The following is a 72,089-nucleotide window of genomic DNA, read 5'->3' on the forward strand; positions in this document are numbered from 1 at the left end:
AGAGTCAAGAAGAGGCTTTTTGCTCCAATGTTAATTAATTAAAGCAGGAAAGTATATGAGAAGTCATAGGTGGCCAGGGAATTAACTGAGCCCATGAAGCCCTGTGCAGTAATAATAAGTTACTTTAAATTGATTCATCAATTTCCTTCAACTGCTATATAAAAACCTTATCACCAAGTTTGTTACTGCTATTGTTGTTATTGTGTCCTCCCTGCTTAGTGAGCAAGCTGTAGACTTTTTTAAGTCTTGCTCTTCCCTGAGTTCCTATTGGAAAGTAGATCTTTTGTCCTGGTTTATAATACAGCAGTTAGTCATAGTGAATGTTACCTTTTGTTTGCCTTGTTTTAAAACTGCAAATCAAGTACTTTTTAGTAGCTATATTCACACAAAAACGTTTATTCTTTAAGTTATCATGTGTGTGCTTATTGATACAATGTTACCAGTAAAAGTATATATAGGCTATCAGGTGATTTCTTAAAGGTTGCTTTGATAGAATTCACTTTTATGCTGAGAATATTTGCATGTTAGTTTTCTTGTATACATTATTTTTCTTTTAGTAGGTTTTTTTAGTAGATTATATTAGTAGACTATAGGATAGCTCAGGTTTTGTGTGTGTGTGTGTTATATCATGAAACAGGAGAGTTTCATGACTGCAGGCGTGAAACGCTGCTATATTGAGTCCCCTTACCTTTTCCTCAGAATAATGTTGTAAAAATCATTTTTTCTTCTTTTTTTTTTAGAGATTTTATATGTGTTCTTGTAGAAATGATATTTTGACTGTAACATAATTGTATTATAGTAGTTATAAAGTCTGTTTTGTTTCTTCACAAACTGTAGGCTGCCTCTTCCATGATTAGGAAAGGTGCAAATGGCTTGGATAGTCAGTCCCCTGGTGTCAAAGTGTAAATATTTTATCATTAGATGACTTTAGTTAAGGAACATAGAATGTTTTCATTGAAAATATTCAGATTGATGGGACCGAATTCTCCTTGTTTAAATCCTGTATATTCTTCATTGTATTTATCCTGACCTAAGTAATAACATGAGTACCCTTTTAGGAATTACTTGCAAATAGAGTATCCTACCATACATAGCCTTTCTAGCCTCTTAGAGAGGAAGTATACTGTTTCACCTTTCGTAAGTGTAAATATTCCAGCTAGTGGCATATAAATTTATGTTACCATGGTCTTTCAACAAAGTGATGATTTTTTTTTTTGCTCAAACTTGTAAATAGTGTGCTAAATCTGTGTCATCTAAGTCTTTTTGGCAGAGCTGGGCTAGATAGAGATAGATCCAGCATGTTGTGCATGTTGAGCAAGCTACAATCCATGCCTAGCATAGATAACTTCTATTAAAATCTTTATTGGTAGCTGCTTTACTTTCTTTTTTCCTTGTTTTACTTTTTTTTAAAATTTACTTATTTTGGCCTTATATCTTAGAAGAGGTGCCAATGATTGCTAAATTTTCTTCTATTTAAAACTTTTTGGGTTTTAAAAAACTGACTATAGACATTAAATTGGTGAGATAGGAATTTGTCATCTGGAAATATGATCATCTTCTGAAGCAGAATGTATTTTAAGCTGTAGTCTGTCTCCCTAGTTATGAATACCATGTTCTCCCAGCTAATGTTCTTTTTGAGTTTCAGTATCTGCTAGGGCTCATTTTCATAATAAAACTATTTTATTTCTGAGACAGAACAACGCTATCCTTGAACTAGAGGAGTAGACAAGTCTGGTCCGTTTGTAAAGTTCTTGCCTTAGCTTTCCAAATGCTGGAATCAAATGTGTAATCAATAGGCCTGCTCAGTATTTTTACTTAGAAATGTGCCTCTTGCTCTAAAATTCATGATGTCTAAATTTCCCTTGCCAATATTAAAAAGAAATATACATTGTAATTTAACTTGAAATATAGAAATATGGGAGTGACGTAAATAAAAATAAATGCAGTCCTCAGTGGTGTGGCACAGTACTGCAGACTATTTCTAAGAGACACTGTTTTAAATGAAGATTTAAAAAAAAATTTGCTTGTTGGGATATTAAGTAGAACAAATCTTTAAAAGCAGGTATGGATAGAAAACAGAAGTCAAAGGTAGCCAGGTGTATCCCTGAGCCAATAAAACTATATAGAGTAATAAGGAATTATTAATTATTGATTCATCAAGTTTCCTACTACTCACATAAAATATTTTTGCTATCACATATTTATTTTAACATTAAAATGTATACATTTGCATTATTTTTATTTTTTCTTTCTGAATTTTTAAAATTATTATATTTTTCTTATTTACATATCAATCTGAGTTCCCCCACCTCCCCACCCTCCCCTGGAAACCCCTCCCATCCCAATCCCACCCACTCCAGAGAGAGGTTGAGGCTTTCCAGGAGGGATCATCAAAATTCGTCAAGTCATTTGGAATAGGGCCTAGGCCCTCCTTCCTTTTTCTAGGTTAAGGAAATTTCCCACCACGGGGAATATGTTTCCAAAGTTCGTTTATGCACCAGAGATACATCCTGGTTCCACTTTCAGAAGTGTCATAGCCTGCCCAGGCCTTCTAATTAATTGAGAACCACATTCATGAGGTCTGGGACGGTCCAATGCTGGTCTCCCAGCTATCAGTCTTGGGTCCATGAGCTCCCCTTGTTCAGGTCAGCTGTCTCTGTGAGATTTTGTAGTTTGGTCTTGACCCTGTTGCTTATCACTCCTCCTTCTCTGCAACTTGATTTCCGGAATTCTGCTCAGTGTTTAATTGTGGGTGTCTGCTTCTGTTCCCATCAGGTACTAGATGAAGTTTCTATGCTGGCATATGAGTTAGTTATCAATCTCATTATCAGGGACGGGCATTTAAGGTAGCCTTTACCCTGTTTCTCAGATTGTTAGTCAGGGTCATCCTTTTAGGTCTCTGGGCATTTCTCTAATGTCAGATTTCACATTAGACCTTTAATGACTCCACGTATTATGTTTTTTTTATTTTCTTTCTCTTGTCTATTCACCCCACGACTCAATCCTCCTGCTCCTACATGTTCTCCTCACCCGCCCTCTTCTCCCCGTCTCTTTCTCCTATGCCCCTCTCCACTCCCTGCCCCCTACCTGCTCCCAATGTGCTTGGGAGATCTTGTCCCTTACTTCTGGAGGGGGCAACTTATATGAAACTCTTAGGGTCCTCCTTGTATCCTAGCATCTCTGGGGGTGTTTATTGTAGGCTAGTGATACTTTGCTCTATGTCCAGCATCCATATATGAATGAGTACATACAATGTTCTCTTTTTTGTGACTGGGTTACCTCACTCAAGATGGTTTCTTCGAGTTCCATCCATTTGCCTGTGAATTTCAAGATTCCATTGCCCCCCCCCCACACTGAGTAGTACTCCATTGTGTAAATGTAACACATCCTCTTTATCCATTCTTCAGCTGAGGGGCATCCTGGGGCTTCCAGGTTCTTGCTATTACAAATATTGCTGTTATGAACATAATTGAACAGATGTCTTTGTTGCATGCATGTGGATCATTTGGGCATATGCCTAAGAGTGGAATTGCCGGGACCTATGGTAGACTGATTCCCATTTTCCTGAGGAACCGCCATACTGATCTGCAAAATAGCTGTACAAGTTTGCACTCCCACCAGCAGTAGAGGAGTGTTCCCTCTCTCCACATCCTCTCTGGCATAACCTGTCATTGGTGTTTCTGATTTTAGCCATTCTTAAAGGAGTAAGATGGTATCTCAGAGTTCCCTTGATGAGCATTTCCGTGATGGATAAGGATGTTGAGCACTTTCTTGAGTGTCTTTCAGCCATTTTCGATTCCTCTATTGAGAATACTCTATTCAGTTCTCTACTCCACTTTTCAAGTGAGGTACAGAACTGAATTGCCAAAAAAATTTTTATTACTAAGTTTATTACTGCTATTGAGATCAATGTGTCCTCCCTGCTGTTGCAATGCTCCCTGTGAAGCAGAGTCAGCCAGCTGTAGGCTTCCTTTCTGTCTTGCTCTTCCCAGAGTTCCTACTGGAGAGTAGTTCTTATTGGCCTGGGTTATAATACAACAGTACTTTTATTGTTGTTTACCTTTTGGTTTCCTAAAATAAAACTGCAAATCAAATATCTATTAGTAGCTATTGACATAAAAAACAAATTTTTTTTCTGTAAGTTTCCATATGAGTGCTTGTAGATGTGGCATTACCAGTAAAAGTATATATGTAAAATTATTTTAACTGCCTTTAGTTTTAAAGTGTCTAGTTTTGTTTACTTAAATGCTTTCACTTTCATTTAAATGTAGAGATTTCTTTTTATATTTGTTACTATCCATTTAGTCGATAATGATGAACTTTTAAGTTAGACTAGGCATATAATATGGTGAATGGTGAGGTTTAAGCTTTACGCAGTGTTGCTTGTAATACATAGTTCTGTTCCCTTGCTTATAAAAAAGTGTTGTGTTAGACATGACTGTATATTGAACATTTAATGTATGTAACATTACTCAGTAGCATGCAGGTTTATATTCTCATCATAGTGTGATCTTTTTGAGATTATAATGGTAGCAATATTGTTTGTGGTCTGAAAGTAAGTGCCTTAAGTATTCTATTTAATCCAAAATATTTGGGAAAGAAAATATGTTCAATGGTAAATTGTCAGTGATGGCTATGTGACCTTCTAATTGACTTGAAGAGGAAAGATGGATCCTGAGAGAATCCATTGCCCACAACAAAGCCCACTGTGTGTGTCAGGCTTCTGGGCACAGAATCTTAACCTTATTTTGCCAGTAGATCAGAGCCCTCTGGAATCAACATTCAGTCACCACCACCACCACCCTGCCTCTAGAAAAAAAGGTATATATTTAAATAATATTTTACTTAAATGTTTATTCTACCAAAAAAAACATACAACAGAAGTTCCACTGCTGTCACATTTATAGCAGCTTTGGAAAATGTTATTAGTGATGACTGGCATGTTTTATGACCAGTTTAACTATTAAAAGAGGAATAGTTTAATATGTGTAAGTGCCACAATTGTTTTTACATTTTTCTTGATCTCTTTTTACTATGGATTGGAGTAAGACAGTTTCCTGTAACTCACAACGTTGGCCACATAGAAGGTGGTCTTGATGGGCGCTGCTAGGATTTGTTCACAACTAATCACCCTCAAAAATTGCATTGATCTGAACATAGCATGGCAGAATCTCACCTTGGTACACAGAGATCATCTCCAAGCTGTACAGTAGGCTGCATGGCATATTTAGCTTTTACTCCTACAGACAAAAAAGTTTTCTGGAGACTGTGCTACAAGCTGCTTAATCTCATCATAGACCAGAGTAGAGGTTGTGTGCACAGCTCCCAGAACTGGTAGGAAATACACCCCCACCAAGTGGGAAAGACTAACTTGGAGGAGCCAGCAGCTACAACCTCACTTTAATCCTATCAATGCAATGGAACAGATTAAAGAATTATGTTGTCTGGGAAAAAATAGATGCAGTAAAAACATTATCAGAGGGGAAAAATCTTCTAAATGTTTTACAGTATCTTTAAATTGTATGTAGTCTGGGATAGAATTGAGCAAGTCCTTCAAAAAGAAGTAGAGTAACTGGGTGTGGTGAGACATATGTTTAACTCCAGTGCTCAAGAGGCAGAGGGAGGCATATGTCTTTAAACTCAAGCCCAGTCTGGTCTACTCAGTGAGTTCCAAGACAGCTAAAAGTATAAAATAAATGAAAAATAAATATAAACATAATGGAATATAAATGAAAGCCAGTCTATGGGACTTCTAACAGTGAAACCAGGATTTTTCCTGGTGCACAACTGGACTTCAGGAGCTCATCAGCCATAGAGGGATATCATCCCAGAAACAGGGAGAAGGACCTATGCCTCACCAACCTTGGGAAGTGTGTGGTGGTTGGGTTGCCAGAGTTGGTAGTGGGTATGGGCCAATTGGGAGGAGAGGGAATGGGGGGGAATTGTTATGTAAAGTTATTGTTTCTAAAAAAGCCACGTAAAAATGGAAAAATGCACACAAAGTTTATGTACTGTATTTAATAGTATTGTCTGTGAGTTTTTGATTGCTCAAGAAGTACAAACAGTTGCTAAAAAAAACGTTTGATCATTAATGCTGCTTGATTAATCCAACGAGTATATTTTGAAAATGACTGCACATAAAGTATTAAGGATATGTTGTTTTGGAAAAGATGTTCTGCTTTTGTTTCCACAGAAGATGTAAAGCTATGGACTCCCTCCATACTTATATGGTTTGATCAAACAAGACCTCCTGAAGCAATGACCCAGCTGATCCAACATTAAAAATAACTGAGATGATGTAACCCCACAGATTACTATAGCCAGAATGACGCTATGGTTCTGGGGTTTCTCAGATCCTCATGGGATTGACAACACCCTCAAACAGCAGGAAGCAGATTTGTGAGAACTACGCCAAAATTTCCAAATATTGTTCATAAAAGTTTGTTTTAATTTAAGTGGCTTTGGTTATAAATTGTTACTGATCACAGTCATTATCTTTCTAAAGAAAAAAAGGGAATATGATATTGAAATGAATAGTTTGCATTGGAATGGATTTTGGTTTATTGATACAAATTTAAGATGAGTTTTGTTATATGTATGCTTCCACTTTGGTTTGTTTAGTTATTGTGGTTATACAACTCATTTAAAAATGAAGTGTATAATTTAATATAGCCTATAACATATAATAGTCAAAACATATTAGTTAGGTTTCTAGATACACAGAGGTATATTTCAAACGGACATATATTCCTCAAAACCTTTCAAAGACCTACAGAATATGGCATTTAAAATGGTTTATTAGGATTTTTTATGACAATGAGACATAACTGCTCCTGGCAACACCCATTATATCATAGAGGAAGATGGGCATCGAAGAAACTCATTATGGAGTTTGTTTTCAACATGGAAGTGATTGCCATTTGAACAAGAAACTGTTCTTGCCTGTTGTGGGTGCCTGTTCCACAGGATGGGATTTGTGAAAGTTGTCAAGAATAAGGCTTAACAGAGATATCATCTGCCAGATTGTGTATGCCCATATTGAAGGGGACATGGTAGTCTGCACACCATATGCACACAAGCTTCCAAGTTATGGTGTGAATGTTGGCCTGACAAATTATACTGCAGCCTATTGTACCGGTGTGCTGCTGGCCACAGGCTTCTCAATAGGTTTAGTATATCTATGAAGGCCAAGTGGAGGTGACTGGAGATGAATACAATTAGGAGAGCATTAATGGTCAGCCTTCACTTGTTATTTGGATGCAGGTCTTGTCCAAACCACAACTGGCAATAAACTGTTTGGGGCCATCTGTGGATGGAGACTTGTCTATCCCTCACAGTACCAAATGATTCCCTGGTTATGTTTCTGAAAGCAAGAAGTTCAACACAGAAGTGCATCGGAAACACATCATGGGAAAGAGTGTCGCATACTACATGCTTTACCTAATGCAGGAAGATGAAGATGCTGACAGGAAACAGTTCTCCCAGTACAACAATGTTACTCCAGACATGATGGAGGAGATGTATAAGAAAGCTCATGCTGCTGTCCGAGAGAATCCCATCTATGCGAAGAAGCCCAAGAGAGAGGTGAAGAAGAAGAAATGGAACCATCCCAAAATGTCTTTGGCTCAGAAGAAAGATCAGGTTGCTCAAAAGAAGGCAAGCTTCCTCAGAGCTCAAGAATAGGCTGCTGAGAGCTAAAGCAATTTTCTATGAAGATTTTCTCATAAAGATAATAAACTTATTGACTAAGTATCCAAAAAAAAAAAAAAAAAAAAAAAAAAAAAAAAGAAAGGAAAGGAAATTAAACGAAACGAAATGAAACTCTTTTTGGATGAACTGCTTGACAGCATGCTGTCCAAATTGTATAAGCAGGTTGTGCAAAAATGTGACTGCTGAACTCGCCAAGAGACAGGATATTCCTTCAAGATCCTGCTTCATCAAAAATTCTCTGAGACATACTATGCCTATAAGCTGAGTAAAAATGCCTCAACGTTACAGAGGCTTCTTGGGTGACTGTCCAGGAAACGAGATGTCTCTGTCAATTCTAGAGTTTTTATATTATCCTTCTGGAGTCTTTGATGGTGTTGAAGACAGATAATTATGACTATTGTTTTCTTTAGTTATGATAAAATATAAGTGACAGATAAAACTTTAGACTCACAAAGGTAGTATAGATGACAAATTATTGTGTTTAAATTTTCCATAACATTATAAATATCATTAACTATACTTTTGCTTAATCATTTTCATAAGTAATTTTACAATATGAAAGTTAAAACTTTCCTTTTACTTTAGTCAGAAAATTGTAGTAGATGGGAGATGCACTTGTGTATGCTGTTAATATAAGTTTCTCTTCTTGTTTGATGAATAATGATGTTTTTGTCAATAGAAGGCAGGACATCCCCAATTGGAACACATAGGCTGGGCTACCAGTCTAGGAGAATTCTGGGAGAGGAACAGAAAGAGTGAGTCTTATACAAACACTGTGTAATTACCAGGAAGACAGGATGCCCAAGTATTCTCTAGAAAGCCAAGACCGCATGGATATTTGCAGATTAATATCAAGAGGTTGATAATTAACAGAGAGCCAGCCAATATGAAGCCTGAGCCATTAGCAAAAGAGTGTATAATTAATATAAGCCATTGTGTGTTTATTTGGTCGGATTGGGTTGGAGGGAAACTTTTGCATACACATAGCTGTTTGAGGCTATAACTGAGTTGCTTTGTATTGCATACAGTGATATTTGAGAGTCCCTTTTCTCACAGTCTCATGATCATCAATGTGTTCCTAAGGAACAGTGTTGACCCTGGAAGTAACTTTCTAAAAGTCCTGTGTAAACTTGTGTTGAGATTTGTTGCATTCTGAGTCCCCTTGGTGTTTGTTGGGAACAAAACAATGACAAAGACTTTTTACATAATCAGCCTTAGCTTTTCTTAAATTTGGGGGCCTGAAATACCAACAAAGATTGGTGAAAAGATGTTCTTTGGTCAAATTATTATGTATGCTCTGACATTTTTAATTTTCAGTCCTTAAAGTCTTGTGTATTAGAAATGGCTCTATACGTATATGCATAATTAAAATGTAACTCCACTGTAAATATCTACATGGTAGTTGTTTTCTGGAAAATATATAATCCTATTGTATCAAACAGGGGTGCTGGTTGTCTTGGTTCATTTGAGTTTCCCATAAAGCTAAATGTAGCCAACTCTTGTCACTGCTTGTGTGTGGATGTCCTTATGAATTAAGTGCAGATATATATGACTGTGTATATGAATACCAAAATATATTTACAATTTATTAAACACAGATGCTGACTGTTAAACTTTCATTATTTGTACAAATTAAGCACCCAGTTAATTGTTCTGCATGTTAGTTTTCACATCCATATTCTAGCCTCAAGTTTTTAAATGCTCAGGTTATCGACAGTAACCATAAAGATAATAATAAATTGTACCCTCTGATAAAAGCAGAAAATATACAGGAGAGCATCATGATGGTTGGAATATAGGATGAATTCAAGCAAGTCAAGAGGGATAGATATGATAAAGTTTTGTTGTTTATGGAATACATGAGATATGCCAAAATTAAAAGAAAATTGTCAAAGGCAGTGCTTTAAAAACATAGGGGAATTGAGTTTGAGAGGATCCAGATATATTCCATATGCATGTAAATTCATTGAGGAATAAATAAAGTACATAGTTCATTCATTCCCCTTTGAAAACACACTGTAAATATTGCTCAAATACACAGATTAACATCTTAAAGAACAGAGACCTATATCAGGACACTGTTCAGAGACACTTGGAAAAAATCATGTCTAAGTGGGATGTTTATGTAAGCCCCTCCCATTCCAGACTCACAGATCTATCTGGAGGACTAGGTATAAAGGTGGAAAGAGTGATGCAATGAGGCCTGATTCAATTCATAGGTCATAGTATGCAATATTTCACTCAGGAAGATGACGTGCTCTCAGATGTGTAATAGCCATGGAAACAGCCTGAGAAAAGCATTTCAATACCATTCTTTCTGGATACTTATTGGACACCCAAATATATGGACAATTCAAAGAGACTCAGAAAACAGCAACAATAAACTTTTCATACGTGTATGTTTGTGTCTAAATCTCAAAAAAAAAAAAAACATAATTTTTATTCAGTATTAAAACCCTGATTCACAAAAGGACTTTGGGAGCACATTCCCCATGGAGGGATAATCCCTTAATCTAGAGGAAGGAGGGAGGTCCTAGTCCCTACTCCAAATGACTTGACAGATTCTGTTGACCCCTCTTGGAAGGTACTACCCTCCCTGTGGAGTGGGAGGGATGGGATGGGATGGGATGGGATGGGAGAGTGGGGATTGAGAAGGAGGGAGGGACTGAGAGGGAAGGAGGGAAGGAGGGAGAGAGGGAGGAAGAGGAAACTGGGATCGATATTTATTATAAGAAAATAAATAAATTACTCTAATATATTCTTGGAAGTGAGAATAACACAATCATCTTGATTTAATTAATTAGTAAATGAAGTAACAAAGAATATGGCCCAGATTCTAATTCCATATTACCATAAATTAGTATTACTTAATATGTACACTTCACTAAGAAATACCTCATTTGTGTCAATAGCAATTTTTCTTTTTTAAAAAGCAAAATGGTGATAAAATATATGATTGTTTCAATTCTAAACCTTCCCATATATATCTATATATATATATGTATATCTATATTGTATATGTATATGTATGTATATACACATGTATATATGTGTGTGTATATATATGTATATGTATATATTGTTTCCTGTTCATATCCATCTCTCAGTCACTCCCTCAATTTTCCTTGACTCATCTAATCTATTTCTCAACACATTTATTTTTTAAATAGGACAATTCATAATAATAACTCTATAAACCTATGTTTTGGCCATATTCTTGGTCACGAGTAACCATCCCTAACAGCCAAACACTGGATATTTCTCAGTCAGTACCTGTCACAAATTTTAGTTTTTCATACTTTGGTTGCATGATAAAGTTTCATATAGGATCTGGCCTTTCTGAGTAGCTTTCATAATGCTGGGAAGTATTTCACAAGTTTCTGAAGGAGAACAGTCATTAATCTAAACAGCACTGCACCATGGATTCTTCAACAAGAATTATTAATAGGCTATGTATTACTAGATCTTTGGATATAAAGTCACGTGGACAGTTGCTGGACTGTTGTCTTCCCTCTTATTTTCCCTCTCAATGACATCATGGTTTCTGTATGCAGCTATGGTGATAAAGCTATTTTAAGATACCGCCACACTATCCCTTCAGATAAAGCACTTAATATCTATGATCTATACATTGCAAATTGCATATTGCTGATAGCACAGGCATGACTTCCTGAGTATAGTTCATTTTCACTGCTTTTTGTAAACACTATCTGTAAAGTAGTGCTATAAATTGTTGTCTTATTTGTGGAATAAAGTATTTTACATTGTGATTTCCCACTTCATAGGTAGAGTTGTTTGCTCATCTATTATGTCATGTTATAAAGGTAGGAAAAAATGTTAAAGAAGGGGGGTCAACAATGAGAGACTAAAAGTATTAAGGGACTATACCCATAACTAATTCTTTTCAGTAGATTTTTATGATGCATCAGAATCTGTTTGAATATCCATTAACTTCCTTTATAGACAATGCACAGTGAATAGCCTACTTCACAGCATGTGATCTTGATTTAACATGATGACACACATAACAATGCTATAATGCCAATCATCTGAAAATACTTAAAATGTCAATGCCAAATACATTTTCTCATAAATCCTTTACTACTTGGTAGGATATCACATATCAATCCATCATTTGGGCTTATGTGGTGACTGCATCCTCTTTACAGATGATACCACATGGATACGCCAAGACTTCATAATGTTTGCTTTTTACCCAGAAACTGCAAAGCTCACTAATTTCATTCCTCACTTTGAGGTGCTTTTTCATTACTCTGCTCATCTAAGACTCTGTGTGACATTCTACCTAGTCTTTCTCTCTCCTAACTTAAAAACTCTCTCTCTCTCTCTTGTTTTCTCTATCACTGTGTGTCATTTGTATTTCCTGCTTCTTAAAATAATCCACCCTGACTATATCATTATATATGATAATGTGAATTTAGAAATAAAAAATATTGTATAAGTACTGCGTGATAACTAATTGTGCCACTGGAGCAAGAAATTAAAAAAATATTGAAATAATATGAATGATAAAGGATTCTAATAAACAGGAAAATGCTTCAGTAATTCTGGAGTTTGAGAATGTGTAACAATAGAAGATTTGAGGTAGGACAGAAATGTGGATATATATGCAACATAGAAGCATATAATATTATCTTTAGCATAAAAGCAAAAAGTTGGTTTGGACCTTAGTTCTACTGTTCCATATTTGGGAATACAAAATATAGCTTTCTCATTTAATCCATGTATGTACAATTGAGAAAGTAGATCTCAACTTCAAATCATTAAACAAAATGTGACTCCGCAGGTGTACATGGAATATAGGTTACAATACAATGTCTTTTTAAACTATATTTTGGGGATGATGATGAGAACAAAACCATTTACAAGGAATCAAAACTGGTAGGGGAGATGAAAACTATGACAGGCATGAAGAATGACAGGAATTTTCTTAAACTTTTTCTAGGCTTTACCCCATCCAAGTTAGGAGGTCTATTGCTGCCATTCTTTATTAAATTATGTTTTGTCTGTTGTTTTAGTTTGATAAAATTGTTGGAGCTTTTTACATTCCTGAGACATAACTGATCTTCATAAACCTTGTCCTCTGGCTCTTAGAAATGAAACACTCTTCTTCGAAAACAATTCTCCAGCCTTATGTATGGAAGTTGTATTGTAGATATATCCTTTGGAACTAAGATCCTCATATCTGCACTTTGCTTAGATGTGGCTCTCTGTAATCATCTATATCTGTTGTAAAAAGAAATTTATTTGCCTCAATGCAACACAAAGAATGCAAGACTAATAAGAAAAAGTGAGGGTGGGAGGAATTTTCATGATCATGACACACATTGTCATATCAAATGTCCATCCCTGAAAACATACCTATAGTAACAGTATGCAGGATTGCTGGTGGTACATATGTACTTATGAATAAATAAATATACATATAAATATACAAAACCATATATGTGTGTACAACAACAATTAATTTAAAATAGACCTTGAATTTGAAAGAACAATTGGTACATGGGAGGTCATAGAAACAGGATAAAAGGAAAGGTGGAATTGATGTAGTTATGACCTCGAAGGATAAAAGAAACATTTAGAAAAACAGTCTCAAAAGTTGAGTGGATTAAATGAGAAAAGTCATTCTGAAATTGGCATGGTGTATAACATTGAGAGATTATCTGGTGTTGTCTCTTTCTGCATATCTATTGTGTGTCTGAAGCACAACTTACAGCTTTACCTTCATATGCTTGGAGGACTATTTTAACCAAGTATTGAAAAGAAACAAATAAGAAAGCAGTAAACTGTAGAGAATGTATTTGATTACTACAATGCTATGTGAACTCTCTTGAAATAGAAATGTGTGCTTATATTTTTGTCTATATATATATAGAGAGGGGAGGGGTACTTGGTGCTTATCATTCAGTAAATCTCACCTTCTGCATGCATGAAGAACTAATTTGAATACCTTCAAAGATGAATTCCATACCAGAAACCAGTCACGGGATTAGTACAGGTTGTCCTCCCCAAAATTTATATGATAAGATAGAATCATAAGGGCTCTCTAATGAGAAACCCAACAGTATAAGTTCATAAATAAGTGCTGAACAAGAGGGAGCTCATAGATCCCCAGACTGATAGCTGGAAAACCAGCATTAGACCAACTCAGACACCCTAAATGTGAGACCTGTGCAGTCTAAGGGACCTCTGACAGTGGAACCAGGGTGTATCTCTGATGCATGAAAGTACTTTGGGAGCACATTCCCCATGGAGGGATACTCCCTTAACCTAGAGACAGGAGGGAGGGCCTAGTCCCTACTCCAAATGACTTGAAATATTTTGTTGATCCCTCCTGCAAGGCATCACCCTCCCTGTGGAGTGTGTTTGTGTGTGGGGGGGGTAATGGGATGGGAGGGTGGTCAGGGGGGTGGGAGAGAGGGAGGGATGGAGAGAGAGAAGGAGAGGGAACTGGGATCAATATGTAAAGTAAAAAGACAAAAAATGTATAGCAAACAGAAAAGCAATATGAATACAGTTCACAATTTTACTGTGGTTTTCACTATAGCATAAGGTATTACAGTTGAAGCATCAAATGCCAATCCATAAATGTGTACTTTTATCATATAGCAGTTAAAGTAATTAAAAATAGAACCTCAATTGAGGCTCTTAAAAAAAAGATAGAAGACAGGAGAGAGAGAGAGAGAGAGAGAGAGAGAGAGAGAGAGAGAGAGAGAGAGAGAGAGAGAGAACATAAAGTAGGGAGCCAATATTGGTTTGAAGATAAAATTGAACACAAAGAAAGGTCTAGAGAACTACAATGAAAATTCTATAGATTAACACAGGAAATATTCTGGTAGCCTTGTGATTTCTAATCAAGCAGTAATGTTTCATGTTGTGCCAGCATCAAAGCAAATTCCTACAGAAATACCTCTCTCTTGTAAATTACTGTCTTTGCCTGCATGGTAGACAGATTACAGAAACAGAAATTTTAGCACAATTCCTCCCCTCGTTTAAACAAGCCAAACAAGCCTTAGACTTGTCATTTAATGGCTTAAGGTCCCAAGAGATGGTGGGTGTGGGTGTAGAAACTTACTGAGCAGAAGAAAGAGCTTCAACATGGGGCTTTCATAGGCAAACTAAGTAGTCAATATGAGACCTTATACTCAACCAATTTTCTGCAGGTTTATCATAGAGTTAGCAATCTTGAATGTTTGGTTTGGGAGGTTAAATCTCCAGTCAGCTGGTTTAGATCAACATTTGCAGTTACAAGGGAGCCCTCTCCCTTGATAATCTTGTTCGTTTTGATGTAAGGACATGAATGGTATTCTAATTGTGATAGTCCTTATAAAAGGGACCCCAGTCGTTTTGAAGGTACCCTGGAAAACTTGGAAAGCATGACTACATGAAACACCTTAGCTCAGTTTTCAAAGAGATACACCAGCTTTAATAGAGGTTTATAAACTTCCCTATGAGATCCCCAAATAATATAACTTGAAGGTAGTTAGATATTTAGTTATTATCCAACAAACAGGATCAAACTGTTACATATATTATAACAACAAAAATGCCCCTAAAACTCAACAACAACTAATAAAAAACACCTGCTCAGACTATCTTAGTCTACTGAAGCAATGTACCCACCCAGGCTGGAGTTACTTATAGTAACAATACAATGAAGCAATAATATCAGGGGTATTTTTCATAAACCACATATGAAAACTATACCATTTTTTCAGCATTTCTTTGTATACACATTAATTTGTGGACAAATCTAGTTAAAATTCAAATCTAGATTCATGGTTTTGATACATGTCTTACTGAACTCTTCCATCTAATTAAGAAAGTACACATATAAACTTGAAAGTCCCTGCTCATTATTTGATCTCAATGCACTACTATAATTGTCTCGTTAAAATTGAAACGCCTAAATACTTTTAAAAATCTGTCTTTAAAAAAAAAATCTGTCTTTAATACATTACATTACTCATCTTGAAAGACCCCAAGAGTTTGGAGCCTGTCAGGGTGAAGGCCCTTGCCCCCAAAAGACGAGACCGGACCACTGGATGCAAGTGCAAGAGGTTATTTATTGTTTACACACAGGTACCTATGGATGCCCTAGTCTTTCGAGAGACTGAGAGAGCGTGCCTGGTTAAAGCATATGCAGTTTATATAAGGTTGGTGTGGCAAGAAGCAGGCTTACAGAAGCAGAAGCATGGTTACAGGGACTTCATTGTTTCATCTAAATGTAGCAGCTGTAGTTAAGCAAGGACAGTTGGTTATTTGGGTTGGGCACAAAGAATACAAAGAATTCAGTTATGACTCTCTCAGCATACTGGACACTGTCCTGCTGACCTTGCTTTAGTCCAGGCTGCAGACCACAGATATCTGGTTGGCGTTGGATGAGAGCAGCACCTGGTTCCCTCTTGTACTTTTCTCATAGCTTGACCTTGGCAAATTAGCAAGAGCAATTTAAACAGGCAATAAGCATAGTGGGGGGTCTTTCAATCTGAGTCACTGTTTGCAGTGGAATGGAATTCGCCATGTAACTTTAGTTGGATGGACAGCAAACACAGAGATATGACATCTCTGCTTCTGAAGTCCTATTATTACTAGACTATATAATTTTGACTGATGTACAATGGTTCATACATGCAAGTCCATTGCTGAGTGATCCATCAACCCAGCTATGAATATTTAGGATGGATATATATATATATATATATATATATATATATATGTAACCCCAGGAAAGCACTGCAACACTTTGACACCCAACAGTTTTCCTCTCTCCTGAGTCACTTCTCAGGTTGAAAGTGAACCTTTCTGGATCCTGCACTGAAATCTGAGGAAGCAGAAAAGGGTCTGTGCTGAACCCTGTGATCCTAACACATGCAGTGGAAAACGAGAACGACAGAGGACTCCGCCCCATGTGCCCTCTCACACATGAACTGAATCATCTGACAAAGATCTCACCTATGTTCGATCTATTTTAAGAATATCTCAACACTTTTTCAGTTCGTCAGATGCCAAAGTTCATAAATCATTGTGAAAGCGATCCAGCAGCAGCCTGCCCCTAGAATCGTCACTTCCAGAAAAGAGCTCATTTCCTTTTCTGGGAATGCCACGCTGTCAGCTGGCCCCTGCCTGGGATTCTCGCGAGATTGCTGATGTGGCAGTCAGAGAAGCCAAACTCAGCTGCTCCTCCTCACGTCTCAGCCTAGAGCTGGAGTCTGAGCTGGAGGGGAGCATCGAGGAGCTGGGGAGCTCCAAGGTGTGGCAGCTGCGGCCGCCGCTGCCCTAAAACCATCTGACATCGTCTCCAGGGCGCTGAAAAGCAGCTTTGAGCACCTTCATCTACCGGACTTGAGCTGGAACCTGCTCATGGCGCTGAAACCGGAGCTGCTCCAACAGAACAGCCTGTGCCTGCTGATTGACAGGAACAACAGGATCGGCAGCACAAGATTGCTCTTTGAGGACATGGCCCAGTCACCACTCTGTCAGAGACTCCAGGTACTCAACCTCACAGGCAACTGCTTTCAGGATGGTCCTGACTAGGTAGGAGCCCTTCAGACCCTTAACCTGGGCAGGAACTAGCTCCAGAGCATCCCCCACTGAGATGGAGAACTTTCTGAGTTTAGACTAATTATATCTTTGAGGAAACTGCACTAAAGAAATCCCATCAGGATTAGAGAATCTAAGTTGTCTCAAATAATTCCTCTTATGTGACAACAGAGTCCAAAGTGTGCCTCCCCAGCATTCATTGCTGTATTAATTCCCTCACTCTCCACAAGAACTTGCTGACACACCTGAATCGAGAGGTCTTTACCCTTATTCATCTGGGAGTTCAGTTTTCAAGGAAACACACTGGTTTTTCGTTTCCTTAGCGAGTTAACATTTGACCCTCCAAATCTTCTGGAGTGTGCTGAATGAATCATTAATATTCGGGAATATGTTTTACACTCTATGATCTTCCTGGGAATCTCCTTAGATATTTGGGTTCAGCCAGCAATTGCCCCGACCCAAAGAATGACAGTCTATTTTGATGACTATGTCAGCTAAATTAAGTTTGTGGGCTTCTGTGGGGAGTATCACCTCCTCCAGATGCTTTATTTGTGTTCTCCAGACTGTTCTTCCCCCTGCAGATCTGCTTCACACCGCTCCACATCCCAGAGTGACTTTGTGTTCTTCAGAATGTTCTTCCACTGCAGATCTGTTTCACACCGCTACACATCCCAGAGTGACTTTGCTTTCTCCAGAATGCTGTTTCCCCTGCAGCTCTGCCTCACTCAACTCCACATCCTAGAGTGTGATTGATACAGAGGATGAAGCCAGTGATGCTGCACAGAGAATCCAGATTGTGCCAAATGGTTAACAGCAGGGTGTTTTGAAAAATACTAAAACTAAGCGAAGATGATCAAAAAGAAAAATGGATCTTGAAGTTGTTTGGAAAGTTTAGTGGTTTCATCTTGATGTCCATTTAAGGGTTTCAATGATTTGAAAGGTTTTGCATTCATGTACACATTCAACATGATTTAGTTCAGTTCTGTTTAGATTCTTTGAGTATAATTTATTCTGGATAACAGTCAAAAATTCAGCTGGTTGGTCATGATTTCCTCTTAAGTCTTTGATGAAGCTCTAGGAGAATGGTGCTCTGAAGGGAGCAGATAATCAGCCTGGAGTGGTGTAACCTGGGATAGTTGGGTTGACTAAAGTAAGACATCTTAACAGTTGTACTATCAGATTGTTCTGGTTTGGCTGAAAACTATGCCATAAATAGAAGGAGCCTTCTCATTGTGTCACCTATGGGTGTGAACCTATGACCAACTAACTGATATATTAAGATCTATCACTTTTAAATAGAATATTTAAAGTTCAGATCTTGTTTGTTTCAAACTTTATGCAAACTATCTGTGATGTGTTACAGTCCTTTATCCAAGCAAGTATATGGAAGCTTGTTCTAGAAATTACTTAAGAGCAACCTACAACCTGACATAATGCAAAACACTTTTGATATGCTTTAACAGACTATCTAAACAACTGTATAGATAATACCTGAGTCCTGCAGGCCTGAAAGTGTTTACTTAGAATGGACTGACCAGGAATTCAGAGACCAACCTGCCTCTACCTCCTGGTGCTGGCATTAAATGTGTATGTCACCACCTATATACATGTCATTTTTCCTTCATTTTGTTAACTGCAATGATATCTTGCAATTATGTCTTTTAAATTATGAGAGTCTACAGTCCTGATCCATCAATTTGCCAAAAGAAAAAATAATTGTTCTGATATAAAAATCTGTGATGGGAAGTAATCAAGGAAAGCTCCTTTATAGCATTGGACTAAATGAAGAAAAAGTGGACATGGTTTTTCATACCTCCATACCAGCACATGGGAGGTAGAGGCAGAAGATCAGGCTTCAGTAGTTCAAAGTTGGCTTTGGAATCATTGTATCATTGAGGACTGCCTGGAGTGTATATATAAAAACTTGTCTCAAAGTGGGGGTGAATTGGGGTGGGGTGAATTTTAATTGTCAAATGTGTCTCCTTTGCTTTTTTTATACTTAAGCAACACTTTATCTGCATTTGAAAGAAAATGTACAACTAGGTAATATGAGAGTCAGAAGTAGACCTCATTTTATCATTCCACAATAGTATAGTCCACAAAGTTGTTGTTTTAACCATTGAACACTAAGAAGTACTATTCATAAAACAGGACTGAAAACATTAAAATGCTATAACCTTAAGGTGTAGGAGAAAAATAGTAGCACAAATTTTTGTCATAGGAGTTTAACAAATCTTACTAATTGACTACGCAAAAAAAAAAAAAACCCAAATATTAAAACTTTAATTTGGCATTAGAAATATTTACCTCTCACTAATGATGATTAAATAACCAGCCTGTGATAGCATCAAGGCTGGTTGCAATGTGCTAAAGGTATTTCCAGATTGCATTAGGTCATCAGGTGATCATTTAAAGGGTGCTTTGATAGAATTGAGTGGTATTCTGAGAATACTTGCATATTAGATTACTTGTACAAATTATTTTCGTTTTATTTTAATAGATTTTATTGGTATATAATATTAGTAGAGTATGAGGTATCCAAAGTCTGTGTGTGTTTGTGTTTTATCATGAAACAGGAGTTTCATGACTGCAGTTGGGAAACGCTGCTATGGTGAGTCCCCTTACCTTTTCCTCAGAATAGTGAGATCAGTTTTACTTTATTTTTATTTAGAGATTTTTATTTCTGTGTTTATAGAAGTGATGTTCTACTGCTAATGTAACTTTATTTTAATAGTTATGAAGTCTTTTTTTTTTAATCTCTCACAAAGTAAGTAACTATAAGCTGCATACTCCAAGATTAGGAAAGGCACAGATGACTTGGGCAGTCAGTCCCTATGTGTCAAACTGTAAATATTTTGTAATTAGATGACTTTAGTTAAGTAACATACAATGTTTTCTTAGAAAACATTCAGAATGATGGGACTGTATTCTGGATTACATTCTGTACTTTATTTGTCTCTATCTTGACCTAAGTAATAAAATAAGTAGCCTTTTGGGAGTTACTTGTAAATAGAGCATCTACCCATAGTTACCATTTCCAACCTCCAAGAAAAGAGGGTGATGGCTTCCAGGGGGATCACCAAAATCTGTCCAGTCTTTTGGAGTAGAGCTTAGGCCCTCCTGCCTGTCTCTACATTAAGGGAGTATACCTATATTGGGAATGTGCTCCCAAAGTCCTTTCGTGCACCAGAGATACATCCTGGTTGGTTCCACTGTCATAGGTCCCTTAGACTGCCCAGGGCTTCTAACTGAGACCCATGTTCAGGGGATATGAGTCGGTCCAATGCTGGTTTCCCAGCTATCAGTCTGCACTCTTCCTTGTTCAGGTCAACTGTCTCTGTGGGTTTCTGTAGCCTGGTCTTGTCGTCCCTCTCTGTATCTGGACTCCAGTTCAGCTCAGTGTTTAGCTGTGGGAACAGAAGCAGACAGCCATATAAAAATCTTATCACTAAGTTTATTACTGCAATTGTTAGTATGGGTCCTCCCAGCTGTTACATTGCTCCCTGTGAAGTAGAGCCAGCAGTCTGTAGGCTCTCTTTAAGTCTTGCTCTTTCCTGAGTCCTATTGGAAAGTAGTTCTTTTGGCCTGGTTTATAATAGAGGAGGTAGCCTTGGTGAATGTTTACATTTTGTTTGCTCTGTTTTAAAAACCGCAAATCAAGTATTTAGTAGTAGCTATTTTCATAAAAATTGTTTATTGTTTAAGTTATCATGTGAACACTTGTATATACAACTTTACAAGTAAAACTGTATATAGGTCATCAAGTGATCTCTTACAGGATGCTTTCGTAGAATTCACTTGTATGCTGAGGATATTATATTTGCGTGTTAGGTTCTTTGTATATATTATTTTTATTTTAGTAGGTTATATTGACAGACTATCGTTTAATTCAAGGTTCATGTGTGGTGGTATCACATCATGAAACAGGAGAGTTTCATGACTGCAGTTGTGGAACGCTGCTATATTGAGTCCCCTTACCTTTTCCTCAAATGAGTTTAGTCAGATCACTTTTTTTATTTAGAGATTTTATTTCTGTGTTTATAGAAGTGATGTTTCTACTGCTAATGTAATTTTATTATAGTAGTTGTAAAGAGTTCTTTGTTTTTTTTTTTTTTTTTTTTTTTTTTACCCAGAGCAACTGTAAGCTGCCTATTCCAAGGTTAGGAAAGGCACAGATTATTTGGACAGTAACCAAGTGTCAAAATGTTAATGCTTTGTGATTAGATGAATTTAGTTAAGCAACATAGAATGTTTTCCTGGAAAACATTCAGACTGATGGGACCCTATTCTCCTGGATTGAATCCTTTACTTTCTTAGTTGATTATTATTTTGACCTAAGTAATAACCTGAGTACCTTTTTAGGAATAATTTGTAACTAGCTTCCAACCACTTAGCAAAGTGTTTGTGGTGGTATTGTACGTGTGTATTTATACTCCGTGAATAGTGTACCAAATCAGTATGTTTGGCAGAGAGTGGATAATAGGGATAGATACAGAACATTGTTACCCCTGAGCAAGCTACTTATAGTCCATGCCTAGAACATAGATTGTCTTTAGTGAAAACACATTGGTTGCTGTTTTAACTTTTTTTTTGATTGTTTGTTTGTTTCTTTTCCCATATTGGCCTTATCCTTAAGAAAACGCTCATCTTGAAGTGACAAGTTTGGCCTGATTTTAATGGTCTTTCCTGGGCTTCGTGGCTGCTGGAATCACCCGCCTGTGTAAACCAAGGGCCCGGCCCAGCTCACTATTTTACTTAGAAAAGAGCCAAAGGTGCCTATTGCTAAAAGTTTCGATTTCTAAATTCGTCTTGCCAATTTGAAAAATAAATGTAAATTGTAGTCTTCAATTATGAGAAATTTGGGTGATATTAATATAATTATAAGTATTCCTCATCTTGACAAGAAAGTACTACAGACTAGTTCTAACAGATATTGGAAATCCTATTTCAAATGAAGAGTAAAGAATAGGCCATTTGCTGGAATGCTAATTAAAACAAATCTTTTAAACCAGTGAAGTATAAGAGAAGTAATATGTGGTCAGGGAATTCCCTGAGCCCATGCACAATAATAAGAAGTTATTTTAAATTGATTCATCAACTTCCTACAACTGCCATATAAAAAATTTATCACCAAGTTTATTACTGATATTGTTATTATTGTGTCCCTCCTGCTATTACATCGCCCCCTGTGAATCTTAGCAAGCAAGCTGTAGGTTTTCGGTAAGTTCTTATTAGAAAGTAGGGTTTTTTGTTTTGTTTTGTTTTGTTTTTGGCATGGTTTATAATACAGCAGGTAGCCATAGTTAATGTTTACCTTTTCTTTGCCTTGTTTTAAAAACTACATAACAAGTATGTAGTAGTAGCTATTACCATGTTTATTGTTTAAGCTATCATGTGAATGCTTGTGTACAACTTTACCAGTAAAAGTATATATAGGTGATCAAGTGATTTCTTACACCATGCTTTGGCAGAATTCACTTGTATGCTGAGAATATTTGCATGTTAGGTTTTTGTGTATGTGTTATTTTAGTAGGTTATATTGACAGACTATAGTTTATTCAGGGTTTATGTGTGATGGTATTACATCATGAAACAAGAGAGTTTCATGACTGCAGTTGTGAAACGCTGCTATATTGAGTCCCCTTACCTTTTCCTCGAAATAGTATAGTAAGATCATCTTTTCTTCTTTTTTTGTTTAGAGATTATATATCTGGTTTTGTAGAAATCATATTTCCAATGTAACATAATTTTATTATAGTAGTTATAAAGTCTTTTTTTTTCCTTCACATGATTAGGAAAGGCACAGATGACTTGTACAGTCAGACCCCAGGTATCAAATTGTAAATATTTTGTAATTAGATGACTTTAGTTAAGGAACATAGAATGTTTTCATGGAAAACGTCCAGATTGATGGGACTGAGTCCTTCTGGTTTAAGTCTTTTATTTTCTTGATTGGTATTAATATTGTCCTAAGTAATAACATGAGTAGCCTTTTAGGAATTACTTGCAAATAAAGCATCCTACCATACATAGCTTTTCCAGCCCCCTAAAAAGGAAGTTGTCTGGAAAGAGGTAGTGATATACAGTAAAAACAGAATCAGAGGGGGAAAAACTCTAAATAATTTAGAGTATGTTTAAAATATATATAGGCTGGGGGAGAATTGAGCAAGTCCTTCAAAAAGAAGTAGAGTAGCTGGGTGTGGTGAGACAAATGTTTAACCCAAAAACTCAAGAGGCAGAGGGAGGCAAATGTTTATGAATTGAAGGCCAGCCAGGTCTACTCAGTGAGTTCCAAGACAAACAAAGTTTCACAGAGAAACCTTGTCTCAAAAAACAAATAATAAAAATAAAGTAATGAAGTATAAAATAAATCCAGTTTATGGGACTTTTAACACTGAAACCATTATTTATCCCTAGTGCACAACTGGATTTCAGGAACCCATTGCCCATATACACAAGGAGGGCCTGTGCTTCACCATCCATGGGGAGCTGGTGGGAGATGGGTTAGCTGGGTTGATAGGGGGCATGGGAGGGAGTGTGGAGATTGTTCTGTAACATGATTGTTTCTAAAAAAAAAAAAAGCCATGCAAAAATGGAAAATATACAGAGAGTTTCTATACTGCATGTTATTGTGTTGGATGTGAATCATTTGATTGCCGAGAAATACCAATAGTTGCTAAAAGATGTTTAATTATTAATACTGTTTGATTAATCCAAATACATTGACTTAAATTTTAAGTCTTAAGGATATGTTGTTTTGGAAAAGATGTTCTGCTTTTGTTTCCACAGAAGATAAAAAGCTGTGGATTTCTTCCTTATAATATGGTTTGAGCAAACAATACCTCCTGAAGCAATGGCGCAGGTGATCCAACATTCAAAATAACTGAGATGATGTAGCCCCACAGATTACTATAGCCAGAACTTGGCTATGGTTCTGGGGTTTTTCAGGATCCCCAGATGAATGACAGCACCCCCAAACAGCAGGAAGCAGATTTGTGAAAATGATACCTAAATGCCAAAATTTTGTTTATGAAAGTTTGTTTTCCTTTGAATGGCTTTGGTTATAAATTGTTACTGATCACAGTCATTATCTTTTTAAAGAAAAAAAATGATATTGAAATGAATAGTTTGCTTTAGTAGTATTTTGGTTTATTGATTAAAAATTAAGATCAATTTTGTTATATGTATATTTCTACTTTTGTTTGTTTAGGTATTGTGTTTATGTAGCTAATTTAAAAATGAAATGTATAATTACATATAAACTATATTTGCATATAATATATTTGCATATAATAGTCAAAATATATAGTCATATTAGAAGGCATCTGGATACACAGAGATGTATTTCAAATGGGTAGGTAGTGTTCAAAACCTTTCAAAGACCTACAGAATATGGCATTTTAAATTGTCTATTAGGGTTTTTCATGACAATGAGACACAACTGCACTTGGCAACACCAGTTATGTTACAGAGGAAGATGGGCATTGAAGAAGCTCATTCTGGAGTTTGTTTTTAACATGGAAGTGATTGCCATTTGGACAAGAAACTGTTCTTGCCTGAACTGCTTGACAGCATTCTGACCTAACTGGATAAACAGGTTCCTAAGAAAAGTGACTGCTGAACTTGCCAAGGAATAAGTTATTCCTTCAAGATCCTACTTCATCAAAAATTCTGTCAGACATACTGTGCCTATAGGCTGAATAGGGATGCCCCAACATTACAGAGGCTTCTTGAGTGACTGTCCAGGCAGTGACATGTCTTTGTCAATTCTAGAGTTTTTATATCATCATTCTGGAATCTTTCATGGCATTGAAGACAGATAATTATGACTATGGTTTTCTTATGATAAAAGATAAATTACATATAAAACCTTAGACTCACAAAGGTAGTACAGATGTTAGAATAGTCTTTAAATTTTCCATTATGTTATAAATATTGTTAACTACTTTTTTGCTTAATAACTTTCATAAGTAATTTTATGATGTTTAAATTAAAACTTTCCCTTTAATTTAGACAGAAAAATTGTAGCAGATGGGAGATGTACCTATGCATGCAGTAAATTTTACTTTCTTTTCTTGGTTGATTAATAATTATGTTTCTGCCAATGGAGGAGGCAGGGCAACCAGACCAGTAGAATTCTGAGAGGAACAGAAAGAGTGGGTCATCTAACAAACACCATGTAGTTATCAGGAAGACAGGATGCCCCTGTATTCTCTAGAAAACCAAGAACATGTGAGATATGCAGATTAATAGCAAGAGGTTGATAATTAACAGAGAGCTACCCAATATGAAGCCAGAGCCATTGGCCAAACAGTTTATGATTAAGATAAGCCATGTGTGTTTATTTGGTCAGATTGGGCTTCAGGTATACTTTTGCCTACACATTGTTGTTTGTGGAGCAATAACTGAGTGGCTTTGTATTGCATACGTTGATATTTGAAAGTCCCTTGTCTCCCAGTCTTATGGTCATCAATATGTTCCTAAGAAAGAGTGTTGACCCAGGAAGTCAATTTCTAACTCTCATGTGTAAACTTGTGTTGAGATTTGTTGCATTTTGAGCAAACAACCACAACAACAAATAAACCAACTAGTCAAACAAACAAACCAAAAGATGAAACTATTAAAATGATATTTTACACTTGTTATGGTTGATATTTATATTGCTGACCAGGATTTTAAAAGAACACATTAAATTGGAAATAATTCACTGATGTTACTGTCTTTTACTCTATGTATAAAAATACCACTAGCATTCTATAATGCTTAGTATGGAGGCATAATACCAAAATGGTGCAGGAAGTGTAAATTTATTATTTGTGGGTTACAAAATGATGCATCCATTATGGCATCCAATGTGAAGAAATCTCAAAGAGCTAAAAATAATCTACCATATTTGCCACATATGCCACTTATACTAATATGCTCAAATATTTAGTATTTTAATATACAGAAAATTGCTCAGCCATGTTCATTGCTACTCTATTTCAAAAAGTAAGGTAATGCAGACAACGAAAATATCCATCAACCAATGTATAGTTCATGAAATCATGGCACATTGACTATGTGTCACTGTTCCCAGTTAACCTGAAATAAAATCTGTAAATTTAAAGGTAAATGGCAGGAACATATGATAGAGTGAAGTTACACAGACCCAGAAGGGAAAATGTTATGTTCTCCCTGGTGCAATGCTCTTTGCTGAAAAATCTTCAGTTAGAAATGTTATCTGCACATCTCATTACAAAAGCTTGATATTGTAGAAGACAGGAGCAATTACAGAAAACCACAATAAAAATGCAGTTTTGTACAGCCACTTCCTAAGAGACAAAACTTCTCTAGCATCAAGGGCTCAGTGAACATTATTGAAGAGAAGCATAAGATTTTAAGAGCTAGAAAGTTTTTTCATTTCCTGAGAATGTGCCTCTTGGTATTGTCACAAAACACATCAACAAAGTATCACCAACATGACTGCATATATTTGAGCTGAACAAGGACACCAATAGATGGCCAAAGCATACAGGGGAAAGATGAGGAGGCCTTGACCTATTAAAAGAACTAGGGACAATGAAGAAATGTTGGAATTGACAGAAACAGTCACCCCTGAGAAACATTGCACAATTGGGCATCCAAATGTACACCCATAAAAGTCTATATAAAATCACTATTAAACATACTGCAATGGGTATATTTTGTAATATAAATGCATATACATGTAGATTTATGCATGGAATTGAACAAAGACAACATGGATATTAATTTGTCCAAGAAGAAATATATATATATGTGTGTGTGTGTGTGTGTGTGTGTGTGTGTGTGTGTGTGTGTGTATGTATATATACACATATATGGGAAAATGATGGTAAATGACATATTCTTTATATTAGTAAAATAAAATAATTAAGAAAAACTAATGTGAATCAGCTAGTATAATCTGGGTGTCACTTAAGGTAAATGATGAAATATCCCCAATGTAAAAAAAAATAATTCAGCCAGCATAAGAGAATAGTGTTACTATTAGACTACTGTTAGTACTACTCCATACAGTTATGCATTCCTACAATTTCATGTTGCATATTCATTTCAATATACACTCACCCTCATCTTTAAAGATGCACATTAAACTCACCTTTTAGGTATTTATTCATCTGTCTTCCCCCATGTCACCAAGATGGTCTATATAGATATTTACTTGACACAAATCTCCCTCCTAAAAAGATGGGAACATTTCTTTAAGTGCTTCTGTGTATTGGAGATTTTTCAGTTGAGCATTCTCTTCTTAGGTCTGCACGACATTTTTAAATCATATTATTTGGTTTTTTGATGTATATCCCTTTAGATTTTTACATAATTTGGTGATTGGCACTATGACAGAATTGCAATACTTTGTTGTTATCCATGAGAGACTGCCCCTTTCTGAACAGAATCAGAGGAGGAGTGGATTAACAGGGCAGAAGAGAGGTGTGGGGGAGGAAACAGAAGGAGAGGCAGCAAGGGAACCTGTAGTCGCGATGTAATATAAATAAATAAGTAAAAGAAACAAAATAGCCAGTTTAAGGCAAAGTGATGGAAAATGATCAGTAATTCCTCAAGTGTCATCAAATAAATTTCTACTATAATGGATAGAAATTAAAGCATAATCCCTAAAACAGGAAAATATACTGAGCATGAGAGACTTTATAGCAGTTAGTAGGATTTTTACAACCCCATCATTTGAAGACTTAACGATCTCTGAGCTAAAGGATTCAGAATGATTGTAGGTCAGGTATCATCTATTTCTTCCTCCAACAAGTGTGTTGCAGTAAAATAGGGGTAAGTAAAAACAGAAAGCCAGAACATATTCAATTTTCTATGGGATTCTGGCTCTAATTGACAACAGAGAAAACCATCCAGTGTTGAAGACATAAGACCATGTCTGGATTATGGGAACTGATCCTGGCCATTTATTAGAATTTCCTCAGATCTGCCTGGACCTTGCACATTGTGTCTGTGCAGTGCAAAAACAGACTGGGAAGAAATCATTTAAATCCTCCAGGGCCTGTTTCTTCAAGTAATTATATATGAATATCTAACACACTGGATCAAACTGTTATATCTATTATAATAATACCCACAAAAAATCAACAAGAACAACAATAAACAACTGATCAGATTATCTAGCCTGCAGACGCAATGTACCCAACCAGCCTGAAGCAATAATATTAGGGGGATTATTGCATAAAACACATGTATAAAATTGTAAACATTTTCAGCATTTCTTTGTGTACACATTAATTTGTGCACACATTTAGTAAAAATTCAATTCTAACTTCATGGTATATGTCTTAATGGACACTTCAGTCTATCTAATCAGGCAAGGCACATATACACTAGGAAGTGTTTGCTGATTATTTTTTATAATGCTAAACTATAGGTGTCTCTTTAAAATATAAATTTTGAAGATTTTTAAAAATATGTCTTATGTGTTGATTATTTGAAATAATACATTTTATTACTCATCTGAGTCACTGTTTTCAGTGGAATGGAATTTGCCATGTAACTTCAGTTGGATGGACAGCAAACACAGAGATCTGACATCTCTGCTTCTCAAGTCCTGTTAATGCTAGACCACATAATTTTGACTGATTTTCAGGGGTTCAAACATGCAATGCAACTCTATTGCTGAGTGATCCTTCTACCCAGCTATGAATATATATATATATATATATATATATATATATATATATATATATATATATATATACACACTTTTCTGTAACCCCAGGAAAGCTCTGCAACAAACACTTTGACACCCAACAGTTTTCCTCTCTCCTGAGTCACTTCTCAGGTTGAAAGAGAACCTTTCTGGATCCTGCACTGAAATCTGAGGAAGCAGAAAAGGGTCTGTGCTGAACCCTGTGATCCTAACACATTCAGTGGAAAACGAGAACGACAGAGGACTCCGCCCCATGTGCCCTCTCACACATGAACTGAATCATCTGACAAAGATCTCACCTATGTTCGATCTATTTTAAGAATATCTCAACACTTTTTCAGTTCGTCAGATGCCAAAGTTCATAAATCATTGTGAAAGCGATCCAGCAGCAGCCTGCCCCTAGAATCGTCACTTCCAGAAAAGAGCTCATTTCCTTTTCTGGGAATGCCACGCTGTCAGCTGGCCCCTGCCTGGGATTCTCGCGAGATTGCTGATGTGGCAGTCAGAGAAGCCAAACTCAGCCGCTCCCTCCTCACGTCTCAGCCTAGAGCTGGAGTCTGAGCTGGAGGGGAGCATCGAGGAGCTGGGGAGCTCCAAGGTGTGGCGGCTGCGGCCGCCGCTGCCCTAAAACCATCTGACATCGTCTCCAGGGCGCTGAAAAGCAGCTTTGAGCACCTTCATCTACCGGACTTGAGCTGGAACCTGCTCATGGCGCTGAAACCGGAGCTGCTCCAACAGAACAGCCTGTGCCTGCTGATTGACAGGAACAACAGGATCGGCAGCACAAGATTGCTCTTCGAGGACATGGCGCAGTCACCATTATGTGGCAGACTCCAGGTACTCAACCTCACAGGCAACTGCTTTCCGGAGGGTCCTGACTAGCTTTTTCTGAGTTTAGAATACTTATACCTTTGAGGAAAGTTCACTAAAGAAATCCCACCAGGATTAGCAAATCTACCTTCTCTCAATTACTTCCTATTGTGTGACAATAGAATGAAAGTGTTCCTCCTCAGCTTTCATGGCTGTATTCCCTCGCTCTCCACAAGAACTTGCTGACACTCCTGACTCTAGAGCTCCTAGAGTTTTCCAGCATTCCATTGGTTGTTCATTTTGTTAGCGATTTAACATTTCACCCTTCAACTATTCTGGAATCAGCTGCAAAGACCATTAATATTCGGGGATTTTTTTTTTTTAATGTGTGAGGAAACATTTTACTCTTTTAAAAATATTCGTTTTATGAAACTGACTCAAAAATTTCTTTCCTCTTCATAACAATGAATCTGTTTGTGTTTTCCAGGCATGAATCTGTGATTTTTTTTTTTTTTTTTTTTTTTTTTTTTTTTTGGAGTTTGAGGTTCAGTGGCATGGTTGAGACTCCACCCACCTCCAGCAACTTACTATGGATAACTTGAAGTAGGAACATCCTAAGTAAGGCTGTTACTTCCCCAGGTGGCACTGTGAAAAAGTCTTCTGTGTTATGCTCCTAGCTTCAGTGCAATGCTGGGCGTGCTGCATGCTTTGGATGTGCTAAAGGGAGGCCTTATTGCTGTGTGTGTGTGTGTGTGTGTGTGTGTGTGTGTGTGTATATGTGCGCGCGCGGGGGGGGGAGGGAAGGGGGGAGGGCGGGGAAAGCCCATGTGAGCTCATAGTTACCCAAAGACAAAGATAGATGGAATGTTATTTCAACCAAGTTGTTATTTTCTATTCCAGGTGGAGGCAGGGCCAGGAATTCTGAAAGACTGGTCATGGGGTCAAGTCAGTTCATGATCTGTCCCCATGAACAGATGTTATCCTCATCTGGGCATCCTGTGTGCAGGATTTGCAGTGAACTACCCTGCGGCAGAAGGAACATCTGGCCTGAAGCATCGATCCATTTACAGCACTTGACTTTTGGGAATATTTCTTACACTCCTTATGATCTTCCTAGGAAATCTCCTTAGGTAATTGGGTTCAGCCAGCAATTGCCCAAACCAAAAGAATGGCAGAGTCTGTTTTGATGAATGTGTCAGACAAATTAAGTTTGTGGAATTCTGTGGGGAGTATCACCTCTTCCAGATGCTTTATTTGTGTTCTCCAGTATGTTCTCCCCTCTGCAGATCTGCTTCACGCAGCTCCACATCCCAGAGTGACTGTGCTTTCTCCAGAATGCCCTTCCCCCGGCAGCTCTGCCTCTCTCAGCTCCACATCATAGAGTGAGTCTGAATCAGAAGATGAATCCAGTGATGCTGCACACAGAATCCAGACCGTGGTTCATGGTTAACAGCCAGCGGGTGTTGATAAATACTAAAACTAGGCAAAGATGATCAAAAGGAAAAAATGAAGGTTGAATTTAATTGGTTTCATCTTGATGTCCATGTAAGAGTTTCAGTGATTTGAAAGGTTTTGCATTCGTGTATGCATTCAACATTATTTATTCCAGTTCTGGTTAAATTCATTGAGTATAATTCATTCCGAATAGCAGTTCAAAATTCAGCTGATTGGTCATGATTTCCATGATATCTTTGTTGGAACTATAGGAGAATGGTACACTGAAGGGAGCAGTTAATCAGCCTGGAGTGGTGTAACCTGGGATAGTTGGGTTGACTAAAGTAAGACATCATGACAGTTGTACTCCAAGATTGTTCTGGTTTGGCTGAAAACTATGCCATAAATAGAAGGCGCCTTCTCATTGTGTCACCTATGGGTGTGAGCCTATGACCAACTAACTGATATATTGAGGACTATCACTTTCAAATGGCATATTTAAAGGTCAGATCTTGTTTTGTTTGTTACTCACTTTATGCAAACTATGTGTGATGTGTTTCACTGCCTTAATCAAAGCAAGTATATAGAAGCTTATTCTAGAAATTACTTAAGAGCAACCTACAACCTGACACAATGCAAAACACTTGGATTTGTTTTAACAGACTACATAAACAATTGTATACTTAATACCTGAGTCCTGCAGCCCTGGAAGTCTTTTTGTAGAATGTGTTGACCATGAATTCAGAGACCCACCTGCCTCTACCTCCTGGTGCTGGCATTAAATGTGTGTGCCACCACCTACTTACATGTCATTTTAACTTCAGTTTGTTAACTGCGTTGCAATTACGGCTTTTAATTTTTTGTGAGGCTATAGTCCTGATCCATCAATTTGCCAAGAGACAGAATAATTGTTCTGATAGAATAATCTGGGATGGGAAGTAATCAAGAAAAGCTGCTTTATAACATTGTACTAAACGAGGAAAATATGGGACATGGTTGTTGATACCTCCATAGCAGCACATGGGAGATAGAGGCAGAAGATCAGGAGTCCAAAGTTGGCTTTAGCATCATAGTAAATCTGAGGCCAGCCTGGAATGTATACATGAAAACATGACTCAAAATCGGGCTGAGTTGAGAAAGGGTGTATACTAAAGCAAATCTTTATCTGCATTTGAAAGAAAAAGTACAACTAGATAGCATGAGAGTTGAAGGTAGTCAGAAGTAGAGCTCATTTTATCCATCCACAGTAGAATAGTCCACAAAGTTGTTTTAACTGCTGAACACTAAACAGAAGAACTGATAAAACAGGAACGAAAACATTAAAATGCTATAACTTTAAGGTGTAGGAGGAAAATAATACAAATTTTTGACATAGGAGATTAACAAATTTTACTGATTGACTATGCAATAAAAATTAATGCTAAAACTGTAATTGGCACTAGGAAATATTTACTTCTCATTGCTTATGATGAAATAACCAGCTTGTAATAGCATCAAGGCTAGTTACTAAATATGACAGGTGTTTTCAGACAGCATTCGGTTCTCTGGTAATCACTTAAAGGATGCTTTAATAGAATCCAGTGGTATGCTGAGGATACTTGCATGTTATGTTTCTTGTACATATTATTTTATTTTAATAGACTACATTGGCATATTATATTAATAGACTGGGGTATCCAGGGTTTGTTTTTGTTTGTGTTTATTCATGAAACAGGAGTTTCATGACTGCAGTTGTGAAACGCTGCTATAGTGAGTCCCCTTACCTTTTCCTCAGAATAGTGTTATAAGATCATTTCTTCTTCTTTTGTTTAGAGATTTTATATATGTTCTTGTAGAAATGATATTTTGACTGTAAAATAATTTTATTATAGTAGTTATATTGTCTGTTTTTTTTTCTTTCATAAAATGAGTTACTCTAAGCTGCCTACTTCAAGATTAGGAAAGGCACAGAAATTTTGAGCAATCAGTGTAAAAATATTTTTTAATTAGATGCCTTAAGTAATATAGAATGATTTCCTGAAAAACATTCTGAATGATGGGATTGCATTCTCCTGATTACATCCTGTACTTTCTTGATCTATAATTATCTTAACCTAAGTAGTATAGTGAGTAGCCCTTTAACTATTACTTGTAAATAGAGCATCTACCCATTGTTACCATTTCCTGCCTCCTAGAACAAAGGTATACTGTTTCTCCTTCATAAATGTAAATATTCGAACATGTGGCATATACATATATTCTACAGTGGTCTTTTAACAAAGTGTTTATGTTGGATTTCATGGGTATGGTAAACTCTGTGAATATTGTGCCAAATAGTGTGTTGGAACAGTAGTTTTGGCAGAGATCAGGATAAGAGTAGATTCAGAACCTTTCGACTGCTGAACAAGTTACATACAGTCCATGCCTAGAGCACTGATTGCCATTAGAGCAATGTTCATTGGTAGCAGTTTTACCTTTTTTTTGTTTGTTTTTTTTTTTTAACCCATGTTTGGCTTTATCCTTAACGAAAGCTACCAATAATTGCTTAATTATTTTCTTCTTTATTATACTTCTCCTATGTTTAATAATTGACTATAGACATTAACTTGTAGAGATAGGACTTGGCCTCCTGAAGTTAGCAGAATGTATTTTAAGTTGTAAACTTTTTCACTAGTTATGAATCCCATGTTTATCCAGCAAATGAACTGTTAGAGTTTCATAATGAGCAATGGGTATTTTTCATAATACAGCTATTTTATATTCTGAGACAAGTCAAGGCTTGTCTTGAACTCGTCTAACCTAAGTCTAATGTTCTTTCCTTGGCTTCCCAGTTGGTGGAATTGCCTGTGTAAAATATGAGCCTGGCTATTTTTTTTTTCTTGGAAAAGAGCCAAAGGTTCCTCTTGCTAAAATTTTTGATTTCTAGATTTGTTTTGCCGATATGAAAAATAAATCTATATTTTTAAAATAGTCTTCAAATATGAGAAATTGGGGGGATGTAAATATAAGTAAATGTAGTCCTTTTTATGATAAGCCAGTACTGCAGACTAGTTCTTGTAGATACTTCAAATCCTAGAGTCATAAATATTCTGTTTCCTGGAATGTTAATTAAAACAAATCTTTGGAAACAGTGAAGAGAAGTCATATGTGGTCCTGAATATCCATGCAACCCTGTACAGTAATAAGTTATTTTAAATTGCTTCACCAATTTCCCACTATTGCTATATAAAATTCTTATCACTAAGTTTACTATTGCTATTGATTTTATTGTGTCCTCCCTGCTGTTCCCTGTGAAGCAGAGCCAGCAAGTTGTAGCTTTTTTAAGTCTTGATATTCCTAGAGTTCATATTGGAAAATAGTCCTGTTTCGCTTGGTTTTTAATACAGCAGTTAGCCTTAGTGAATGTTTATGTTTTGTTTGCCTTGTATTAAAAACTGCATGTCAAGTATTTAGTAATAGCTATTTTCATAAAACCAAATGTTTATTGTCTAATTTATGTGAGTGCTTTACCAGTAAAATTATATATAGGTCGTGAGGTGATCTCTTACAGGGTGCTTTGGTAGAATTCACTTGTTTGATGAGAATATTTGCATGTTAGGTTTTTTTGTATATATCATTTTTATTTTAGTAGATTATATTGACAGACTATAGTTTAATTCAGGGTTCATGTGTGGTGGTATTACATCATGAAACAGAAGAGTTTCATGACTGCAGTTGTGGAACGCTGCTATATTGAGTCCCCTTACCTTTTCCTCAAACGAGTTTAGTCAGATCACTTTTTTTATTTAGAGATTTTATTTCTGTGTGTATAGAAGTGATGTTTCTACTGCTAATGTAACTTTATTATAGTAGTTTTAAAGTCTTTTTTCACCCAGAGAAAACTGTAAGCTGCCTATTCCAAGATTAGGAAAGACACAGATGATTTGGACAGTACCCAAGTGTCAAACTGTAAATGTTTTGAAATTAAGGGACTTTAGTTAAGCAACATGGAATGTTTTTTCCTGGAAAACATTCAGACTGATGGGACCCTATTCTCCTGGATTAAAGCCCATATTTTCTTAATAATTATGTTGACCTAAGTAGCTCTTTAGGAATCACTTGTAAATAGCCTTGTAAATAGAGCATCTAAACCTAGTTACCCTTTCCAACCACTAGTAAAGAGATATACTGTTTTGCCTTTAATAATTGTAAATATTCCAACATGTGCCATACACATATTTCAGCAAAGTGATTATGATGGTGTTTTGTCTGTTTAGTTATAATCTGTGAATAGTGTGCCAAATCAGTAGTTTTGTCTACGGGGATAATAGGATAGGTCCATGACCTTGTGCCTGTGGAGCAAGCTACTTACAGTAAACACCTAGGGCATAGGTTGTCTTTAGTGCTATCTTCTTTGGTAGCTGGTTTAACTTTTTGTTTTGTTCTGTTCTGTTTTTGGCTTTTTTACTCATATTTGCCCTTATCCTTAACAAAAGGCTCATCTTGAACTCGACATGTCAACGAGTCTGGCCTTATTGTAATGCTCTTTTCTTGGCTTCCCAGCTGCTGGAATCACCTGTGTAAACCATAGGCCCAGCTCACTATTTTGCTGAGAAAAGAGCCAAAGGTGCCTCTTGCTAAAAATTTTGATTTGTAAAATTTTTTTGCTAATATGAAAATAAATGCACATTGAAGATATTATTCAATTATGAGAAATTCGGGTGATAAAAATATAATTAAAGTTAGTTCTCATTATGACAAGAAAGTACTATAGACTAGTTCTAACACACACTGGAAAACCTGCATTCAAATGAGGAGTCAAGAATAGGGTGTTTGCTGCAACATTAATTAAAACAAATCTTTGAAAGCAGCAAAGTATAAGATAAGTCATAGGTGGCCAGGAAATTCAATGAGCCCTTGAAGGCCTGCATAGTAATAAGTTATTTTAAATTGATAAATTAACTTCCTACAACTGCCATATAAAAACCTGATCATTAAGTTTACTGCTATTGTTATTATTGTGTCCTCCCTGCTATTACATTGCCCCCTGTGAAGCTTAGCAAGCAAGCTGTAGGCTTTTTTAAGTCTTGCTCTTCCTTGAATTCCAATTGGAAAGTAGTTCAGTTTCGCTTGGTTTATAATACAGCAGTTAGCCTTAGTGAATGTTTAACTTTTGTTTGCCTTGTTTTAAAAACTGTGAATCAAGTATTTAATGGTAGCAACATTCCAGGTGATCCAACATTCAAAACAGCTTGGAAAAGGCAACCTTGCAGACCACTACACACAGGATTTCTGAGTCTTCCTAGGATCCCCATGACAGCGCCCCATACCAGCAGGAAGCAGTTTGGAAAGAACGACGCCCAAATTCCCAAATATTGTCTATAAGTGTTTCTTTTCATTTAAATGGGTTTGGTTATAAATGGTTAATAATCACAACCAATCTCTTTTTAAAGGTAAAAAGGGGATTATGGTATAGAAATGAATACTTTGTTTTCAAATGGATTTTCATTTATTGACACAAATTTAAGGGCAATTTTGTGTTATGTATGTTTCTCCTCTTGTTTAGATATTGCATTTATACAGCTCATTTTAAAATGTATAATTTAGTACAGATTATAAATAGTTATCTATAATAGTTAAAACTTATAGTGCTAGCTAGGTTTTCTAGATATACAGAGATATATTTCAATTAAATAGGTATTCTTCAAACATTTCAAAGACCTACAGAATATGGCATTTAAAATGGTTTAGGGTTTTTCTTAACAGTGAAGCACAACTGCTCCTGGAAACACCATCTGTGTCAGAAAGGAAAGTGGACATTGAAGAAACGTGTTAATGTAGTTTACTTCTAATATGACAAGACTAGCCATTTGGGCAAGATCCTGCTCATGTCTGGACTGTTTGACTTTATGTTATATAAACTGGACATATAGGACCCCAGAAAGTGACTGCTGATACAAGATGGACATTGCTACAGGGTTCCTGCTTCATGGAAGTGTCTGCCAGACATTCTGCAGGACACAGAGAAAAGTCACTGACAAACTGCCATTACAGGTGGACAGTTTAAAGTTTCATGCTCTGCTGAAGAGTCTGCCAAACACACTATGGCCTATAGGCTGAAGATGGGACATTACAGAAGAACTTTGGGTGACTGACCAGGTAGGAAGATGTCTCTGTCATTTCTATAGTTTATATACTATCCTTCTGTAGTCTTTGATGGAGTTGAAGACAGATAGTTATGATTATAATTTTCCTTAGGATTAAAGATAAGTTATATATAGGACTTGAGACACACAAAGATAGGATAAATGATGAAATATTTTCTTTAAATATTGCCAAATGGTAATGAACTAAATATTGTTAACTGTGGTTCTTATTTGACAACTGGTTTGTTATATATTTTGCTATGTTAAGGTTAAAACCCTTTTTATTTTAGACAGAAAAGAGGAGATGATGGGAGATGCCATTCTGTAAATATTTTTCTCTTATTTCTTAATGAAGAAAGCACTATTGGCCAATAGGAAAGCAAGATAGGCAGGACTAAGAGACAAGAAGGTTTCGAGGAAAGGTAGGAGGAGATTCAACATGTAGGACCAAGAGAGCAGAATTCCGGATGTGGAAACACTTAGATTAATAGAAATGAGTTAATATTTAAGAGAGCTAGCCAATAAGAAACACTAGTAATAGGCCAACAGCTTTATATCTCAAAAAAAAGTTTGATTATTAATGCTGCTTGATTAATCCAACCAGTAAAATTTGAAAATGTCTTGATTAAAATTTAAGTCTTAAGGATATTTTGTTTTGGAAAAGATGTTCTGCTTTTGTTTCCACAGGAGATGAAAAGCTGTGGATTCCTTCTATACTAATACAGTTTGATCAAACAAGACCTCCAGGTGTCCAACATTCAGAATAACTGAGATGTTGTAGCCCCACAGATTACTATAGCTAGAATTTGGCTATGGTTCTGGGTTTTCTCAAGATCTCCATGGAATTGACAATACCCCCAAACAGCACGAAGCAGATTTGGGAGAACTATGCCCAAATTCCCAAATTTTGTTTATATAAGTTTGTTTTTCTTTAAATGTCTTTGGTTATATACATACGTTTTATATATATATATATATATATATATATATATATATATATATATATATATCACAGTCATTATCTGCCTAAGAAAAGGGAGGAATATGATTTTAAAATGAATAGTTTGCATTGGTATGGATTTTGGTTTTTTTGACACAACTTTAAAATTAATTTTGTTATATGTATATTTCTATTTTTGTTTCTTTAGGCATTGTGTTTGTACACCTCATTTAAAATATAATGTGTAATTGAATATAAATTATTGTCACATATGATAGTCAAAACATATACTTAGATTGATTAGGTTTCTAGCTAGAGAGAGATATATTTCTAATGGATACATACTCTTCAAAATCTTCAGAGACCTATAGAATATGACATTTAAAATGGTTTATTAATGTTTTTCACGACAATGAGACACAATTGCTCTTGGCAACACTAATTACATCATAGAGGAAGATGGGCATTGAAGAAATTCATTATGGAGTTTGTGTTCAACATGGAAGTGATTGCCATTTGGACAAGAAACTGTTCTTGCCTGAACTGCTTGACAGCAGCATGCTGTCCAAACTGGATAAGCAAGTTCCTAAGAAAAGTGACTGTTCAACTCACCAATGGACAGAACATTCCTTCAAGAATATTTCTTATGTTCTCTCCAGTCTAATGCTCTTTGCTGAAAATCTTCAGTTAGAAATATTGTCCTCACATCCCATTACAAAAGCTTGATATTGCAGTAAACAGGAACAGTAAGTAGAAAGCCACAAAAAATGCTGTTTTATAGAGCTGTGTTTTAAGAGATAAAACTCCTCCAGTATCAGGGGTTAGGTGGACATATGAAGAGGAACCATAACATTGTAAATCCAGAAGGTCATGGGGTTTCCTGAGACTGCTTCTTAGTGTTGTGATTAAGTACATCCACAAAGTATCACTACCATGACTGAACTTAAACTGAAAAAGGATACCAATTCATTGACAAATCATAAGATACCTTCTATATATGTATGGAAGTTTCAAATAATAAATCAGATAAAAAACACAAAATAGTGAAAGCTTAATTTCTACCTTTCCAAATTGTATCCCTTTTATGTTCTTTGATGTCTTATTGCTCTAGCTAGATCTTCAAGTACAATATCGAAGATATACGGAGAAGACATCTGAGGAACCTGCCTAAAACTGAACTTGGCCTCCTCCGTGTGGTTGTCAATTGGGGAGCATGGGAAATCTGTGGGGCTGCTGGCAGTGAACCCATTATTCATCCCTGGTACACGAATAGCCACTGGAACCCAATTCCCTTGGTGAGATACTCTCTCAGCCTAGATACAAAGGGGGGGGGGGCTAGTATCTGCCCAAATGGTGTGACAGACATTGATGATCCCGCATGGAAGGCCTCATCCTATCTGAGGAGTGGATGGGGTTTGGCATGAACAGTTGGTAAGGGAAATGGGATGATAGAAGGGAAGTGAACTGGGATTGATATGTTTTAAATTTAAATAAAAATTAAGAATGTGCCATAATCAATAAAAGATTCCACATGATACTTTGACTTCACTTCTAACCTATCACAACCTCTATGTAAACTATGATACCCATGGTATATATGAAGAGCTAATGAAGTTTCAAGACAGCACTTGTGTGAGTCTAAAAGTATACTCATATTCAGAATTCTGTGTGTCTAGTTCATAATCCTTATCAATTATCAATTACAGTATTGCTAGTGGGAAAATATTTTTCTGTGACTTCTCATTTAGCTGATAAATTTATAAAGTTACAGCTATAATTTCATGAAGGGTGATAAAATACACATTTTAGTTTAAGCTAAATGTATCGATTCTATTGATAAGTTACTAACATTACAAATTATGTCAAATATTGATAGATAAATCATTCAATTATTTACTAAAACTAAAATATGAATTAAAATTAAGAAATAAGTTATTAACTACATGACATCAAGTTGTGGTGAGACTATACACCTTCTTTATATTAAAGCTAGAAAAGGCAATCTAGTATGAATTATAGGTTCCCAAGAGCCAGTCAAGCATAAAGAACAGATCCTGCTCCCACTGTTATTGAGTCCCACTAAATGAAAGCCTAGGTCATTCCCTTTGCAGGCTCCCTGGTTGTTGCTTCAGACTCTGAGTGCCTATGAGCCAGGTTACTTGTTTCTGTGGGGTTTTTGTGATGTCCTGAGCCCTCTGCCTCCTACAGTCCTGCCTCACTTTTTGATCATGGGTCCCTGGGGTGACCTAAGGTTTTGCTATGGGTCTCTGTATCTGTTTTCATTAGTTACTGGATGAAGGCAGTAACTGATGACAATTGGCCTAGTCACCAATGTGATCACAAGAGATGGCCAGTTCAAGGTAATCATCCCTTATTGTGAAGAGACTATTGCCATTCTTGTGGATTCTTGGGAATTTTCCTTACATCATGTTTCTACTTGATCCTGAAATTCTTCCTTTCTAGTCATCACTTTCAGGAAACTTTCCCACAAATCATCATATACACAAATCCCCTCAAGTTTCAGTCCCCACCTGCTCCCAATAGACCCAGATGTTTTCTATTTCCCCTTTCCAAGAAGATCCATTTATTACCCATGGGTCCTCGTATTAGCTGACCTTTCTGATTCTGTGTAATGCAGAATAGTCATCTTTCCCTTTACAGATAAAATGCATGAGTACATGCCAATTTTTCATTCTGGCTTTCCTCATTTAGGATTGTCTTTGACTTCAAATTCTTGATGTCCTTTCTTTTAAGAGCTGAGGAACACTCCATATGTAATTGCAGCATGATTGTCTTTATGCATTCTTTTGAGCATGTGTGTGTGTGAGCCCTCTAGGTTATTTCCAGGTTCTTCCTGTATGAACAATGTTGCCATGATCACAGTTAAGCAAGTGTCCTTCTGATATGTTTGATTTGATCATATATTGATTAAAGACCCAAAAGTGGAATAGCTGGGTTTTGAAGTGGGTTGATTCCCAATTTTCTGAGAAAGCAACATTTAGAATTCCAAAAATACTGAGTCATTTAATATACATTTCCCTCATAACTAAGGATGCTGAACATTAATTTAAGTATTTTCCTGTATCCCAGATTCTTCAGTTGAGCATTCTCTTATTAGGTCTGTACTCCATTTTTAAACTGCATTATTTGTGTTTTTGATGTCTTTGTTATTTTGTTCTTAAATATTTTGGAAATCAACACTGACAGATATGCAATACTGTGTTGATATCCATGGAAAACCTGCCCCTTTCTGAACAGAAACAGAGGAGGAGTGGATTAACAGGGCAGAGGAGAGGTGTGGGGGAGGAAATAGAAGGAGAGGCAGCAAGGGAACCTGAGGTATAGATGTAAAACAAATAAGTAAAATAAAATAAATAGCCACATAAGAGCAAAGCAGTGAAGAATGATCAGTAATCACTCAAGTATCATCAAAGAAACTTCTACACTAATAGGTAAAAATTAAAACATAACCCCTAAAACAAGATAATATGCTGAGCATGAGAAACTTTGGTGTACTTAGTAGGATATTTATAACCTCCTCAATTCAAGACTCAATTATCTCTGAGCAAAAGGATTCAGAATGATTGTAGGTGATGTTTCATCTATTTCTTCCTCCAACTAGTGTGGTGCAGTGAAACTGGGGTAAGTGAATCCAGAAACCCAGAACATCAATTTTCTCTGGGGCTGTGGCAGTAACTGACCACAGAGAAAAACATCCAACTGTTGGAGACATAAGCCCCTGTCTGGATTTTGGGAACTAATCCTGGCTACTTATGAGATATTCTCCACCTCTTCCTAGCATTCCACACTGTGGCTGTGCAGTGTAAAGGCAGCCTGGGAAGAAATCATTTAAACCCTCCTGTGGCAGTTTCTTCAAGTACTTATATATGATTATCTAACAAACTGGATCAAACTGTTACATCTATTATAACAACAAAAATATTTCCCCCTAATCAACAACTATAAAAACACCTGCACAGACTATCTAGTCTGCTGAAGCAACGTGCCCATCTGGGCTGGAGTTACAGTAACATAACAATAAAGCAATAATGTTAGGGGTACTTTTCATAAAACATATATAAAAATGATACCAATTTTCAGCATTTCTTTTTGTACACATTAATTTGTGCAACAGAACTAGTTAAAACTCACATTTATTTTTATTGTTTTCATAAGTCTTACTGGACACCAGTCAAATCAGACAAGTGCCATATACACCACTATAATTGTCTCTTTAAATTGAAATGTTTGAAAACTTTTAAAAATCTGTCTCTTGAGTTGACTGTTTGTTTGAAATAATACTCACCTGAGTCACTGATTTCAGTGAAATGGAATTCACCATTTTTTTTTTTTTTTTTTTTTTTTTTTAGTCGGATGGACAGCAAACAGAGATCTGACATCTCTGCTTCTCAAGTCCTGTTATTGCTAGACCACATAATTTTGACTGATTTTCAGGGGTTCAAACATGCAATGCAACTCTATTGCTGAGTGATCCATCTACCCAGCTATGAATATTTAGGATATATATATATATACTTTTCTGTAACCCAGGAAAGCTCTGCAACAAACACTTTGACACCCAACAGTTTTCCTCTCTCCTGAGTCACTTCTCAGGTTGAAAGTGAACCTTTCTGGATCCTGCACTGAAATCTGAGGAAGCAGAAAAGGGTCTGTGCTGAACCCTGTGATCCTAACACATTCAGTGGAAAACGAGAACGACAGAGGACTCCGCCCCATGTGCCCTCTCACACATGAACTGAATCATCTGACAAAGATCTCACCTATGTTCGATCTATTTTAAGAATATCTCAACACTTTTTCAGTTCGTCAGATGCCAAAGTTCATAAATCATTGTGAAAGCGATCCAGCAGCAGCCTGCCCCTAGAATCGTCACTTCCAGAAAAGAGCTCATTTCCTTTTCTGGGAATGCCACGCTGTCAGCTGGCCCCTGCCTGGGATTCTCGCGAGATTGCTGATGTGGCAGTCAGAGAAGCCAAACTCAGCCGCTCCCTCCTCACGTCTCAGCCTAGAGCTGGAGTCTGAGCTGGAGGGGAGCATCGAGGAGCTGGGGAGCTCCAAGGTGTGGCGGCTGCGGCCGCCACTGCCCTAAAACAATCTGACATCGTCTCCAGGGCGCTGAAAAGCAGCTTTGAGCACCTTCATCTACCGGACTTGAGCTGGAACCTGCTCATGGCGCTGAAACCGGAGCTGCTCCAACAGAACAGCCTGTGCCTGCTGATTGACAGGAACAACAGGATCGGCAGCACAAGATTGCTCTTCGAGGACATGGCGCAGTCACCATTATGTGGCAGACTCCAGGTACTCAACCTCACAGGCAACTGCTTTCAGGAGGGTCCTGACTAGCTTTTTCTGAGTTTAGAATACTTATACCTTTGAGGAAAGTTCACTAAAGAAATCCCACCAGGATTAGCAAATCTACCTTCTCTCAATTACTTCCTATTGTGTGACAATAGAATGAAAGTGTTCCTCCTCAGCTTTCATGGCTGTATTCCCTCGCTCTCCACAAGAACTTGCTGACACTCCTGACTCTAGAGCTCCTAGAGTTTTCCAGCATTCCATTGGTTGTTCATTTTGTTAGCGATTTAACATTTCACCCTTCAACTATTCTGGAATCAGCTGCAAAGACCATTAATATTCAGGGATTTTTTTTTTTTTAATGTGTGAGGAAACATTTTACTCTTTTAAAAATATTCGTTTTATGAAACTGACTCAAAAATTTCTTTCCTCTTCATAACAATGAATCTGTTTGTGTTTTCCAGGCATGAATCTGTGATTTTTTTTTTTTTTTTTTTTTTTTTTTTTTTGGAGTTTGAGGTTCAGTGGCATGGTTGAGACTCCACCCACCTCCAGCAACTTACTATGGATAACTTGAAGTAGGAACATCCTAAGTAAGGCTGTTACTTCCCCAGGTGGCACTGTGAAAAAGTCTTCTGTGTTATGCTCCTAGCTTCAGTGCAATGCTGGGCGTGCTGCATGCTTTGGATGTGCTAAAGGGAGGCCTTATTGCTGTGTGTGTGTGTGTGTGTGTGTGTGTGTGTGTGTGTATGTGCGCGCGGGGGGGGGGGAGGGAAGGGGGGAGGGCGGGGAAAGCCCATGTGAGCTCATAGTTACCCAAAGACAAAGATAGATGGAATGTTATTTCAACCAAGTTGTTATTTTCTATTCCAGGTGGAGGCAGGGCCAGGAATTCTGAAAGACTGGTCATGGGGTCAAGTCAGTTCATGATCTGTCCCCATGAACAGATGTTATCCTCATCTGGGCATCCTGTGTGCAGGATTTGCAGTGAACTACCCTGCGGCAGAAGGAACATCTGGCCTGAAGCATCGATCCATTTACAGCACTTGACTTTTGGGAATATTTCTTACACTCCTTATGATCTTCCTAGGAAATCTCCTTAGGTAATTGGGTTCAGCCAGCAATTGCCCAAACCAAAAGAATGGCAGAGTCTGTTTTGATGAATGTGTCAGACAAATTAAGTTTGTGGAATTCTGTGGGGAGTATCACCTCTTCCAGATGCTTTATTTGTGTTCTCCAGTATGTTCTCCCCTCTGCAGATCTGCTTCACGCAGCTCCACATCCCAGAGTGACTGTGCTTTCTCCAGAATGCCCTTCCCCCGGCAGCTCTGCCTCTCTCAGCTCCACATCATAGAGTGAGTCTGAATCAGAAGATGAATCCAGTGATGCTGCACACAGAATCCAGACCGTGGTTCATGGTTAACAGCCAGCGGGTGTTGATAAATACTAAAACTAGGCAAAGATGATCAAAAGGAAAAAATGAAGGTTGAATTTAATTGGTTTCATCTTGATGTCCATGTAAGAGTTTCAGTGATTTGAAAGGTTTTGCATTCGTGTATGCATTCAACATTATTTATTCCAGTTCTGGTTAAATTCATTGAGTATAATTCATTCCGAATAGCAGTTCAAAATTCAGCTGATTGGTCATGATTTCCATGATATCTTTGTTGGAACTATAGGAGAATGGTACACTGAAGGGAGCAGTTAATCAGCCTGGAGTGGTGTAACCTGGGATAGTTGGGTTGACTAAAGTAAGACATCATGACAGTTGTACTCCAAGATTGTTCTGGTTTGGCTGAAAACTATGCCATAAATAGAAGGCGCCTTCTCATTGTGTCACCTATGGGTGTGAGCCTATGACCAACTAACTGATATATTGAGGACTATCACTTTCAAATGGCATATTTAAAGGTCAGATCTTGTTTTGTTTGTTACTCACTTTATGCAAACTATGTGTGATGTGTTTCACTGCCTTAATCAAAGCAAGTATATAGAAGCTTATTCTAGAAATTACTTAAGAGCAACCTACAACCTGACACAATGCAAAACACTTGGATTTGTTTTAACAGACTACATAAACAATTGTATACTTAATACCTGAGTCCTGCAGCCCTGGAAGTCTTTTTGTAGAATGTGTTGACCATGAATTCAGAGACCCACCTGCCTCTACCTCCTGGTGCTGGCATTAAATGTGTGTGCCACCACCTACTTACATGTCATTTTAACTTCAGTTTGTTAACTGCGTTGCAATTACGGCTTTTAATTTTTTGTGAGGCTACAGTCCTGATCCATCAATTTGCCAAGAGACAGAATAATTGTTCTGATAGAATAATCTGGGATGGGAAGTAATCAAGAAAAGCTGCTTTATAACATTGTACTAAACGAGGAAAATATGGGACATGGTTGTTGATACCTCCATAGCAGCACATGGGAGATAGAGGCAGAAGATCAGGAGTCCAAAGTTGGCTTTGGCATCATAGTAAATCTGAGGCCAGCCTGGAATGTATACATGAAAACGTGTCTCAAAGTCAGGGTGAGTTGGGGTGGGGTGGGGTGGATATAAATTGCCAAATGTATCTCCTTTGCTTTTTTTTTATACTAAAGCAAATCTTTATCTGCATTTGAAAGAAAAAGTACAACTAGATAGCATGAGAGTTGAAGGTAGTGAGAAGTAGAGCTCATTTTATCCATCCACAATAGAATAGTCCACAAAGTTGTTTTAACCACTGAACACTAAAAAATAGTATTGATAAAACAGGATTGAAAATGTTAAAATGCTATAACTTTAAAGTATAGGAGAAAAATAGCACAAATTATTGTCATAGGAGATTAACAAATTTTACTAATTGATTATGCAATAAAAACTAATACTAAAACTGTAATTTGGCATTAGGAAATATTTACCTCTCACTACTGATGGTTAAATTACCAGCCTGTAATAGTATCAAGACGGTTGCTAAATACTAAAGGTATTTCCAGATTGCATTAGGTCATCAGGTGATCATTTAAAGGGTGCTTTGGTAAAATCCAGTGTGCTGCTGAGAATACTTGTATGTTAGGTTTCTTGTATATATTATTTTGATTTCAATAGATTATATTGGTATATTAGTAGAGTATGTGTATCCAGGGTTTGTGTGTGTTTATGTCTTTATCATGAAACAGGAGTTTCATGACTGCAGTTGTGAAACGCTGCTATAGTGAGTCCCTTTACCTTTTCCTCAGAATAGTGTAAATATTCCATCATAAAGCATACACATATATTCTATCTATGGTGGTCTTTCAACTAATTGTTTATGGTGGTATTTTATGTGTATAGTTAAACTCTGTAAATAGTGTGCCAAGACACTAGTTTTGGCACTGAGGGGAATGATAGGAATAGATTCAGGACCTTTTGCCTGATGAAAAATGTACATATAGTCCATGCCTAGAGTGTAGATTGCAATTACTTGCTGTTTTACCTTTTTTTGTTCTTTTTTTCGTTTTGTTTTGTTTTTTACCCATCTTTGGACTTATCCTTAACAAAAGCTGCCAATGATTGCTTAATTTTTTTCTTCTTTTTCATACTTTTCCTCTGTTTAATAACTGATTATAGACATTAACTTAGAGAGATAAGAATTGGGCACCTGAAGTCAGCATAATGTATTTTAAGTTGTATTCTTTCTCACTAGTTATGAATCCCATGTTTATCCAGCTACTGAACCCTTAGAGTTTCATAATGAGCAATGGGTAATTTTCCTAATACAGCTATTTTATATTATGAGACAGGTCAAGTTGTCTTGAACTCAACGTGTATACAAGTCTGACCTAATTTTTAATGCTTTTTCGTCAGCTTCCTAGCTGCTGGAATTACCTGTGTAAACCAAGAGACCGACTAATTTTTTTACTTAAAAAAGAGCCAAAGGGGGCTGGAGAGATGGCTCAGCCGTTAAAGGCTAGGCTCTCAACCAAAAAAGAGCCAAAGGTTCCTCTTGCTAAAAATTCTGATTTCTAAATTTGACTTGCCAATGTGAAAAATAAAAGTATATGGTAAATATTCTTCAAATATGAGAAATTGGAGTGATATAAATATAATTAAAGATAGTCCTAATTATGACAAGACAATACCTCAGACTAGTTCTAACAGATACTTCAACCCCTATTTCAAATGAAGAGTCAAGAAGAGACTGTTTCCTGGAATGTTAAATAAAACAAATCTTTAAAAGCAGTGAAGTATAAGAGAAGTCATAGGTGGCCAGGGAGTTCACTGAGCCGATGAAGCCCTGTACAGTAATAAGTTATTTTAAATTGATTCACCATTTTTTTACAGTTGCCATATAAAAACCTTACCACTAGTTTATTACTGCTATTGTTATTATGGTATCCTCCCTGCTGCTACATTGCTCCCTTTCTTTAAATCTTGCTCTTCCCTAAGTTCCTATTAGAAAGTAGTTTTTTTCCCTTTGTTTATAATACAGCAGGTAGCCTTAGTGAATGTTTACATTTTGTTTGCCTTGTTTTAAAAACTGCAAATCAAATATTTAGTAGTAGCTATTTTCATAAATAAAACAGAATTTTTTTCTTTGAATTATCATGTGAGTGCTTTACAACTTTACCAGTAAAAGTATTTATAGATCATCAGGTAATCTCTTAAAAGGTGCTTTGGTAGAATTCACCTGTATGCTGAGAATATTTGCATGTTAGAATTTTTTTGTATATATTATTTATATTTTAGTGGGTTATTGTAGTAGATTGTATTGACAGACTATAGTTTAATTCAGGGTTCGTGTGTGGTGGCATTACATCATGAAACAGGAGAGTTTCATGACTGCAGTTATGAAACGCTGCTATATTGAGTCCCCTTACCTTTTCCTCAGAACAGTGTAGTTAGATCATTTTTTATTGGAGATTATATTTGTGTGTTTATAGAAGTGATGTTTCTATTGCTAATGTAATTTTATTATAGTTGTTGTAAAGTCTCTAATTTTTTTACCCAGAGCAATGGTAAGCTGCCTATTCCAAGATTAGGAAAGGCACAGATGATTCGGACAGTACCCAAGTGTCAAAATGTAAATGTTTTGTGATTAGATGAGTTTAGTTAAGCAAAATGGAATGCTTTTCTGGAAAGCATTCAGAATGATGGGACCATATCTCCTGGATTAAATCCTGTACTTTCTTAGATGATAATTATGTTGACCTAAGTAGTAACGTGTGTACCCTTTTAGGAATTGTAAATAGCCTTGTAAATAGAGCATCTAAACGTAGTTACCCTTTCCAACCACTTAGTAAAGAGGTATAATGTTTTGCCTTTCATAAATGTAAATATTACAACATGTGCCATATACATATATCAGTAAAGTGTTTATGGTGGTATTTTATGTGTATAGTTATACTCTGTGAAAAGTGTGCCAAATCAGTATTTTTGGCAGAGAGTGGGATAATAGTGATAGGTCCAGTACACTGTGACTGCTGAGCGAGCTACTTACAGTAGCCAGAGCATACATTGCCTTTAATGCAATCTTCTTTTGTAGCTGTTTTAAGGGGTTTTCTCTTTTGTTTGTTTGTTTCTTTTTTTTTTCTTACTCATATTTGGAATTATCCTTAACAAAGGCTCATCTTGAACTCCGTCATGTAGACAAGTCTGGCCTTACTGTAATGCTCTTTCCTGGGCTTCCCACTTGCTAGAATCACCTGTGTAAACCATGAGCCCGGCTCACTATTTTACTTAGAAAAGAGCCAAAGATGCCTCTTGCTAAAAATTTTGATTTCTCAAATTTTCTTGCCAATACGAAAAAATATGGTCATTGTAAATAGTCTTCCCTTATGAGAAATTTGGGTGATACAAATAATAATTAATGGTAGTCCTCATTATGATAAGAATATACTGCAGAATAGTTCTAAAAGACATTGGAAATCCTGGGTTCAAATGAAAAGTCAAGAAGAGGCTTTTTGCTGCAATGTTAATTAAAACAAATCTTTAAAAGCAGCAAAGTATAAGGGAAGTCATAAGTGGCCAGGGAGTTGACTAAGCCCGTGAGCCCTGTACAGTAATAAGAAGTTATTTTAAATTGATTCATCAGTTTCCTTCAACTGCCATATAACAAGATTATCACTAAGTTTGTCACTGCTATTGTTGTTATTGTGTCCTCCCTGCTATTACAATACTCCTTGTGAAGCTTAGCGACCAAGCTGTGGGCTCTCTTTAAGTCTTGCTCTTTCCTGAGTTCCTACTGGAAAATAACTTTTTTGGGGGGCGGGGGGTGTCTAGGTTTATTATATAGTAGGTAGCCTTAGTGAATGTTTACTTTTGTTTGCCTTGTTTTAAAAACTGCAAATTAAGCATTTTGTAGTAGCTATTTTCATAAAAAAATATTTATTCTCTCTAAGTTATCACAAGTTCTTGTTGATACAATGTTACCAGTAGAAGTATATGTAGGTCCTCACATGATGCCTTAAAGGGTGCTTTGGTAGAATTCACTATGCTGATAATATTTGCATGTTAGTTTTCTTGTATATATTATTTATATTTTAATAGGTTATTTTAGTAGATCATATTAGTAGGCTATAAGGTAACTCAGGTTTTGTGTGTGTGTGTTATATCATGAAACTGGAGAGTTTCATGACTGCAGGCGTGACACGCTGCTACATTGAGTCCCCTTACCTTTTCCTCAGAATAGTGTAGTAAGATCATCTTTTCTTTGTTTTTATTTAGAGAATTTATATCTGTTTTTGTAGTAATGATTTTTGTACTGTTACATAATTTTACTATAATACTTTACTATAATAGTTATAAGGTCTTTTGTTTGTTTGTTTGTTTGTTTGTTTGTTTTCTTCACAAAGTGAGCAACTGCAGGCTGCCTCCTCCATGATTAGGATAGTTACAGATAACTTGAGCAGGCAGTCCCCAAGTGTCAAACTGTAAATATTTTGTAATTAGATGGCTTTAGTTAAGGAACATAGAATGTTTTCATGGAAAACATTCAGATTGATGGGACCGAAGTCTCCTGGTTTAAATCCTGTATATTTTTTTCCTTGGTATTTTTATTGACCTAAGTAATACCATGATTAGCCTTTTAGGAATTACTTGCAAATAGAGCATCCTACCATACATAGCCTAGAAAAGAAGTGTATTGTTTCACCTTTCATAAGTGTAGTTAATCCAGCCTGTGGCGTATGTATGTATGTATGTATGTATGTATGTATGTATGTATGTATGTATGTTATGGTAGTCTTTAAACAAAGTGACTATTGTGGCTTTTCATGTTTAAACCTGTAAATAATGTGCCAAATATGTGCCATCTAAGTTTTTTTTTGTTTTTTGGCAGAATTAGGGATAATAGAGATAGATCCAGGGTGTTGTACATGTTGAGGAAGCTACATTTTATGCCTAGCATAGATAATTTTTACTGAAATCTTTATTGGTAGCTGCTTTACTTTTTCTTTTCTTTCTCACTCATTTTGGCCTTATATATTACAAGAGCTCCCAAAGATTGCTGTATTTTCTTAATTTTAAACCTTTTTTAGTTTTTCAAAAACACCTACTATAGACATTAATTTGGTGAGATAGGAATTTGTCATCTGGAAATGCCATCTTCTGAAGTAAATAAAATGTAGTTTAAGCTGTAGTCTGTCTCACTAGTTACGAATCCCATGTTCATCCAGCTAATATTCTCTTAATAGTTTCATAATCAGCTAGGACTACTTTTCATAATACAACTATTTTATTTTCTGAGACAGAACAATGCTTGCTGTCCTTGCACTCAAGGATTTGACAAGTTTAGTCTGTTTGTAATGCTCTGGAATCAAATGTGTAATCAGTGGGCCTGGCTAACTATTTTACTTAGAAATGTGGCAAAGATGCCTCTTGTTCCAAAATTCATGATTTCTAAATTTTCCTCACCAATATTAAAAAGAAATGTACATTGTATAGTAACTTGAAATATAGACATATGGGAGTGATAAAAATAAAAGCAGTCCTCAATTTTGTGGCACAGTACTGCAGACTAGTTCTAACAGACACTAGAACTGCTGGATTTAAATGAAGACACAAGAAAAATCTGTTTGGCGGGATATTAAGTAAAACAAATCTTTAAAAGCAGGTATGGATAGGAAAGATAAGTCAAAGGTAGCCAGGTGTGTCCCTGAGCCACTAAAACTATGTAAAGTAATGAGGAATTATTTATAATTGGTTCATCAACTTTCCTACCACTGCCATGAAATCCTTACCAATAAGTTTATTACTTCTATTGTTATTATTTTTTCCTCCCTGCTGTTGCAATGCTCCCTGTGAAGCAGAGCCAGCCAGCTACACGCTTCCTTTCACTCTTGCTCTTCCCAGAAACCCTATTGGAGAGTAGTTTTTAGTGACCTAGGTCATATTACCTTTTGGTTGCCTTTAAAAAAAAAACTGCAAATCAAGTGTTTATTAGTAGTTATTTCCATGAAAACAAATGTTTTTCTCTCTATATTTCCATATGAGTGCTTGTAGATAAGGCATTACCAGTAAAAGTATATATGTAAAATTATTTAACCGCCTTTAGTTTTAATGTGTCTAATTTTTTACTTAAATGTTTTCACTTTCATTTAAATGTAGAGATTTTATTACAATTTTTACTCTCCATTTAGTAGAAAATGATGAGATTTTAAGTTAGACTAGGCATATAATATGGTGAATGGTGTGGTGTAAGCTTTAGGCAGTGTTACTTGTAGCTCATGGTTCTGTTCCCTTGCTTATAAAAGAAGTCTTGTGTTAGAACTGACTGTATATTAAACATTTAATGCAGGTAACATCAACTCAGTAGCATGCAGTTTTACACTTTTATCATAGTGTGATCTTTTTGAGATTATAGTGGAAACAATATTGTTTGTGGTGTGAAAGTAAGTGCCTTAAGGATTCTATTTAACCCAAAATATATGGGAAAGAAAATATGATAAGTGGTAAATTGTCAGTGATGGCTATGTGATCTTCTAGTTGAGTTAAGGGAGAAAGATTGAGCCTGAGAGAATCCATTGCCCACAACATTGCAGGCCATGGTTCAAAGACTCTGTTTCAGTTGAGCTTGAACAGAGCATGGCAGATTCTCACCATGATACACAGAGGTCATCTCTAAGCTGCACATCATGCTGCATGGCTGATGTAGCTTTTACTCATACAGACAGACAAAAAAGTTTCTGGAGACTGTGTTAGAAGCTGCTTAATGTCATCATAGACCAGAGTAAAGGTCGTGTGCACAGCTCCCAGAGCTGGTGGGAAGCACACCCCCTCCAAGTGGTAAAGACTAACCTGGAGGAGCCAGTAGCTACAACCTCACTTTAATCCTAGCCACGCAACTGAGCATATTAAAGAATCATGTTGTCTGGAAAAAGGTAGTAATGTACAGTAAAAAACAGAATCAAAAGGGGAAAAAAAACTCTAAATAATTTACACTGTGTTTAAAATATATTTAGGCTAGGGGAGAATTGATCAAGTCCTTCAAAAAGAAGTAGAGTAGCTGGGTGTGGTGAGACAAGTGTTTAACCCCCCACTCAAGAGGCAGAGGGAGGCAATTATCTGTGAATTCAAGGCCAGCCTGGTATAATGAGTGTGAGACAGCCAAAAGCAAACAGAGAAACACTGTCTCAAAAAAACAAAAAAAAAAAAAAATAAAAGTAATGAGTATAATACAAAATAAAGCCAGTCTTTAGGAGTTTTAACATTGAAACCATTATTTATCCCTAGTGCACAACTGGACTTCAGGAGCCCTTTACCCTTACAGGGACACTCTTTCAACCCAGATACATGGCAGTGGGCCTATGCCTCACCATCCATGGGGAGCTGGTGGGGGGTGGGTTTGTTGAATTAGTAAGGAACATGGGAGGCTTTGAGAGGATTGAGAGGAGAGAAGGTGGGGAGATTGTTATGTAAAATGGTTGTTTCTAAAAAAAAAAAAATGGCAAGTGCAGAGAGTTTGTATACTGTATGTTATTGTGTTGTCTGTGAATTTTTAATTGCTGAGGAAGTACCAAGAGCTGCTAAAAAAAAGTGTTTGATCATTAATGCTGTTTCGTTACTCCAACCATGATATTTTGAAAATGCCTTGACTTAAAATTTAAGTCTTAAGGATATGTTGTTTTGGAAAAGATGTTTTGCTTTTGTTTCCACGGAAGATGAAAAGCTGTGGATTTCTTCCTTATAATATGGTTTGAGCAAACAATACCTCCTGAAGTAATGGCCCAGGTGATCCAACATTCAAAATAACTGAGATGATTTAGAACCATAGATAACTTTAGCCAGAATTTGGCTATGGTTCTGGGGTTTCTCAGGATCCCCATGGGATTGACAACACCCTCAAACAGCAGGAATCAGATTTGTGAGAATGATACCTAAATTCCAAAATTTTGTTTATGAAAGTTTGTTTTCCTTTGAATGACATTGGTTAAAAATTGTTACTGATCACAGTCATTATCTTTAAAAAGGGAATATAATATTGAAATTAATAGTTTGCATTGGTATGGATTTTGGTTTATTGATACAAATTTAAGATCAATTTTGTCATATGTATATTTCTACTTTTGTTTAAATATTATGTTTATACAGCTCATTTAAAAATGAAATGTATAATTGAATATAAACTATATTCCTGTATAATAGTCAAAACATAGTCATATTAGTTATGTTTCTAGATATACAGAGATATATTTCAAATGAATAGGTATTCTTCAAAACCTTTCAAAGACCTACAGAATATGGCATTTAAAATGGTTTATTAGGGTTTTTCATCAAATGAAACACAGCTGCTCTTGGCAATACCAATTACATCACAGAGGAAGATGGGCATCAAAGAAACTCATTATGGTGTTTGTTTTCATCATGGAAGTGATTGCCATTTGGACAAGAAACTGTTCTTGCCTAAACTGCTTGACAACATCCAGATGTTGTTTATTAACTGAATAAACAGGTTCCTAAGAAAAGTGACTGCTGAACTTGCCAAGGGATAGGTTATTCAAGATCCTACTTCATCAAAAATTCTGCCAGATATTCTGTGCCTATAGGCTGAAGAGACTTCTTGGGTGACTGTCCTGGCTGCAGAATGTCTCTGTCAGTTCTAGAGTTCATATATTATCCTTCTGGAATCTTTGATGGTGTTAAAGACAGATAATTATGACTATTGTTTTTTTTCAGTTGTGATAAAAGATAAGTTACACTAAAACTTTAGACTCAACAAAGGTAGTATAGATCATAGAATATTTTCTTTAATTTTTCCCTAATGTTATAAATATTGTTAATTATACTTTTTGCTTAATTTCATAAGTAATTTTACAATGGGAAAGTGGGAAAGTTAAAACTTTCCTTTTAATTTAGTCAGAAAATTGGAGCACATGGGAGATGTACTAATGTATGCACTGAACATAAGTTTCTCATCTTGATTGATGAATATTGATGTTTCCACCAAAGAAGGCAGGAACCTATAGGCTGGACTCCCAGACTGGGAGAATTCTGGGAGTGAAACACAAAGAACGAATCTTCTAACAAACAGTTTAATTACCTGGAAGACAGGATGCCTAGATATTCTCTAGAAAGCCAAGACCACGTGGAGATAATGCAGATTTAACAGAGAGTTAGCCAATATGAAGCCTGAGCCATCTGCCAAACAGTTTGTAATTAAGATAAGCCATTGTGTGTTTATTTGGTCAGATTGGGCTTCAGGGATACTTTGTCTACACATTGCTGTTTCTGGAGTAATAACTGGGTTGCTTTGTATTGCATACAGGGATATTTGAGAGTCCCTTTTCTTGCAGTTCATATAGTCATCAATGTGCTCCTAATAGAGTGTTGACCTTAGATGTTATTTTCTTTTTTTAATTAATGTTATTTTTTCTTATTTTACATATGGATCCCAGTTCCCCCTCCCTCCCTCTCTCCCATGCCCCCCCCATTCCTTCCCCACCACAAGAAGTTATTTTCTAACAGTCATGTGTAAACTTGTATTGAGATTTGTTGCATTCTGAGCCCCCTTGATGTTTATTGGGAACAAAACAATGGCAAAGATTTTCTACATAATCAGCTCTGGCTTTTCTTAAATTTGGGGGCTTGAAATACCAACAACGAATGCTGAGATTTGTCAAATTATTATGTATGCTCTGCCATCTTTAATCTTTAGTCCTTAAAATCTTGTGCATTAGAAATAGCTGCATATGTGCATGCATAATTAAAATATAACTCAGATGTAAAACCTGTATGAGAGTTTGTTTTTTTGAAAAATATATAGTCCTGTTGTGTCAAACGGGTGCCTGGTTGTCTTGGTGTTATTTAGGTTTCTCGTGGAGCTAAATGCAAACAACTGTCAGCGCATGTGTGTAAATGTCCTTATGTATTGTGTAAGTGCACTTATCTAGGGCCACCATTCCAAAGGTGGCACCTCCACCAGGTAGCTGAACACACATCAATCATAAATCAAGAAAATGCTATACAGACTTGCCTAACGACACAATTCCTCAAATGATCCCTCTTTACAGATATGTCTAGGTTTGTGTGAAGTTAACAAAAGGCAATCCCATTATTGAAAGGTGATGTATAATGACATTTATATCTGTATTGATACTCAAATCTCTTTACATTGATAGAAATCACCTTATCCATACTGTTGGAAATACAAAGTAAAGTATATTATTGAGGTCATGAAAACATGTTCATTTTTAAAAGGCAGTGTGTAAATAAATAGAAAATGGATGTTATGTGCCAACATTCTATCTTTTCCTTGTTTCTGGTGTATTATCATTTGTTTCCTGTCCTTCAGTTTAATGTTATGTGTTGTTTTTGTAGCAAGGATTTCCATATGTACCCAGCCTGAGCCCTTTAGTCTCTTTCTGTCTTTCTGTCTAGGTCTCTCTCTCTCTCCCTCTATCTCTCTTTCTCTCTCTCTCTCCCCCTTCTCTCACACACACACTTATCATCATGCTTAGCAAAACAAAAAGTTATTTTAAATCTGTTCCTCATTAATGTCCTTTGGCACAACTTTCTTGGACTGTTTGCAGAATCTGATTTCTCTTCATAATGACATTAGAAGGATGGACTTATTAATAAATATCCCCCCCATCACAGTAATCACAAAGAGAAAATATAAGCCAGGAAGAAACTGATGATCCCATCTTAGTCAAATGATTAAAGTTAAGATCACCAACAATGAATCAAACTACTACATATCTTTGTGAAAACATATGCAGGTTTGAAAATGATATGTCCAAAGAGACATAAGGAGTATAATTACATGGAATAGCATCCCTGTGGAAATATGTAATATAATGTAATCCTGGTAAAATATCATGTGAACATCAACCCAGAAGAATTTCTAAAATACAATTTGTATACCTCAAAAACAGGAAGTCAAAAACTAAAAATGTTTACTAGATAATAATTGACTAAAAAGACAATAAAAACTAAATATGACTTTTAATTTCAAATCCTAAAATGCTATCTGTAAAGGGACATAGCAAATTGCAGAAATTTTCCAATGTGGCACTGCAGTAAAGTCCTAACTTGCCTGAACTGTGGTTATGTGGTGCCTGATTTACTGCAAATACACACTCAAAGACTTTTAGTCTGTAAAATACCCCATATAAGCTGGGTGGTGGTGGTGCACCTCATTAGCCCCAGCTCTCAGGAGGCAGAGACAGGAGCATCTCTGTGAGTTTGATGCCAGCCTTGTCTACAGAGAGAGTTGCAGGACAGTGTCCAAAGCTACAGAGAAACCCTGTTTTGAAAAAACAAAAAAGAAAAAGAAAAAAAGAAACCTCCCCTATCTAATGTATTTGCAATGGTTTGAGGTAAAATTGTGTGCATTGTTTGTATATGTGAATGCATAGAGAGTACATGCATAGAGGAAATGAGAAGTCAAGAATAAATATATAACAAATATTTATTAAGGAAAAGTAGGAATTCCTTATTTCATAATTGCAACTCTTTTGATTTTAAAATCGGATCATAGCAAAGCTTAAATTAATTTGAGGATAATTTCCTATTTATTTCATTTAGAAAAAAGTAGATTGTTCTATAACATATTTAGAAAATAAATCTCAATACAAAAATATTCTCTAAAATAGGGAGAGGATCATCCTATAAAAAAAAAAAATACATGGCCAGATGTGGTGGCACATAGCTTTAACCCCAGCATTCTATAGGCAGAGGCATGCAGATCGCTGTATATTCAAGGCCAACCTGGTGTACAAAGTGTGTGTCCAGACAGTCAGGGTTGTTATACAGAAAACCCTGGTGAAAGAAAGAAAGAGAAAGGAAAAGAAAGGAAGGAAGGAAGGAAGGAAAAAGAAGAAGGAGGGTGGGTGGGTTGATGGGAAGGAGGAAAGGAGAGGGGGATAGAGAGATGAAGAGAGAGGGGGAGAGAAAGAAAGAGTGATGGAGGGATTTTATGTAATAGAATGTTTGTGGAAAAGAAACACAGATGCCAAAGGAATATGTCAAAAACAATGGTGTAGAGGATCCAGGAAAGTAAAATATATTTTCATCACAAAAATTACAAATTCAAAAAAGGTAACATATGTTTTGTTGACAAAAGAATAGAGTAACAAATGCTCTTTCAATAATTGTTGAGTTTCAGTACTATACATGCTCATAATTACTATACAATGCACACATAAAAATCCAAGAATAGGATTATTTACTGGAAGTAAAGGATTGCTTTTATTTTATGCTTGTGTCAATTGTATATTCATTTAAAGACTAATATTGTTGTATAAAGTCTAATATGTAATGAGAATGTGCAAGAAGCTTGGAAATAATAGCAACATGGATAATAAAAATAACTTGTCATTATCATTAACTAATATGGCTGGTTAATTCCAAATACTTAACTATTCCAAATACTTAGAATGCTATGAAGTCTTCACAACAACAGAATAAATTCTTATTTTTAGTAAACAGGAAAAACTAACAAGGATTGTTTTTTTTTTTTTTCTTGTTAGATTTCCCTTTGGTGTCAACAACCCAATTATTAAAGCTGAAGAATTCTGGGATGAACAGGAAGATTTGCTTTTCTTTTAAAGCTATGGAAATACACTAGAGCTTACCATGTGCACTGTGATTATTTTTCATATAACTGCAAGTATTCAGCATGCTTTTGAAGAAATGTTAAGGGAAAAGTCCTATGCATATCTTGGAAAATTGAGGATCAGGGAAAACAGATAGTTTGAATAGATTTATTCAGTGAGAAATAACTTACAACAGAGACAGATGAAAGCCATCAGGTTCCAGTCCTAAGGATGCCTCCAGATGCTCTCTGTCTCCGTCCTGGAAGCAAGAGAGAGCTCAGGGGTTCCTGACCCCAGACCCAGTTCTTCCACATCACCAATGGGTGTGGTAGTGCAACAGGTATGGACAGGTTGAATATCTCACTACAATTCCCCTTTTAGTCTAAAGAAAAAATTTAGGCTTGATACAAAACTATATACAAAGACAGTGGATATCAAGTGTGCTCTCAGAAAAGGAAAACCAAGGACATACAAACTTAAGACCTATATATCTAATCAGAGGGTGAAGCCATAACGGAGTTTACAGAACAATTCCCCTTTGAGAGGTCTCCACACCACTCATGGGAACTACTTTGGCAGATGATTTGTCATTTTTCTTCATTAAGATGTTTCTCTTGTTCAACTTGGATCTTGATCAACTTTGATGGTATCCACATCTTTTCTTCTCCTGTAGATACAAAAGCAAAACCCCTACCCCAACGTAGCCCATATCCTAGTTTCCACACTGAGGTCAATACATCCTCAGTTGGTTGGTTGGTTCTTCTTGAATCATATAACTTTCCGGAGACTTCATTGAATCAGTCAGTTCCTTGTTTTCTCCAACTACAAACAAGATTCTATACTTCTAATATTCTCATCCTTAGATATCATCTGAATGGCATATAACCTGCCTTCCAGAAACAGTGTTCTATCCACTAGCTTACATTATCCTTGGACATGGAACAAATTCTGTCTGCCAGTTTTTCCATCTAATATTTCGGTTTTTTAATGTTATATTCAATTTGTCAGACAAGGAACGAGCTATTTCTGCTAGTGTGTTAATGTGTTGCATTATTTCTGTTTGGGTCATTGAGGTAGTGCACATGGAACAAATTCTGTTTTCTAGTTGATCATTTTTATGTTCCATGTTTTGTATTCTACCTGCCAGATATTCATTGCCATTTTCAATATTCTGAATCCTTGTTACTAAGTCTCCTTTGGTTTGTACAAGTTCCTTATTCTTCACTCTAATCTCAGACCCTTTCTTTAAGAATAGTATATTGATCATGAAACTCATTGCTATCATCAGGAAAATGTATATACTGGTTAAGTCATGGTTTTGTTCTGCTAAAATTCATTCCATACATGAAAATAAAAGATTCCTAACATCCTGGATCGTAAGATTACCCACCATTGGTATAGAACAATTGATCTCAGTTAATATATCAGCTTAAATTGTGAAGAATGTTGCAATTACCTTATCAGGATCCTCTTGTCCTGGAACAGATGGAACAGTACTGTGCAGGGTCCAGTTTGGATGCATATCTTAACCTGCAGTAATTACATCCAGCCAGTAGGTGGCAAAGTTATATCACCAAATGGTATCCGGTAGATGGAGAAACCTCAAACCTTGGTCCCTGTTAAAGTCTTCAATTGAGATTAGATGGAACATTAAAATCAAGTAAATTACTGGGACTGTAGAAGCAGACACTGCTCTGCATGCAGCCTCAGAGCAACATGGGGGGGGGGGGAGCTGGGAGAGACTGCAGCAGAGTGACTGAAGCCAAACCACAGCGCAGACTCGTGGAAGCTGCAGGAAGGTGGCAATTGCACCTGGCGCTGTGCCTCCTTTTACCAGGCAGAGCAGTTATCTGTGCCACTGGAGCCACACCTGGCACACAGCATAGTGCCCGAAGCGGTTTCATGCGGTGAGGGCCGCAGCACCTCCTAGTTGTGGTGGCGGCAGAGGGTCGGGGAGGGAAGCTGCAGCCAGCCGGTCAGTGGTGCAGGCACCTGTGATCACTTAGAGCAAAGGCACTGCAGAACACCTGGCAGTGGAGTGTTGCTGGAAGACTGGGGTCAGGGAAGGAGGTGGCGAGGCCTAAGTGCCTCCACAGCCTAAGTGTCGCCACCTGATGTAACCTAATTCCCCGGATCCTATGGAAATCTAGATCCCACATCTGACACCAGATATCATAGAAAAATAAGGATCAGGGAAAGCAGATAGACTGAATAGATGGTTACTCAGGGAGAAATAACTTACAACAGAGACAGATGTACGCCAGCAGGTTCCAGTCCCAAGGATTCCTCAGCAAGAGAGAGCTCAGAGGTTCCCACCCCAGACCTATTTCTTCCATGTCTTGTCTGTGCCTGACCCCACCCAATGGGTGTGGTCATTGGGACAGGTGCTGGTGGGGTGACTATTTCACTACATATGCAGGGAAGAGAAACAGAGTCTTGATGCCACATATTATATCAAAAGTTTAATATATAACACAGAGTTCTCTCTCTCTCATGTATGCACACACACACACACAGGCACACACACGCGCGCGCGCGCGCGCACACACACACACAGAACAACAGCACACTCATGGGCACACGTGTGTGCTCACACTCCCCAGGGAGAAACATTAGAGTAAGAAAGAAGCAATCGTCACTGGCTTCGGAGTAACATAAATTGAAAACAAGAGAAAATGTGTTAGAAACTGGAGGAAGTGAGCAAACTTCAGTAGCTGAAGGTTGGAAAACAGAAAACTGATGAATGTTACTGATGAAGAATTGAACGACCTAACTACGGATTTGGGGGGCAGGGTAGTACGATGGCAAGATGGCTTACAAGTAATATCCTGAGTGGATAGCCTTTTGTTGATGTTGTTGTCATCATAAAATAGAACAAAAGCCATAGATGAATTTAAGAATAAATTGCTCAATCCATAAACTAGGCTTTAGAAGGCTCACAGAGGAAACAAAACATAAAGAACTATTTTTCTATTTTTTTCATGTACAAACTAAAGAAAACTCAGAAATTTGTAATAAAACCTCACTGGTTCTACTGTTTTAGAATGGAGAAAACAACTCATATATTAAGGCTCTGAATATCATCAGCATGTGAAAAAATCCACATCCATGATTTTTGCCCCAAGCCTAGATACTATAAGTTGTAAATGCATACAAAACACGGTTAATTTGAAATCTGCTAGAATTTCTGCCAATGTGTTCTACACCTTATAAGTCAGTACTTGGATTTAGCTTTTTGTTTTTTGTTTTTTCCTACCCTGACACTCCTGCTTTGAGTTCTTCCATATGGAAAAGGTCAGCTAACTTTATCTCTAAGTGAATTTGAAGTTCTTGATAGGCTGTGACTGTCCTAATATAACCTGTGCCACAGTATCACATAGCTTCTATTCCATGGTTATCCACAGTCTGCTCAACACAGGAACCCAACACGCACCCATGAACACTGGAGTGTATGGGCAGAAATCCAGTAGATAGGCTCAAGAAAATTTGTGGCACAATTTAAAAAATTATCTCTAAGATAAATAACTGGGGATAGGAGATTTGAGGAAACTGAGGGAGCAGCAGCTCAGGAAAGAGTGGACAGTGAGAGGCTTTCCAAGAATAACCTCCTGTCCTTAGAAAGCTCCCTTGGACTTCTAGTCTGTCTCACAACCATGTGGGGAAGGTAGTACAGACAAGGTGTTAAGTTCCACTGGTTAACAAACTGGCTCTGAAAGACCCAGTCCTTTGCTAGGCTCACAGCCACCACCATTGCTTTGCCCAAATAGCCAGCACCTGTTCTGGTCAGCCACAAGAGAGTGGGACTTCAGGGTGAGAAACTGGGAAGCAGTGTTCCAAGATGCAGTGAGGCCCTTGTTTACTGGACACTGTCCCCTGCACACTTCCTTAATGTCTCTCTGGGGATATGCATCAAAATCACTCCAAAGCTGCTCAAATCAGGGTGGGTCCTCTCCGAATTCCTAATGGATTTTCTGAGGAGAATGAGCTGAGAATCTGCCTTTCTAAACAATCCCCCTTAAGGCAGATGCCTAGCAAAGAACTAGTAGAGAAACTCCAGGGTTGGGGGCCAGCTGAGGGGCATCAGGCTCAAATGCTGAAGTGATCCTTTTCTGAGGCAGCTCACCTCTAGTTTATCCAGGCACCCAAATTCCCTATGCAGCTGCTCTTTCCAAAATTGGGATTTGTTTTTTTCTTTTCTTTCTTTTTTTTGTTTGTTTTTTGTTTTTTTAATTTTTTTGGTTTTATTTTACATATCGGTCCCAGTTCCCTCTCCCTCCCGCTCTCCCTCCCGCTCTCCCTCCCTCTTTCCCTCTCATGCCCCCAACCACATTCCCCTTCCACCACCACCCCCCACTCCACATGTAGGTTAATGCCCTCCAGGAGAGGTCATCTAAATCTGTCAAGTCATTTTGGAGTAGGAACTAGGCCCTCCCTCCTGCCTCTAGGTTAAGGGAGTATCCCTCCATGGGGAATGTGCTAGTAAAGTGCACCAGGGATACATTACTGGTTCCACTGCCTGAGGTCCCTTAGATTGCTCAGTCCTTCTAGCTGAGACCCATATTCAGGAAGGCCTGAGTCAGTCCCATGCTGGATTCCCAGCTATCAGTCTGGGGCCCGTTAGCTCCTCCTTGTTAGGTCTGCTGTCTCTTTGTGTTTCTGCAGCCTGGTCGTGTCCTCCCTCTCTGCATCTGGATTCCAGTTCGCGATGTGTTTTTTAACTTGATTCTGCTTTGATGACACACACAGCACATTTCCAACATTTCCAAGCCCTAACAAACACCGCAGTGAGAAGTTGTCAGGGGACAGAAAGAGGTCTCTTCTGTTCCATGCAGCAGCTGCCTGTTGGTGCAGTAACCTGAGCAAAGGAACACTAGTGGCTTGAGAGCTGCAGAGGGAGGGGCTGGAGCAGAGAGCCTCAGCCCAAACTCCCTCTCTGCCTGCACCACAGCCCTACTTACTCTCTGCTTCACTAGCAGAATCATCACCCAGTCTTTAGCATCCGTGATGTTCAGAATCTATTCTTTTCACCGACTGCACAGTTGTATTGAAAGCACATAACTCCAGCCAGAGATAACCTGTTCTGGTTGCTAGATAGTACTATAACCTGAATAATGAAAGCTCCCAACCACCCTAAGGGAAATGGAAATAAAAAGTCTATTATAACAAGCAAAGTTGGATGTGCCTGGAGCGCTTTCCTCCTCAAGGGAGTGGGGATTTGTTCCTTTGGTTACAAGCAGATGGTCGAGGATTTGAATGGAAGGGCATGCAGGAACCATACTGAGCATGAACATGCAGTTACATTAGAGCAAAAGCCTCCGGTATCAAGGCACTTTATTACCCACATGCCTGGTCCCACGCATTCCTAGGAAATGACCTAAATGCACAGTAGAGCCCAAAATGGTTTTTTCTAGGGAATTGACTTAGCTGGAATTTACAGAAACAAGATATAAAGAGGCAGTCTTGAAAAGATTGTGGCTGTGTATGTATGTGTGTGTCGTCTCTCTGTGCACATGTATGTTTGTGTGAGTGTGTGTGCATGATTATGTGTGTATATGTCTATGTGTATGTGTCTTTGAGTATGTATGTTTATGTGTGTTTTGTGTATGTGCATATCTGTGTGTTTGCTTATATCTATATTCAAGTCTCTGAAGAATGTGTTGTATGTATGTGTGTGTGTGTGTGTATGTGTGGTCTGTGTGTGTGTGTGTGTGTGTGTGTGTGCGAGCGCACATGAGAGAGTTATGAGTCTCCTTAAACCTATAATGGCTCCCTATATTATGTTATCTTTTTTTTTTTACTCTCTTCTATTCTTCCCCCAACTCAATTTTCCTGCTCCCTCATGTCCTCCTCTCCTAACTACCCCCCCCCCATGCTCCCATTTTGCTCAGGAGATCTTATCCCTTTCCCCTTCTGTGGAAGACCATGTATGTCTCTCTTAGTGTCCTTGTTTCCTAGCTTCTCTGGCTGTGTGGATTGCAGGCTGGTAATCCTTTTCTCTGTTTCTAAAATCCATATATGAGTGAGAACATACCATCTTTGGATTTTTGAGACTGGGTTACCTCACTCAGGATGGTTTCTTCTAGTTCCATTCATTTGCCTGTGGCTTTCAAGAATTCATTGTGGATTTTGTTTGTTTGTTTGTTTGTACCCTGCTGAGTAGTACTCCATTGTATAAATGTACCACAATGTTTTTATCCATTCTTCAGTTGAGGGTCATGTAGAAACCTGCCTTCTTATCTCTCAATCTCTATCCTTCCTGTTCAACTCCCTCTATAGCTAAGGATAACCTTGAACTTCTGATCCACCCACCTCTACCTCCCAAGCTCTGAGATTTAAGGAGTATAACACCATGCTCAGCCACTCTTGTTTTTTGTTTTTCTGGGTTTTTTTTGTTTGTTTGTTTGTTTTTGTTTTTTCGAGACATGGTTTCTCTGTGGCTTTGGAGGCTGTCCTGGAATTAGCTCTTGTAGATCAGGCTAGCCTCAAACTCACAAACATTTGCCTGCCTCTCTCTGCCCAAGTGCTGGGATTAAAGGCATGTGCCACCACCACCCAGCTACTTGTATTTTCTTATAAGAAAAAATAGAGAAGGGCCTGGAGAGATGACCTGGGTTCGATTCCTAACACCTAGATAGCAGCTCACAAACATGTGTGACTCTAGTCGCAGGGAATCTAATGCTCTCTACTGTCTTCTGCAGGCATCAGGCACACATGTGGTACACAGACACATTTAAAAACAATTTAAAATGCATACAAACCACTGATAGATGAACAAGAGAGAAAAGGGTTAAAATGTCTTTTGTAGCTTACAGTTTTAGGTTTCACTTTTGTCATATCCTGTTTTCATGTCTGTGGCATAGAACAACTTCTGTAAAATATCTTAGTCTCTCCTCATCTTTAGTGAAAGACTAAAATTCCTTTTATTTAGTTAGTTTTGCAGTGCTGTGATCAACGCCAGGACCTTGTGTGTGAGAGGCAAGTGCTTTACCATAGTCCCTCAGGTCCCCAGTTCCTCCTGGAGATTGTGATTTTTAGAGAGGCTAGTTCATATGAATTCCAAGGCCCAAATAGTGGCTATTAAACCCAACAACTTACTTTTTCATTTGTAAATTTATTTAATATTTTTCTTATTTTACATATCAATTCCAATTCCCTCTCCCTCCCATCCTCTGATGCCCCCAACCACCCATCCCCATCTCATCTCCCATCCACTCACCAGGGAGGGTAAGGCCTTTCATAAGAGATCATCAAAGTATGTCAATTCATTTGGGATAGGGCCTAGGCCCTCCACCATGTCTCTAGGCTAAGGGAGTATTGCTCCATGGGGAATGCGCTCCCAAAGTCCATTTGCACTAGAATACATCCTGGTTCCACTGCCAGAGGTCCCATAGACTACCCAGTCCTCCTAGCTGATGTCCACATTCAGGAAGACTGGGATGGTCCTATGTTGGTTCCCCGGGTGTCAGAGTGGGGTCCAAGAGTTCCCACTTGCTCATGTCAGCTGCTTCTGTGGGAATTCCCAGTATGGTTTTGACCCCTTTATTCATCAATCTTCCCTCTCTGAAACTGGATTCCAGGAGTTTGGCTCATTGCTTACCCGTGGATCTCTGCTTCTATCAGCTACTGGAGGAAGGCTCTAGAATGCCATTTAAGGTAATCATCATTCTCATTATAGGGGAAGGACATTTAAGGTAGCCTCTCCACTATTACTTAGTTTCCTAGTTGGGGTCCTCCTTTCCAATTTGTATCATCTTGATCTCCTTTTGTTGTCTTATTGCTTTATCAAGAACTTCAGTACAACATTGAAGAGATATGGAGAGAGTGGACAACATTGTCTTGTTCTTGATTTTAGAGGAATTGCATTGAGTTTTTCTTCATTTAGTTTGATGTTGGCTGTTGTTTGCCATATATTGCCTTTATTATTTTTAGGTATATTCCTGTTATCCCTAATCTCTCCAAGAATTTTATCATGAAGAGGTATTTAATTTTGTTCAAGGAGGCTTTTTCAGCATGTGGTTTTTCTTTTTTAGTATGTTTATGAGGTGGAATACATAGATGGATTTTCATAAGTCGAACCATCCCTGCATCTCTGAGATAAACCCTACTTGATTATGGTGGATGATTTTTCTGCTGTGTTCTTGAATTCCATTTGCCAGTCTTTTACTAAGTATTTTTGCATCAATGTTCATTAGGGAGACTGGTCTATAGTTCAAGAGTTGTGTCTTTCTGTGTCTTGGGTACCAGAGTAATTACAGCCTTCTAAAAAGAGTTTGGCAATGATCCTTCTGCTTCTATTGTGACAACTTACTTTAAAGGGTCTTTAATATTTGAAGTAGTCTTTATTGTGGGCTGTAGAAACTTCTATGGCTTCTGTATGTAGTTCATGACTATATGAAGCTCATATGGCACTGATTTGGACGTTGTAGGAATGGCTAAGTAACCTTTCTTTGCAAGCCCAATTGTGTTCCCAAGATGGTGCATGTGAGCTTTTCACCAGGGCCTGTGCTCAGGGGTTGTACCTCAGTTGACTTCAGTTTTGCTAAGGGGATTTGATGAGTTTCCATACCTCTGCCATTTTGAGACCAGGGCCTCTGCTCAGTGAGAGACTGGAAGGTTTGGAAAGGTTCACACAAAAGAGCATGGCTTCCCTACTGTCTCATTAGCTGTCACGACCAATAGTGAGTGATTGAGGAAAATAAATGGAAACAGGAAAATGAATCAGAAGGCCCCTAATGAGATGGTTCAGGTCCCAGACAGTAACAATCTAACACAGAGTAGTAGCAATGGGTGTGGGTGTATGTTGAGTGTTGAATTCTGGGTGTTGTCTGAAAATACAGCAACAGGGAGTTATCATAAGGCTGGGTTGAAGATGAGAGTTAAAATCAAGGCACTAGGACTCATAGGTTTGAACAGCTGCAAAGATAGAGTTGATTTGAAAGGGAAGAATCCTGCAGACCCACCTGGTTTGGAAAGGAGGAGACTGGATTTGGTCTTTCATAAGTATTTTAAATCCCCTGTTGTGAGTTTCTCCACATGCAATAAGCCAAATCAAGCCAAATTAATAAGAACAGGTTTAATCTGAGCAGAGCATCCAAAGGTGATCTTGGGGGAAGCAGGAGAGAAATCCCATGGTAGATGATTGGGTCTTAAATACCCTGTAGGCACAGTTTGATAGAGGAATCTTCTCAATTAAGGTTCCCTGTGCAAAAATGATTCTAAGTTTGCGTCAAGTTGATAAATAAGGCTCATACCATCTACTCACGTGGTAACATATCTAATTTGCCCTCTGCATGCTATGATAGTGAATAATATGTTCAAAATCTAAACAGTTGTACCTAAAGAATCCATGAGAAAATTATTGCAGCTTCTAGTTGACTAGGTTGTGAAATGTACCCTATCCGTGAAGTTGCCCAAGATTAATGACTTCCTCAGATAAGTTGAGCTAATTTTAAAAAATGGCCAATCATTGTAAATATTATTGCCTCAACTTTTCTTGTAAGACAATGGGTCCTGGAACTTACCACTAGTCTTGCTCCTGTAAAACCTGCTTGCTGGCTGGAGATAACTGAATTAACTGCTTGATGTCTGTTGCAAAAGTTAGGCATTGCTCCCTCCAAAGACATGATGTGAGCTAAATCATCTCCCGAAAGCTCTAATTTGTAACTGTGTAGATATTTCCTTTATAAGCCCTGGCCTGGACAATAATCATTATTCTAAAAAAGCAGAACAGGCACTTTATGACTAAGCTGGTCCATGATTTTCTACACAAACCTAAAAGTCTCCAGCTATAAAAACACCAGGAAGCCAGTGTGAATTGCATCTAACTACCAAGATTTTTGCCCTCATAAGAAACAATCAATAGCCCCTTTATTTATGAAGATAATACAAAGTGTTAGAAATGTATTGCTCCTTTCATTATAAGCATGAACATGCTCTTTTTCACTTAATTTACTGATCCACCTTCAATATAGGTGACTCAGACCCAGGTCTTTTTCTCACCCTGACAGTGGAAACAGGAGATTTGAAAATCAAAAGGAGTATTTCACTGTTGAGTTAAGCAACAGATCTAGTCTCTGCTTAGTATGGAAACAAATGTCTCGTTGTTCCATGTTCTTGCCTATCCTTATTAACCAAAGAGAGTAAAGCCAGAGATCTTTCAAACATCATTTCCTGGAAGAATTCCCACTTGCAAATGAAAAAGCACTGCTAGCTTCCTTGTTTCTTGTGCACCAGTGGCTGCTAGGCAACATCTTTCTCTTTCTACATGAGGATTCTCTTCATGGTCACCCTTCCTTTCTGGACATGGTGACTTGACATAGAAGGAAATAACATTTTGAGCTGTGCCTTTCCTCCTTCAACTTAAAAGAAAAAGCACATTACAGTCATGATAGTAGGCGCTATCATCCAGAAATCCAGAACTAGGACCAAATCTAATGCTTGGACAGATTGAAAACAATTTTGTTTATGAAAGAATTCTGTTCTTCTTCGGAAAGTATAAAATAGATACTTGATGCTATATAGAGCAATCATATAAAAGATAATTCTATAAATATTGAAATTTTAATTCTATCTGAATCCCCAGTTTTCATCCCACTGTTCTGTGGCTAGTGATGTCATTTCACAGAAATCCCTTAGGCAGGGGAGCCCATAATGGTCCTGATTGCTCTTTTATTTCAGTGACAGGTGAAAGTGGATCCTAAGAATCTAGAGGAGATAGCCCAATACTGAAAGTGTCTGGAACCTAAAGAGTTACATGGAGCAGAGACTACCTCTCCCTACCCAATGTCTACACTTTCCCTATGACTGAACTTTATCCAAACAGTAACATAATGAATCTTAGGGTTTTAAAATCTGAAACTCTAAAATATGGGTTAAAAAAATATAACTTTTAGAGTTCTGATATGTTCCAAAACTACAAATTCTACATAACATTTCATGTTATGGGTTGTACTGAAAATGGTATAGATAATCACTGTAAGGCTATATTCATAATGTGCAAGAAAAACAACTACATTTCTTCTTAAACTTTGTCCAAATCAACTGTTTATCACAAATAAATATCAACATCACAATATAAAGCATTTCAGAACTTAGAACGGGCCATAGTCGTACAAATTCAAATATTTTATAAATTCAGTCTCTTAAAAAAATAATAAACATCATTTTAGAACCCAAAGACTCTAAGATGCTGGTTTCTGAAAAATAAAAAATAAGTGAAATACTTTCTCATCCCTACAGGAAAGAAATGGCTGTCACAATCAAATAAAAGCCACATGAAACTGCCACAATGTAAGTAACAGCAGGGTGCATGGGCCAGGATCCACTGGGGGTTCTCTGGCTGGCTCTCAGCCAGTTCCAATGCCCTGGCTCCCTCTCTTCTCTAGCTCCACACATTGCAGCCTGCAGACTGCCCTAAGCTCAGGTAGATCCTGTTGCATGGCTGCTGCTGTTCTTGGGGGTCATCCTATGGTACAGGCATGTCAAATTACTGGGTTCTCTTGCTGGAACTAGGCTACACATTCACCACTAGGCTCTACTGCACTCTCTTGGGGGACCACAACCCTACCACACAGTGCCAAGGCTCAGCTACTCCCATCACTCCTACATGCCTTCAAAACCAGTACCATCTGACACTACTCATTTCAGCTGCCAGGAAAAGGCACAACTTTGGCTGACTCTGGAACACAGCTTTTGTGTGCCAACTCTGAGAAAACTTTCCCAGAAGCCTTCACCCAGTGATACTGCTCCCTTCTTAATCACCCTAATTTTGCCTATCCAGATGACCAGCAGTGATTGTCAACCTGCCCTTTTTAATAAGCAGTTCCGGTGCCAAGCATGTGACAGCATCTGGCAACCTTGGGGTAGGTTTTCTAGAAGGCTGTTTATCTGATAAACATCAACTATGCAGGAGTGTTACTGTTACATGCATGATTCACGATTCTAGAGAATATGGTGTGCAAGATTAGGGATCATAGGAATACCGTGATCCCTGATGACACACTTGAAATGTTGTTTCAGGCTTCTCCCATGACAGAACTCCGCTTGTTCATATGTTAAAACTCTGAACTATGAAATCCTCCTTCACATCGTGTGTCATCTTTAACTCTCATTTCTCTCATACCTTAAATAACTTCCTCAGAGATCTACAACTTAACATATACTTCCAACGTTTTCCATCTCATCTGGACAAGTCCCATCATTTACCATGACTTGTAGGTGGTTGGTTACTGAGATCAGTCCTTGTAAAGCAAGCTCTTTAAATGAAGAACAGTTAAAAAAGCATTTTAACTTTTCAAGCTGTCTGTGAGTCTGCCTTTCTCAGCAGGAAGCCTGGCGGCAAAGAAATCCTGTCTGTGAGTTTGGATTACTCAGCAGGAGACCTAGTAGCTGTAAGAAAACCAGAGGCTTGATTTTTACATATGAAATGGCTGAGAGCCTTTGAGACAGGGGAGGAGCTGGCTGAAGTTGGCTTGCTGCTGCTAAGCCATCTGCCATCAACTCTGTCACTGGGACCCAAGAAGATTAAAACCCATAAGGAAATATAAACATAATGGATTCCTTATCAGCTAAAAGGACAGAGATTTACCTGTTACCTGGACAGGCAACCTGGGCTTCTCCATGGCTATATTGTTGCCAATTTACTGTTCTATTAAGTCAGCTGTCCTGGGACAGTGAAGAACAGTGGTAACACGTATGAATTTCATGAGCATGATACCATCCACTACAGTTCCTTCACTCTGGATTTCTACATTAGGAATAATGTCTAGAATACCATAATGACAGATAAGGCATCATCCTCTAGGACATGTGTCAGTTTAGTAAAAGAATTATCCATAGGGATTCCAAATCACTAAGCACACGCACACACACACCCTTTACAATAGCAAAACCCTGATATTAACCCACATAGTGATAAACACCTGATTTTTGACAAAGAAGCTGAAACTAACTATACAATGGAAAAAAGAAAAGCATCTTCCACAAATGGCACTGCCATAACTGGATGCGGACATGTAGAAGATTATACATAGATCCTTTTCTATCAACGTGCACAAAACTTAAGCCCAAATGGATCAAAGACCTAAATCCTGCCACACTGAACTGATTAGAAAAGAAATTGGAGGTACAAGAAACCATTTCTTGAACAAAAAGCCAGTAGCTCAGTCACTGAGATAAACAATTAATAAATCAGACCTCCTGAAACTGAGAGATATTGTAAGGCAAAAGAAATAGTCAACAAGACAAAACAGCAGCCCACAGAAAGGGAAAAGATCTTCACCAACCCCACATCTGACAGAGGACAGATTTAAAATATTTAAAGAACTCAAGAAGCTAGTCACTAAAACTCCAAATAATTCAATTAAAAATCGGGGTGCAGAACTAACAGAGAATTCTCAATAGAGAAATTTAAAATGGCTGAAAGACACTTAAGAAGTTAGGCATCAATTTTACTTTTCTTGGGTCCCAGTGATGAAGTTGATGGCAGACAATTTAGTAGAAGTAAGACAACCTCAGCCAGCTC

General features: G+C 37.3%; 3 pseudogenes; all 3 read left to right on the forward strand.

The window, feature by feature from the left end:
• Positions 1-6,980: 6,980 nt before the first annotated feature.
• Positions 6,981-7,698, forward strand: LOC127213806 (60S ribosomal protein L5-like; annotated as a pseudogene).
• Positions 7,699-24,130: 16,432 nt separating this feature from the next.
• On the forward strand, positions 24,131-31,904 carry LOC127213808 (leucine-rich repeat-containing protein 58-like; annotated as a pseudogene).
• A 6,809-nt stretch (positions 31,905-38,713) lies between these two features.
• On the forward strand, positions 38,714-45,671 carry LOC127213809 (leucine-rich repeat-containing protein 58-like; annotated as a pseudogene).
• Positions 45,672-72,089: the final 26,418 nt, after the last annotated feature.

The sequence above is a fragment of the Phodopus roborovskii genome, unplaced genomic scaffold (assembly GCF_943737965.1).
Source record: "Phodopus roborovskii unplaced genomic scaffold, PHOROB, whole genome shotgun sequence".
Classification (NCBI taxonomy): Eukaryota; Metazoa; Chordata; class Mammalia; order Rodentia; family Cricetidae; genus Phodopus; species Phodopus roborovskii.